Genomic DNA, 72,089 nt, shown 5'->3' with positions numbered 1-72,089 from the left:
CTCAGCCATGGAAACCTGCTGTTTCCATAGGCTTCTTGGTGGTCTTCCTTATGAGTTGTTGCACCAGAATGCAAGTGTGGGCCTGCTCTAGACAGATCAACAGATGAGGCGTATTGTTGCACTGGCTTTTTTTGCACACTTCCCCTGATACTTTAGAGTAACTAATCAGTAACAGTTGGCAGTTTGCTTGCAATGTTCCTTTGTCTTCATTATCCAGTGTTGGCATTCCACTATTAATCAATGCTGTAAAACAATAAAACTAAAAAAGGGAGGGGGGGGTGAATACTTGGTACAGGCACTTTAAGTCCTCTAACGACAGTCACAGTCTGTGGTATCACAAAGTTTTCCTTAATATAATGTATCAGTCTGTATGTATTGTCAATTCACTGAGAAAGAAACATTATTATAGATTAATATCAATTATTTTAGCCATTGTAATAGAAACAGGGTTTAATAATTTGTCAAATCACTATCACGTGTCTTATAAACTCCTGTAAAATGTCAGTGTTTCATGTTTTTGTACCACGATGCCTTTATGAAGAAAAACATTTTTGCCTTCATTTTTTTTGTATGGGAAAACTGAAGTGTAAATTGAATGATCTCATTCTGCAAATGGGTTTTCAATTGGATCTTATTTCCATCCCTGCATATTTTAAACAACCTTATTGATTAAGCGTCCCCTTTGATCCAGTCCTCTGTTTTCATAGTAATCTAATTACAGCCTTATGAAGCATGAATGCAAAAACCCGTTTGGTTATCGCTCTCCTGCAAATGTTAAGAGATGCAAAATCAATGCCTTAATTCAACATTTGCATTTCTAATGTTGGCATTTTCCAAACTTTGTCCCTCTTGAGTCTTGTGCCGTTCCCCATTGCCCAAGACAAAATATGAATGAAGAAAGGGTACTCAGCTCATGAGTTGAAACATGTACCATTTATCTGTGGAGTCATAGCTACTATATAGTTAACCAGATACATACCTTGATAAGTGTTCAAGTCAGATCATTGGTACTCTCTTTTAAAAAGGTCCTTCTGTACCATAACTAAAACTGCGGCCATTGTCTTCCCATCAGAGTCGTAAGTGTGAGCTCTACACACAAACCTCTGTGTCTGTGTGATGTGAAGACCAATTCTGTTATGTTATAATATACTTCTCAATCCTCCAGAAATAAGTGTCTCCGTTTTAACATTTTAACATTTCTACATTTTACTGAGACATATTTTAAGATTTCAAATGATTAGTCCCTTTTTTAAAAGTTTGATGGAGAGTAGCAGAGGTTTTAGGTGGGCTGGGTTTTACTCACTGGGAGACATACATGGCTTTAAAACTGCTTGGAAAAAGGTTTCTGCACAGCTTTGCAATGAGACATTGATGAGAATGTGTCTAGAGAAATGGATGTCATTGGTAGTAAATACTGTTTACCTCTACTAAAGGGGTTTGAGCAGGAGAGATGGATTTTTGTTGCAGCAAAAGTCGTCAGCAGCTGGTTTCCACTCGAAGTTCTGGAATAATGACATGGGGGACGGTCTCAGCGGTGCTCTTGCTCAGCACAGTATGTATCCTCTGATCTTTCTCGCTGTGCTGTTGCATGACCGCCAATCCTGTTACTGCGGAACTGCGGGTGCTATCTGTTGTCAGCATTAAACATGTTGATCAGAATGAATCTGGCGTGTTTAAACACCGGGCTCGAACAAAAAAGCCACTCCAGGGCTTGGCACTGCTAAGTTGCTTTCATTACGCCCACCATGATATTTGCTGAAGGTTTCAAGTTAATTTGAATGGATTCATTACATGAACTCTACAGCCATGATTTATGCAGGCCACGCAGGGTGAGAATTCTCATCCAACAGTTTCTTCTGATCACTGCCAGTCATCTAGCTTAGAGCTGACATTAATACTTAAAATTATGGAATTGCCTGAGAAGAAAAGGAACTACGCTACAGGTTCACTTGCAGAGTATATATCTCAGTGCTCCAGAATGTCAAATTTATTTTCATTTTTAGCACAGTTTAGCACAAGAAGTGCACACGGTTGGCATAAGCTGGGTTTGTATAGCTCCAGTGCCCTACATTATTAAGTTTGCTCTGGCCTGCTACACTGTTGTATTTGCTCTTCTGACAGGCTTTTATCAAAATATCCTGAAGTATTTCACTGTAAAATGCCAATTTGGCTGCAGTCTCCTTTTGGGAACTCTGTGCTCTTCAACTCTTATTTTTATTCCCTGCTTAATGTAATTCTCCAACATAGATAATTTAAATGAGCTGTCACTTAACAATTTTGTCTTGTTCCTGTTTCTCTACCCTTTGTTTTAACTTCCTGACCCCCTCCTTTTCTGGTTATGTGGGCCTATCCAATTTGACTTCCACTGTTCACTTCTTTTCACTTTTTCCTTAAACTTTCCTCCCTTACCTCTCCCTTCTCCACCCCCTTTCCTCCTCCCTTTACTCATTGTGTGTTTGGCTTGCCCTCATTATTCACTTTCTCCCCTCTACTCTTCCTGCCATTATTTCACTCCTCACTTTCCCCCCACCTCACCCTCACCCCTTTTTCCACCACTGCTTCCCCCTCCCTCTTCCATTATCAGATATCCGCCTGCGTGTCCGGGCTGAATACCTTGAGCACGAGTCGGCACTCCGCGACGGTGTCTCCTCGGACAAGCGCCAGCCGCTGGAGCGGCAGTTTGAGTTGTTCAGCCAAGCCAACTCGCTGCTGCGTGCCAGAGACCTGGGTTCCATCGTCTGCGACATCAAGTTCACAGAACTGGACAACCTTGAAGCCTTCTGGGCTGACTACCTAAGTGGAGCTCTGCTGGAGGCCCTGAAGGGAGTCTTCATCACGGACTCCCTGAGGATGGCAGCAGGCACGGAGGGCGTCCGTCTGCTGATCAGTGTGGACCAGGATGACTATGAGGAGGGCCGAAGGCTGCTGAGAGCCAGGAGAGTGCTGTCATCCAGTAATGGTGGGCGCACAGGGACTCACTGGGCTGTGTAGGCCGATATGACTCTGTGGGGTGCATCATATTGACTTTGAAGAATGGAAGTTAAGGTTACAGGCAAATTCGGAAGCATTTTTAAGGCCTCCTTTTGTACTTGCAATCCATGCAATAACCACTAGATGGCAGCACTTACCATTGGTTTGTTTTCATGACAAGCTCTTCATTTTCAGAATAGCCAATTTTTTTTGTTGAAACATTACCAATATTTGTTAAAAGGAGAGTTAATAATCATGGATCAATCTGCTTTTCCCTTGGATTCATGCACAGGTGCTACTTTGTAGGACTCCAGGATGAAACGGGATATATCAAGAATTTTCTTCTTAGTCTCAGTGAGAACAGGAGCAAGCAAGTCTGTGCCACAAGACCAAGTGGTAAGCTCCTCCTAACATAATAAATATCATTTATAAATAAAGCTAAGACACCTGGGCTGCCACAAGTAATACAAAATACTACACTGACACAGTCACGTGTGCATGGTCAAGGTTAAGACAGCACACACACACACAAACATTCTTGAGTATTTATTGCACATTTTGTCCATATGTATTCTTAGACAGTGGGCATTCCAACATGGCTCTTGAAATTTTTAAAAATACAAACTGACCACTGTACCCAACAAATCATACTTAGACAACATTTTGGACTTGGCACTGACACTAATCTTATTAAACCTCAAGAATGAAGTAACCTGCCAGGGAAAGTTTCCGATCTTTGAAAAATGTGTGAGAGAACTGATCCTAAATGGAAAAGTGGGCTGCTCTCTGCACAAACTGACCTTTGGTCAAACTTTGGAGAGCCTAGTCCACAAATATACACCTAGATAACAACCACAAAGATTCTCAGCCCTGTGTACCACGATAACCCAACTTGTGATTGCCGTGGTCAGTGGATATGGCAGTTGCCAGCAGATGACAGCAGTGATTAGGGCTAGGCCTCAGCAGACCATGGAGGATTCATCATCACAAGCTTGTCAACAGCAGCTTGGATAATGCAGTGGTGGCTTGTGTCCGGGCTTCCAGCGAGGCCTCAGCAAGTGCTTCTCTCAGCAAGTAAAGCACAGGACAGTGCGTCGGTCAATAGAAGTGATGTTGGGGAGATCAAAATCAAAAGTGCACATCCCAGCTCCACTCAGCCCTGCTATGTAGGCCCAGTAGAGTGGCTCACGGACAGCTGTCTACTCACCCTGCTGGAACTAATGCCTGGACTTCACTCATAGAAGACGATCAATAAGGCCCCTCACTCTAAGTCCCTTCATACAGGCACAACTAAAGCAGACAGATTTGCTACTGTCTGAAGTGAGGGCCCTGCTGGGCCGGGCAGAGGGAGGGACGATGGACATATTTCCATGTTTACTTTTGTGTTTTTGGTAAATGAATTTATTAACATGTTTGTATTGTTCATAGGAAGAACAAAAATAATGTAATTCAGGAGAACATTTGTTAAGAAAATTTTCTTTTGGAATAGCAATTTTTTTTTGTGGAAATCTTTGTATGTTAGAAATTATTTCTGGTGAATAATAAAGGTTTGGTGGCCTACAGCTGTTTGTTCACCTTTATTGTATCTAGAATGGAAATTTCCACAAGGTTAGTCTTTACTGCTAATATCATGCGAGAGGAGGAACATTCTAGAAACACACAGGTGTTTGTCTTAAAATTCCCAATGATTAACTCCATCACCAGTTATCAAGTCATCCATATGCAATAGGAAAGATAGAATGCTGTATATCTAAAATACTTGCTAAAACACAGACTTACAGCTTTATACATGTCGATGATGTTTAAGTTTTAAAGAAAGATTTATTTAATCTAGCACAGTATACATGGATGTTTTTTCACCTGTTTTGCTTGAAAATTAACCTTTTGCAAGCCATTTGTCATATTCTGAAATCCCTGCCTCACTTTGAATGTCTTTGTCTCACATTTTGTTATAGTCTTTGTCACTGTTATTTTGAACAGTTTTCTGAATTGTCATTTTTCCTGGTCCTCCAGCCTCCATACCTGTATTAGTGGGAACGTGCCCTCTCCCTGCCCCCAAACGGTCTGAAGAGGTCCATCGAATGCGGGTCACCGTGGATCAGATCCTTAATTATTTCTCCTTGCTCTAAGCTGTCAGCATGATGAAACCTCAGAATGGTGTGTGCTTTGAACATCTTATCACACTATCTACCCTTGTGCTTTTTCCCCCCTCCCTTGTACTATTCATGTGCTTGAAAATCTTAATTACAGTGAACATAATGACATGACACTGCTGGTTTTCATGTCGACTTGTTTGATGTAAAACCACTGCCAAAAAATTTGCAGTTAACACAATTGCAAACATTTGGAGTTTTTTATCATCAATTTTTAATTGAAATTTAATAATTTTTAATCATAAATCTCACATGAACAAGCTGAACATTTAACAGATAGAAATGTTTCATTTTAGACATTTAACTGCCATTCTCATCCACAAAATAACAGTAAAAGAGCTTGAACACCATGCTTCTCGTCCTCAGGACTGATGCTGGAAAGTATCCTTTCCACACCAAAATTAGTGCCAATATAACTGTAAAACTGATTTTGAGATTCTTCTAATTATTTTAAAATGTTTTCATAGCCTTGTTTTAGATTACACCAGTGACCTCCTGTAGATGTGAGATTGTGCACTTTCAGCTTTAAAAAAAAAATTTATATCTTGTATTTATAAGGAATAGCAGAGATGAGTGTTGATTCATTACGTTAGTAAGTGAGATCTTTGACTTAACACTGTGCCTCCTTGGACATAATTAAGTCCTCTGATGTAGACCAGCACAGTCCTCAAGCACATGAATAAATAATGTAAATATGGGCTAAAGGGCACATTGAAAAGCCACCTCGTTTCACTCTGGATTCTCTGTAAGCACTCTCTTCTGGCACTATGATGGGTTTTAGGCACATGGTGGTTCAAGGTTAGGTCATGCAGCATGTAGTGATACGTCATTTGCAGACTGTTATAAGTACCTCAACAAAAATCCATCAAGAGATGGATAGCACATTATATAATGAACTTTTTAAAAAATTCATTCTTCCATCTGTGTTGATTATCTGTGATTTGCATTAGGCTGTTCACTTGCCTCTTTTGCCTACTTCGTCCAGGTGGTCAGAAACTGACTTGATAATGGCTTTTTAGACTTTTTTAGACTTTTTAAAATTTATTCTACTTATTTAATCCATTGTGCACACAAACTGCAGTCATGGATGCTGTGCAACAAAGCTGAGTGAATGGTAATTTTCATTGGCATTTCAGGGTCCAGCCTTGTTCGTTTAGTTCTGCTGCCAGATCTCTCTGATGTCTCATTTATTTCAATTTTTTCCTACTCTGTTGCTTTCCTTGTCACTTGCTGGCTAGGACACCATCATTATTAGCTACTGAAAGTTAAGAGTGCTTTCACCACAACCGCCCTTTTGGCAAATGTATAAATGAAGTTTTATCATTGACTTGCCAACACGGAGAACAGTGAGCAGGATCAACCCTTGGGGAAAAACGTGATAGGGCCGTTTCTGCCCTATTCGGAGTATGCCTTGTTTGATGGCCAGCTAAACTGCCCCAGGCCTGCCTTAGGGAAAACTGAGATTTTTGAAAGCCCAGTTCTCACCACACCCAGCCTTAAAGCAAGACCATCGATGTGATGCCCACAGGGAAACCTGGACTCTCTTTCTGAGAAGTCTGCAAAACTATAGAGGTCCATCTCAAAAGATGCTGCCATGTTCCTCCTCTGAACAATGACTCCCTCTTGGATGACCCTGCCACTATGAGAGATTTGTTTGTCAAAGAAATTGGGGCGCGTATCTGGAGCGCTCAGGAACATTATGCTCACAAATATCCAAGGACAAGGCACAGGCAAAGCATCATCAACAAGTCCCGTCCTTCTTTCCGTCATACTGCCGTCTCCCAGAGGAATCAGATCTCTGAAGGTCTTCACTGAGGTGTCTCCGTCAGGAGACAAAAAGTGCTTGAACAACTGGACCGCTATGTCCTGGACCCACTTATACACTTAATGGCACTTCTCCCACCCTCTTAGTACTTACTGTAAAACTTAACAAAAATAAGGAAGAGACCACTGCACCAGTTGGTATTGCTATCAGATATGCAAAACAGATCTGTGCAGAAGCCAGCAACTTTTCCACTCAATCTTTGCTTAAGTCTGGATGCTCAAAGGAATAATTTGACATAGTTTGACATTTTGGGAACTATGCTAATTCACTTTCTTGCTGAAAGTTGAGAAGATTGGTACCACTGCCATAGCTGTTCAGTGACCAGTAAGTTTTGACTACTAGCATTTCTAAAACCCACAAAATAACATGATCTGTTTTGTTTGTTTAATTAATGTAAACAGGTGAAATTTTTGGTTTTACAAATGGTTATGTGCAGGACTATTTCTTGGCCAGGTCAGTGACTTTCTTAATTATTAAGCTTCAGAGGTGCTGGTAGGTGGGTTTTATTTACCCCTGATCAAGCTAAAAGAAGCCACAGCTGAAGGGCTGTTCTGAGTCTGAGGACAGGATTCCAGTCTGTCAGCCATCCTGGACCCCAGGCTCCTGCCATCTTCCCAGGCTCCCACTGAGCGCTGGGAGCCCACACCCCGTCACCACCGTCACGGTCACCCCTCCTCTGCGGCTTCAGCACAGCAGCAGCTTTCAGCCAATAGGCTGCCTTGATGCCTCACTGATCTACATCCAGGTCAAGGATTCCACAGACGGGGTCAAAGATCCCGTTGCTATGGTGACGGAGCTGGGGCAGGACAGTGGCAGTCCTGTGATGCAGTAGGCTGAGGACCAAAAGACCAAGGGAAGCCATGGCAAGGAGCAGAGAATGATGGAGCCAATATTGAAAAAAAACAAAACCATATTGTTTTTTTTTAATGTACCAATCAGTTTCAACATGTGTTTTCACTTTCTATTACCTGCAGCAGGGAATAACTTGGAGTAAAATATATAAAGCGACCCTTGATTTTTTTTTTTTTTTTTCGGCATAGCTCACTGTGACCGTTTGGTGCAGTGAATGTTCAGTTTATTGCCTAAAACGCTTCATAGAGACATCAGAGGGGGTTTTATGTTCCATGGTGCAAATTGTATTGTGGTGAAAAAGCTAATGTAATGCTGGGTTGTGTGGCAGGACACTGGTCATCATCCTCCTGTAGACTTTATTCCACTGTCCGCAGGTGTTCTTCACACCTCCTTGATTGGATGGAGACTCAAGTCATCTTGTGGTAGCTCAGGCCTAAATCAGTCTCATATCAAAACGTGTCATCTAAAGCTGATAGACACTATAGCCTTCTGCTAGCCCACTGGGGCTGGTGTTATTGTATGTATACCCTGCAGCATATGGTACATCCCTCTGATGGGAGAAATTTTACGGCTTTTATTGAGGAGAGAAAATTAGATTAGGTGATCTTCTCGAAAGCCATCTTGGCTTCTTGGCCTTCCTTGGTTTACCTCTGCACTGTTTGTGGTTGTAAAGCTTGTAGGCAGTCAGAACGGATTTAAAGACAAGATTTTTAAAAGACAGCATATGAGCACATTTTTCCAGGTACATGAATTTCATAAGGAATTTGTCAGGCCGGTTGCTTAATTTGCCATTAGCAAGCTAGAAAATAGATTTTTTGTTCAGATGTTTCCTTATTCAGTTTTTCAAGAAGTTGTAAAGCAGATGATTTTCCTTTGCATAAAATCTGGTGTAATTTTCTTAATTGAGTTAGGTCCGACTCATTGTATTTGTAACTCAAATACAACATGCAAACCAAGTTTATGAGTCACGGTGTCAGCTAGTGTGTGAGCAGAGTGGACTGAAGGTTCCTCTGCTCATGCTGAGCAGGGAGGATTGTGTTCTCTCTGGCCTGCAGGTGGCAGCACATAGATGAATCGCCAATTTGAGGAGGCCTCATATTCAAAGCAGCAGATCTCCTGCTGAATATCCACAATGTCATGCCACAGGCATCTGTCATGTCACAAAGTTACGGAACATAGAGAAAAACAACCTCCCATAGCACAGGCTGATTTAAAATGTAAACTTGACGAACTTTTATGTTTTGTTCATACATATTTAATGGCATTATTATGCGGCCCACTCAGCTTCTGTGTCACACTGGGCCTTTTAAAGATCTTGCACCTACAAAGTAAATCAGCACCATAAATATCACGCTGGCAAACTGACATCTTTAGGAGAGCATAACACGAGGTTTGTGCAGTGATGTTTAATCCCCGAAATGCTTTTGATTGCTAATTACCTCAGATGTGTCACCATCCCCTCCTCGCACTCTTTCAAACGAGCTTCTTGCCTTCCTCCCTCCTTGCCTCTCTCATGCACGCGCCTCTTTCTCCTCAGCAGCAGCACCACAGCCACCGGGTCGCCATGGAAACCACTGAGAGACACACGTCGAGGGTGAGAGATGGAGAGAGAACGAGGGACAACGAGGGACACACAGAGAGAGAGAGAGAGAGAGAGAGAGAGAGAGAGAGAGAGAGAGAGAAAAGGGGGACATGAAAGGTTAGGGTGTAACCATATGCCCCCCAAACATCCCTAACCCCAAACCCCCCACCCCCACCCCTCAGTTTAATGCTGAGCCCCCAACCCAGATCAGCTGCCCCCCCACCCCACCCCACCCCACACACACACACTGGCCCCCCTTCAATGCACCTCTGCCTCCCCCGTACCCTCTCCCCCATCTTTTTGCTCTCCATCCCTCTCTTGTCCAGACAGGCTGCTCGCATGGCGGGGATGGAGACGTTCACCGATGGAAGCACTGGTAAATTTTCACATCCACAAAAAACAAAACAAAACAACAAGAAAATGATTCTAAGGGGCGGGCTGTGTGTGTGTTTGGGGGGGGGGAAGCTCAGATATGCATCCTGCAGACTTAACTCCTTTTCCTCCATGTGTCTTTTCACCTTTCCTCTGCTCAGCTGTGCTATGCACTCCCCCTTTTCGCTTCTCAAATCACAACCTTTCTGTTCTGTGTCATTTCAAAAAAAGAGACAGATTTTAGTCCACTTGCTGGGGAGCCGGACTTTCCTCATGGCAGCGTCCTGGGGAAAGGCAGCGCAGTGAGGGGAGAGGGGTAGAGAAATATTGGTCCTAATGATTTTTTTGTGCGGGGCTGGCCTTTTTTTTTTATTGATTAGAAAGAAATTAATTCACGGGGGCAACCCTCTTGTTCTGACTCTCACTCTCTCTCTCCTACTCTCTCTCTACCCCTCTCTCTCCTATCCTCCCTTGCTCCTTTGCTCCGTGGACGAATAGCGTTGTGTCTTCTTGCCTGCTCTGCATGTTGTATTATCGCGGGAATATTTGATTCGGAATATGCTCTGTGTTATGCATATGCGGAAGTCTCGCTGCAGCTCTGCACCTGTAATGCTTTCTCTCGTCACCTGCGAATGTCACGCACATTATTTGCTTCATATAAACAACGTGAGTGAACGTGTGGTTGTTGTCATTGTGGCTGAATGCGGTGTTCTGATTTTTTTTTTTTTTTAATTTTGTTTTGCGCGTAATGCCTCTCACATTTGAATTCATGCACATCTGGCAGCATGGAGCTTTGGCTTGACAGGAGGACTGATGTCGAAACAGAGACAGCAACAGCGATTTACACCATTTAGTCTCTATTGTTCCGTAGACTCCTCCTCAGTCGTTATCCTCTTTGTTGTTTGATTCCTAATTGTGAAAGGCCATGGCTGATTTGAGAGCTCTTTATGCACAGGTGGGTGGGCAGGCCGGTGCGTTAATAGGAAACCCGTGTCTTAATTTGTGCATAATGTAGCCAGTAAGACGGTGGTTTACGGCCAAATTCACCCGCGCTGTGAGGCTTTTAATCAGTGTGGTCGATATTTGCTCGTCGGTATCCAGATACCCACAGATAGCACAATAACACCTCAGCTCGGTGAGGGCTGATCTGCCGCCGAAGGGAAATCGATGGACAGACTGAGTTAATTATGAGAAAATCAATTAAAAGGAGGGGATCTATGGGCTTTATAAGGCCGAGCAGGGAGCTCGCACCGGCAGAGGAGAGAAGAGGAGGAGAGCGGCCGGTGGACATCTCCCAGCCGAGGCTTGCTTCTCTGCCTGGCCGCTGCGCTGCCTGCACGGTGCCCGATGACCATGTCCCAAACCGTTCCGTTACAACACTGACTAAACGCGTGGCGAAGTCCGTGCACCCTGTCATTTACCACCAACATCACGCTTAAACACCTTAAACATCGCCTAATATTTGTTCACTGTTTGCTCATTATCTTGTGCTGAGACACACACACACACACACCTCAGTGGGTGCAGTGGTCCTGAATGATCGTTGCTGTGGTTTGGTTCAAATGTGGCTTCCGAACACATTTCCGTCCATTTCTGCTTGACCTTTGCTCTTTATTAAAAACACACAGTACAAAGTCATATTTAGGATCATTAGTGCCTCATCTTACCTTAACATGTAGACCCTTACACACGTTCAAAACAAAACGTCTTGATGAGGGACATGCTGTTTTTTTGTTTTCTTAGAACATTATCCCAAGGCCTGAGTGTCCCAGGGTTGCATCTATGATTTTGGGAGGTAAATACAAAATGCAAAAGGACATTATACTGATGATTTTAAGGCAGGAAAGTTGCACAGGACCAAGTGATCTTGTCTGAGTTTGTAGGATAATTTGAAACTATATGTGCTATTGTCAGTGTTCGTTTTGTCTCGTGGTTATGTAGATTAACGTAGGTGTACCCCGGTGTATGAAAAACACACGCAGCCATAAGTGTGGACGGTTTAAAATCCTCATGCTAAATAACAGCGAAAACATGTGAAATGTGAACCACAGTGAACACATGACTTAAACCCCATGAGACCCAGACCCACGTCTTGGTCAGCAGACAGTTCTCGTTAAGACTGCAGCTCTAAAAAGGACGTTTTTCCTATTTCTATTTACCAGTCACGCATTTGTATAATTTAAAATTTCCCCAGTTTGCATTTATCGCCTGACTCTTATTTGGCTTTTTTGCATATTCATAGTTGTTGCACTGAGAATCACATTAAGCTTTTTTCTCTGCTGTATTCAGGAGTGAGCCCTAAATTTACCTACTTAATAAGAATAAAAATAATAATAGACCCGCATGTTTTTTTTTTTATTTATTTTTTTTCCGTGTCCAAACGTTGTCTTAATGTGGACACGATGAAAATGTTTCATTCGATGTTCTCTCTGTGCAGTAATAGGACGAATTTTGATCAGGCTCGTCAGAATTTGGTGTTTTGAGTTCTTGCCTCTTTATCTAACATTATGTTCCATCTCCCATCATTTTATAACCATCAGTATAATTTTAACATCAATGTGCCAAAATGTGTGTGTCTGCATGTGTTCATTTTAAGAAGCTTTCAAAATCATCTGCGTAATTTGACAGTTAAAAAAATCTTCAATTTCTTCAATTTGCAATCGGCTCAAAATGTTGTCTGAAATTAAATTAAATGAAATGAAATTAAAAGCGAACTTAATGTGAATTGTGCTGCTGCAGGTGTGATCTGTCCACACTGTTGCTTTGCATATAAAATCAAAATCTTCAAACCCCTGTTTGATGGAATCATCCATCGCTGGAAGTTATTAATCACACCGAACATGTTTTACATCATTTCGGAGTGTAAATCGATAGTCTACAGGTGCTAGTGTTTAGGTTTTGTCAGAGAATATGTAAATTGTAATGCAGAGTTTATTTGCATATCAGAATTTTAAGACCACGATTCCGAGTTTATTTCACGATCGTTTTCAATACTGCTGCTTATCCTACAGATCTTGTCGGTCTGAAACGCCTAGTTATGGATTGTGGTATGCATATTATTTGAATAGAAAAGCATGGCTTATTATTTATTTCTGCAGTATTTCAATTGATATTTGGGTAAACTGGGAGTATAATTTATAGCCTACGGTTTGGGGATGTTTAAAATTTCCATTTTAATTTCGAAGTTATTTTAAAAATCTTTGCAAGAAAGTTTAAGAATATTTCGAAACAACAGGCCCGTTATTTCACGTGCATCTGAACGTGTGTAGATTCGTTTTTGATGATCTAATAATGTCTTTGTATTTACAGGAATAATTGCTTAAAATTTCGCAATCATGCAAATATAAAACATAACTGGAGGAGCAGACAGTTCTGGAAATGGTGGAGTTTATCGCCTTAAAAGACAACACTCTTTCGGACATGTGCATATTATAAATATACGAGACACTTTAGAGAGTCCTTATGTAACCCAGGATATTTGAAAAATACTCAGGTGTGCGCGAAGAGTTTCTTTTTCGGAGAAAAATGTGAAAAGTGAAGAGGTAAAACAAAAATATAAAGTGCCAATTTAGTCGCTTATAAATGTGACCGAAGTAAGCACGAGAATTGCTTTTGTAATACATGCAGTTTTATAAAGTTTTTACAATAATCAGGTTGTCAAAGTAAATGCACAAAAAATAGTGAAAAGGTTATTAATCAAGTGATGACGCCTGCACATTTAGGGAAAAAAACCTGCATAAAACTACAAGCTGATATTCAGAGGTCATCATAAAAAATCACCGTTTCATGATTCCTCGTGGGCTTTTTTTAAAAAGCAGCGTGTTCCGGGGAAATTATCGATATTTTATAGATTACCCAAATAGGATTGAGGCGACGGTTAGAATGAAAAGTCTGCAGATGAGCTGGGACTGATTTTTTTTTTTTTTTTTTTTTGCAGAACTGGCACCCTGACACCCTGTCCTACACCTTATCAACTTGAAACAGACCCCACAACCGATACAGTCAATTTTATGGTTTATGTTAAAGTCTATGCAGCCTGTCTGAAAGCTCATTCCATAAACGGTTTATTGGCTCAGTTTTGGTGTTATAAAGTCCTGTAGGCTTTGATGTAGGTTTTTTTTCCCTTTTCTATACATTTTCGTTACTGACCACGGTATCAAGCACCACAGGCCATACAAAATTAATCCATTTTCTGCACACGACTCCCCTCCCAAATGGTGTGGCAGCTCTCCGCGGCCCGGTGCACAATGCGGTAATGACCAGCAGGTCAAAGGTCGCTTGGCCAGTTCCTCAATTAAGCCGGAAAGATTGCAGTTGCACGATGCATCGTTTTTCTGATAAGAAGAGGCCAGCAGTGACCTGTTTATACAGAATGTATTAAAACAGACTTTGGCTGACAAACTTTTAACCGAAGTGTGGGCTGCATGTTGTTTCAATAATTTCTGCAAGAATTTTCTGTTTACTGAACATTATTTTTGACAAAAGCTTGTGAAATTACATTTTAAACTTATAATATTTGTTTATGGCTGGGGTGCCTGTTGTGAACTAAATCAAGTTTTATTTTAATTGAATCTTTTGGATTTATTTAACATTTGCATTTTAAAGGCACATTGCTACAGAAAAAAAGAAGAAATGTGAAGAATAGCTAAAAAGTCAGCTAAATTGTTACTATGGTCCTTGTTGACTAAAGACAGTAAAGGCCAGCTGGTTATAGAGGAAAATTAGGGGTTAAAAATCCTTAATTTAGGTAGTGTTGTTTATTGGTTTTGTCTGTGCTCAGGCTTCTTGTATTGCCTGTCTAACTCAGAGAGGAGTGTGTTTTCCCCCAAATAGTCATGTATCAATTGTGGTTAGTGGATATAATCAATGGGCAATTCACGATCATCGCTGCATTGATTAGCTGATAAATGGTGGTTGGATTAATCATCCGCAAAGATCCGGTCTTCGAAAGGTGCTGTCTTTCTCAACCTGACTATTCAGCCAGTGCAGCAGCCGGTCAGACCGAGGCTTCACCAGCACAGACAGGACTTCAATAAGTGACAAAAGACAAGTGATGAATTGATCAAAAATGACCACAATGAAACGGGCCTCTTGTGAGGCCACACATGTCCATTATGTGAGTGTGTCTGCGGGTTTGTGGTTGGAATACATCAAGGACTCAGTGTCAAAGTTCAGCTTCATCCCAGACTGATGACCCTGCAGACGGACTGACCTTTGGGGGGGGGGGTCTAACAGCTGGGGGAGGAGGCAGCGTACTGGACTGGCCAGGGAGAGGAGAGAGGATGGGGAAAGGGGGAAAAATGGAATCAGATGAGGTGAAATTTTGGACAGAAGGGAAGAAGGTAAAAGTGAAGGGGAATCTAAAGAGGAGGTCGGCGGGATGAGAGACACAGTGGACCTTGAATACATGCTTGTGGATTTTGTCTATCTGCTCTGCTCCGGTCTCCCCTGGTTTTCGTTCTTGGCTCTGGTTTGAAGCAGTGAATTAACACCTGACCCCGGCTTATGACCCCACCCCCCTCCTCCTGCTACCCCCTCCAGATTAGCAAATATGTGCTATCTAGCCTGGACACACACACACAAACACACACATCCACTGCAACACAGAATCACAATCACACATGTACACACACACAGCTACTTCATGTATAGAGAGTATAAAAAGAACAATGCAACCTCGTGTACAATGTCCACACAACCTTTGCACATCCCATCGTCTGTCCACCATCCAATTCCCCAGAGTGAAGCCTCAGTGTGTCACTGCTTGTCACCATAACGGTCAGTCTGTAATGACTACCTCCCCCCACACAATGACCAGGGAGGCAGACTCTCCCCCCACACTCTGACCCTCATCCATTTTACCTGCAGGACATAGCCCAGCGTCGGCCCCACTGCCACAGCTTTAGACCCGGGATGCGCTCCCACCCTGGCACACTGCCACACCCATGACTTAGCTTTTGTGCGTGTACCTCAATCTTTTTTTTTGGATTTCTTACCCCTTAAAATGAAATCATAATGCAAGCATGGAGAGTGCTGGACACCAGATTAAAGGATGTTTTCTCTTTACTTAAGTCAGTTTGATTTGGTGTATCAGAGGAGGCCTGGTGTTTGGAGGGTATTTGGAGTTTCATAAGAAGCAAAAAAGAACATAAATAAAATCATTGTAACCCAATCCATCTAGTGGAACCAGTGGCTTATAGTGGTATGGCTGCAAGCAGTGGTGGTGGGAGCTTACCTTTCATATGAATGCAAGCTGTAGTTGTGATCTGTAACAGCAAAAAATTACCAGTATTTACCAGCAGTCTGAAAGAAATTCACTATTACATGACAAAGCATTCAGCAGATGTATAAACATCAGGTTATCTGAAATTCAGTTTACAAATGTACCACTTCACGTTAAGTCACCTATTAGATTTAAGCAGCATCATTTCCATAGCTCCCACAGTGCACTTATTCTGCAATTTCATTTCTCTCCTTTTTCACTTCGCAAATTTGCCATGAATGTTCACTTTCTTTATGGAGTAATGATTTTAATACAATTGAGTCGAATTCTTAAAATGGTAAAAATCATGACAAATACCCACCACAAGTTACCACACTCAAATGTGATTTAACAATTGGTTTATTTTGATAAACCCCCCCAAAAAAATCTAAGCATTATTTTGTTACTATAATATGAAACAGAGCTGAGATCTTTTTAATTTTTTTTACATTTGTAGAGGTGTAACCAGGAAGTGATTTGTATTTTTTTATTATTACATTTATTTTTCAGAACTAGAACCATTTTTAAAAAATCAACTAATCATTTCATTAAGCAAATCTTTCAGCACTCTTGTAGTGATAAAGGTTATCAGAGCGAATGAAAAATAGTTGATGACCATTCATCGTATGGTTATTCATCATATGATCACTGTTTTTTAACAATATTAGCAGATTTTAAAGGATTCTCTATACTGATGGTCATGGGCACAAGGCACCCACAGCACCCTATTTATTTCCTCTCATGCTCAGCATGAATGGAACTCCTAATTCTTGACGGTGTTAGAGGTGTGTGTTACCCATTGAGCATCGCAGCAGAGTATCCATTTCCCTCTCATCCCATCTCCCCCAGCCTCCTCCAGGCTATTGTGCTGAATTGATGGCCGCTCCGGCCGATAGGTGAGGGGGATCTCGGCTGGGCTGGTCAGCAGAATTTGTAGTGGCCACCCTCCGCCTGTGAGTGTCAGCAGAGAGCAGCCGGTGTGTCTGGCTCGATTAGGTTTCCTACCTATCTTCCCACTGTGTCAGACAGAGTAGGAAGGCAGCAGAGAGGGGGAGAGCAGCGGGAAGTTGCCCAGAGGAGAGGGAGGACAACAGAGGAAGCAGGAAAAATACATCTTTTTATCCCTGCTCTCTCCGTCAAAAGCCCTGTGCAGTTTCTCTTCGCTGTGTCTCTTCCTCTCGTTTTCTCCTCCTCTATCCTGCCCACCTCTCACTTTGTCCTTCTCTCACCCAAACCCCTAATCCTCCTCCTTTTACCCCACACTCATTCCTTAATCCTAAATCTCTTCTTCTCTCTCTACCAGCCTTTTTTCAATTGTTCTCCCTGTACCTCTCTGTTACCCACCTCCTCCCTCTGCTCCTTTCTGTCTATCGCATCTGAACATGCCACCTCTCAGCATAACCCTTTTACACACTCCAGATGACTGCAGCACACCTTATTTTCTCTCCTTCATCTCTTCAACCTTTTTTTCAGTTTTTTTTTTACTTTGTTGTTTTCTTTGTTATCATCCAACACATCCTGTTTTTGCCACCACACCTCTGCCCAGCATCTCCGTTCATTATTCTGCTTGCTGTCCGCTCTGGTGCCTGATTTAAACGTCACTATTGTCCCCACCACAATTAATGTCAAAATAAATTAATTGGAGATTTTTGCAAAATAATTTTTCTTTGTAGGAACAATCACCATGCAGCTGTCACAGTGTACTCACCACTGATTTTTTCTTTTTCTTTTTTTTTTTGTCAAGTCCCGAACAAGCTCAAGCTCACACCAATTTTAGTCACTGCAGCCATTTTGTTGGATGTGATCAATTTTCTGTGATTTGGCCTCAGTGATTTGCAGCCTGTCAGGTTCTCTGTTGTGTGAGGGTTCAGCGGTGTTGCCATGTATAGCTCAACGTTTTCAGCCTTTCCTCCTTTTGGTTGTGGATATTGGAGTATAATCATGGACTGATTTTCAATTATATAACAAAATGAAAATTTTTTCCCCCCCTTGCTAGATGATCATTGAAAAAAAAAAAAGCTAAATTGATGTTACAACCAGTGTGAAGAACTACTTCCAGTTCCACAGTTCGACTTTTTTGTTGTGAGAGCAGGCTGTAATTTCACTCCTGAGTTTAACCACACAATGTTTCACAAATTGTGTTTCCGTGCCACCTCAGCACTGCTCATATTATTCAGATAACAAGAGGGCCTCTGTCATGTCCTACAAAATAGGATATGTTTTCTTAATCTGTCAATGGCTCCGGCCCTGAAAGACTTCATTTTGGCTGAGCAATGAAAGGCTCAAAAACATCAATATGGCTGAGCAGGATAAGAAGAAAGAGCCATATTCCTAGTCTGTATCGCATTCCCTCCATATCCTCCTATTTGTATGGTGCAGATATTGGGTCTCAAGCGAGAAATCAGGATTGCGTTCTCTCAGAATGGCAGCATCCGCCTGTTGAGGTGGAATAGGAATGTTATACGGAACCAATGCATCCAGACTTGCCTGGACATCTCAACAATACCCCTCCACACTTTCTCTTTCTCCCTCTCTATTCCTCTAAGTCTCTCTCTCTCCCTCTCTCAATAAGTTTCTCGCTCCAACTCCATCATAACCACAACAGTGTGGAGGAAGAGGTGTGGATTAGGCCTAAATGTAGAATCATGTCGGCCAAGCCATGACTGCCAGCCTCTCATGCTGGGTCCACCATGGAAATAAAGTCCATGAAGAGAAAGGAAAGAAAAGCAAGAAAAAAAACAACAACAAAAAAACAAAATCCACTCCACTTCATACGCCTCTCACTTCCATTCTCTTTGTGAGTCTAACGTGTGAAAAAGGATTGCTGAAAGGATGTCAAGAAGCACGAAGAAAGAGATAGGAAAAGACAGACAGTTATCCTTGCTTTGCCTCGCCTGTCACACTACAATGTGCATGGCTGATAACTAATTCAAAAAACATGCATGGGCTGGGTTTAGCTTTTCAAATAACTTGTATGTCTGAATGCGATTTAAAGAATGTTTTTTTGTGCAGCTGCCTATGGCTGATCAGTGCTGTTCCTCTCGTCATGCTGTGAGAATATCACATTGGTATACAGAAATTCAGCACTGGGCATAGGGAGCATTTTGAATTGTCTATGAATAAGGTTTGGTTTGCAGAGTATGATGTATATGGATGGGGTCTGGGGCTGTATTGTAGTCAGTAACTGTCAGTGCAGAGAAGAGAACAGTCTCAGCACTGCAGACAGTGATTTCACCGATGTACAGTCGCTGCTTTTGCCTCCTGCCTTTTTTCCCTCCTCACTCATCCTATTTTCATCCTTTCATTTTTTACACAAGGGGAAAATGAGGAAGAACAAAACCAACATATGAAAACTAAAACATGACAGAGAGGAGAGGGGAGGGGAGGGGAGGGAGGAGGAACAGAGGAAGGAGAGGCAATCTCAGAAAACAAGAGGGCTTTCAAAAGTAAGGGATGAAAGCTAGTCAGGCTGTTATTTTTGAAAAATGATTCTTGTGTAGTGCTCCTCTTAAGAGCCAGGTACATATTATTTTATCTTCCTGAGGAGCGAGGTGTTTTGGCACAAAAAAAAAAACTCACCAGTGATTTCTTTTAAGCAATTTATTGTCTTTAATGTGATTTTTTTGACAGGCGTATTTTAAATCACTTATCAGCTTCTCTGTGAAAGGTTTCTCTAGTCGGCTGTGTGCATTATATTAAAAGGTAACTCAAGAAATCCTGAAATTTCAGCATGCATCTGCTGCTTATTATCACAATATTTTGACAACCATTTATTCAAAAGTGCTCTTTTCATATGTCCAATTTATGTATCAGTCTGAACCGGCGGAGTGCCACCATGTTTCAAGCAAGCACACACTCTCTCCGTCCCTAAAACATACTCCCTCTTTTCTTAATGGAGGCTGGTGCTGGCTGGCCAGTGGCTGAAACCTGAATTAGAGTGAAGCTGGCGTCCACACAGAGTCATTTTGAGTCCCCCCCTTGACCCTTAAAGCCAGGGATCCCACAGAAAAGATGAGGCACGTGATGTGATGTCGAACTGGAGGAAAGAGAGGCTGAAAAAAATCTAAAAGGCTCCTGGTTGCAACTGAATCAGAGGACTCTGACGAAGTCATTGGTCGGTCTAATTGTTAAACACCTTAAAGCTGCTGCTGGGAGCGAGGCTTCTTAATTACACCACCCAGGCAAGACGTGAATAGATGAAACACAAAGAAGACTCTATAGATTTGTGAATATTTACAATTTTACATAAGAAATTTTGTAAGATTTAAAATGAATGTTTCTGCTGTTTAAACACAGCTTACCCTTCAAAGAGTGTGTGTGTGTGTGTGTGTGTGTGTGTGTGTGTGTCTGTGTCTGTGTGTGTGTGTGCCCCCTATCTTAAGGAATTTTCCTGATCATTACAGGGCAGATGCATGTATTGGAATGTGCCGCTGTGTGTGTGTGTCTGTCTGTGTATGTGTGTTCAACACGTGTCTCTCGTATCAATAGGTTAATAGCTGAGATGTCAGTTTCAGTGACTGGCTGATTAGTTGTGTGTTCACTAATCCACACTGGGGCGGGGAACTATTGGCTTTCCCATTGATTTTAGCGTGGTGAGCAGGCAGAAGATAGAGAGAGGGGAGATCTATTGATTGACCCCAAATTAGCCCCCCACCACCACCACCCACCCTGTTCTGCCGTTCCCGCACTCATCCGCAGTTTCCTCATTGGGTGTCTGGGCTGACAAACATTCTGTATGATTGGACGCTTCGACAGGGAGCAAAGAGTCTCCTTTTTGATGTCGTTGATTTGGAGGTGTTGGTTGTTTGCGACTCGGCTGTCAGTTGATTGGCTGTCTGCCGAAGATGAGTGCTGCACTGTACTGTGTTTGAGCATAGGGAGCAGCTGGTTCGGATGCCTTTGATGAACCAAATAGCACCGCTTCCAGAGGGAGGGTATTACTTTCGTGTTTCTGATCACAAACCGTAACCTTATTTGTAACCCTCAGCTCTGTTACATGCCACTTTTTCTTCCTGGAACAAAGGCCAGAATATTCACATGGAAATGGATGAGAAATCTGGCTGTGTCCTGCTTTAGAAATCCTTCAACTTTTCTTTTTCTCCTCTGTTGTCCTTCATGGCTGTCACCCCACTGCATCATATTCTTCCTTTTTACTGTTCTTTATCTCCATTCCTGTCCCTGACTCCCTGCCTTTCTCCACCCCTCCCTCCTATCCCTCTTTCCTTGGGTCTAAGCTTTGAGCTTTTTCTCCTGAGCCTTTCCTTCCCATATATCACTCCATCTCATCCCTCTCTGTCTGCCTCTGATATTCCTCTTTAGGCCTCCTTCCCTCCGTCACTCTCTCCCCTCTCTCCCCTGTGTCTATGTAAGCAAGAGAGAGGAGGTTGTTAAACATTTTTCTTCCCTCTTAATTGTTTTGACTGGGCCGATTGGCATCCCGATTAGGCCCATTGATTTCCTGGCGCTAAGTGCATTGATTTTTAAATTTCTTATTGATCCCCGCTCTAAATCTCCTGCACACTCACTCACACAGTCTCACCGTTCGCAGGGGCAGAGATGGAGAAAAGGATTGAGAGGAGAGGAAGAGGGAAAAGGAGAAAGATTGGTGTTAGGTAAATACACTGGCCGGTGACAGTGTAGTGAATTAACAGAGTGAGAGAAGAAGGAGGAGAGCAGGAGGTGAGGGGGGAAAACAGAGTTATGAGCTGTAAGGAGAGGTTGGCTGAAAAAGGTTCCCGACACAGCGCGGGTAGATACATGCAGAGAAGAAACAAAACAGCAAACCACAACACTGTTTCACATACAAACTCTTTTTAAAGCAGTACACTAAATCTAAAATAGACTGTCGTAATTTAGGCCTTTTAATCTTTAACACATCTGGCTGTATCTGAGACCAAAAAGCCATAAAACGTAAAGAGAATCAATAATTTTGTAATTATAACGAGCATTAGGAGGGACTGTCAGCGAGTTGCCGACCTACTAGCCACCCAGATGGAACATGTTCATCTGTGAAGAATGAGTCACTTTATGGGTGTACAGAGGTTTATGAGGGATAGACAGATATTGGAAATGTCAGAGATGGAATGGAGTGTTTTGTCTTTGCCTTGCTATTTCACATGGTCTGCAGAGCCTACTGGAGACGTGTGTGTGTTATTTCTGGCTTATGACTGTGTTAGGCTTTAGAGGCCCTCTGGACTCCGAATCTTACATGCCCACTGGTGTTTCTCTGAAGGTGGTGAACCTAATTGGCTGTATCCGAGTCTGTGTGTGCGTGCGTGCACGTCTCTGTGCACGCTTGAATGTGTGTGTGCATGTGAGGTAAACTATATGTGAACTAAACTATGTCTTATGTGCACAGGAACATGTGTGTTTTTACATCTGCCTGTGTTTGACCTTTTCTTGGCTTAAGTGTTGCTCAAATTCAGACATTCAGTTGATAACATTTTCTTTTTATAGCCTCCGTACTTGACCAAATTGTGCTAACCTTTTCTAAAGTCATTTGCTGCTTTTCTGTCTCAGTGTGCAGTTGAGTGCCTTGCACAACACACAATATATGGACCATATGTAGCATTACTGTGTTGCAATTACAATTTACTCTCTGTAGATCCACTTAAGATAAGTGCTTTCAAATGGCAAGCAAGGAAAAGCAACTATTGTCAGCAACATAGAGAGAAAAACTTCAATATCACTACCGTCATCAAAGATGATGTAATGCTGCTCTGCAGCGACATTAAATGTATGATGTTTTAAAGAGTGCCCTTTAATAGCTGCATTATTATGGTGATGGTAGAGCTGGCGATGACAGTGATGATGATGATGACACTGACAGAGGAGACTGTTTTGCTTAAGCTTTCAATGTTTACATTTCCAGCCGACAGTTTGCATCTACACAAAATGTAAAATAACATATTATTTCATGGCAGGGTGTGTGTTGGCTAGACAATGAGAGATAAAGCGTTTAAAATGCATACGCTGGGCCGAGCCGCTGTTTGCTTTGAAGTGATGGGACCTGTGTTTGCTCTGGTGATAGGGATGGTCTTACAGCACACACTCGCACACCCACACCCACACCCACACATACACACACACCTGCTAGTTTGAAAATGGACGGATAAATGAAGACTATGTGTCTTTACTCATGTGAGATTACACATGTACAAACACACACACACGCAGGCATCCGCAGACAATGAGGCTCAAACTGCCTGATGGTCACTCTTACTGGCCACTTTTTTTTTGATGAGGAGTAGGAAGCTGCGGACTCAGCACACACACACCCACATCAGACATACGGCCATGTCTCTCAGCTCATGCACATATACACATATGATCAAGACACACACACACACAACAGCATAACAATGATGCACTCACCCACACACTGTCCTTGTGCTCACAGACCCCTCTCACACACTTGAAGAGACAAACACAGGCTTCGTCCAATACACACTCAAAACATAACCTTGACCTGTCGTACTCCACCAGCCTGCAGTCTCATACATACTTCATCCGTTCACTCAGGGATGTCACACACACTGAGATACACTTTTGAGCACATTGATCACATAAATCAATCACAAAACTCAAATTCATATTCAGGGTTTTGTCCAAAAGTGAGAAATTTGAAATAAATAAATAAAATACCAACATTTTTAAAATTATAAATTTAAGGAAAAAATTGGTGCTGTCAGTTCCAGGGAAGGATCGTTTGTACTTTTGAGAAGACTGCATCCTTTGTATTTAAGAATACTCCAGAGTGAATAATGAATAGGGCTGCAAGAAATTATTATTTTTATTGTAGATTAATATGTCAATTATCAATCAATCAATCGGAATTTCTGAAAGTCCTAGGTGACATCTTAAACCATCTTGTTTTGCCCGACCAAGAGTCCAAAATTCAAAGATATTCAGTTAACAATGATATAAAACATTACATGATGATACAGTGACATGAAACACCAGAGATTTCTGACATATTTTCTTAGAAGATGATTCAAAACAGTTAATCGCTTATCAAAATTATTGCAGTTTAATTTTTTTGTGCAGTGATTAATCTATTAATTGACCAATCACTGCAGCTCTAATAATGAATTCCACGGAACCGTGCCTCTTTGTGTTCATCCCAACATGTCTATGAAATTAGAGCAATACGGACCTACTCAGTGATGAATTTCACTGTCAAAGACAAATTCGAAATAAATCTCTCGCCATGGACTTCCAGCGTGTGTCGCACTCTGATAATTTCCACAATATCCTCTGCAACCCCCAGGGGCAGATTTTTTTTTCCTGTTATTTCTCTCTCCATCCTCTCCTGTTTGTTTCTATCCCTGTAAAATGCTGGTTGCTTTGCTGAAATACTGCAGTACTTTATCTGCCCTCTTTTTCCTCCCTTCAGTCCCCCTCTCGCTTTTTCCTCCCCTCTCTGTCTTTCTCCCCCCTAGATGGGTTGGGTGTACAACCTCCCCCCCTCCTCCTCTTTTAGTTGTTGTTGTTGTTGAAGATGGTGTGTGTGTGTGTGTGTGTGTGTGTGTGTGGGGTGGGGGGGGGGGGGGGGGGGGGGGTGTAAGGGCGGGTGGATGGGTGAGGTGGTGAGGGGAGGGGTTGGTAGCAGAAGCAGCCGGGACCCAATGACGTGGGTGCGACATGTAACCGTGGCGCAGGAGAGGAAATCAATACATGAAAGGATGAGGAGCACTGGGGTGGATTACCGTCTGGGGCCCTGGCTACTGGAGGGATGGAGGGGGTGTAGATGAGGCCTGGGGGGGTTGGAGAGTGAGTGTATGTGTGTATGTGGAGGAAAGGGGGGAGGAGGGGTGCGGAGGGCGAGAGGCCAGATTGTCCAGTCCCCTCTCTCCTGCATCCCCTCCCCTGACCAAGCGCTGTTTGAATCTTGACCCCTCCCATCAACCCTCCCTTGGCTTCTAAACACTGCTCAGCGCCGGTAGGCTGCCATAGGTGAACCTTCAGCTCCACACACACTCACACACAGGTGCAGTGGACTCTATAATGTTGAGTGAATACATAGACGGTTACAGCCACTGTGTGCTAACTCTGCTGATAACCCTACACTATCTGTATGGGGAATAATCGCCTGATATTACCAGTGTAAATTAAAGAGCCCCAGAGAGACTGTGTGTATGTGTGTGTATGTGTGTGTGTGTTCTTGCGCGTGTGTATGTGCATTTATGTGTCTGTGCGGCGAGTTTGTCGGCATGTGGGTCTTCAGCAGGGTGCATCCGCACTGCCACAAACCCAGATAATAAATATCTATAATAAATATCATTATTATTGGGCCAATCTCCCCCAATAACAGAGCCTCAGTGAAAGATGGCACGAGGGACTGAGCTGGATATTGGCAATATATCAGCATTGATTATTGAGAGGGCTGACAGAGTGAGGGAGGCAAAGTTAATAAAAACTAATAAAAAAGACAAGGAATACAGAAAGAACAAGGGCTTTAGCTGGATCAGCTGCTTGTTCGCTAAAGGAAAAAGAAAAGTGAAGGTGAAGGGATGCAGGGAGTGAAAGGATGAGATAGTGGTGTACAGTCACTGTGTGTGTGTGTGTGTGTGTGTGTATCTGTGTGTGTCTGCCTGCCTTGTTGTATTTTCTGTCTCAATGTGTGTATCTGTGTGAGTGAGAGAGTTTTATCACTCTTGGTGGGCATGTGGGACTTTTTTGTACAACTGTGAATTGGCACTGACATCTACATATACCCACACACACACATACACACACACACAGTGCCATCCCACACATTGGCTCTAACCAAGACACGCTAACAACACTTACCCACTCACCCACACACACACTCTCTCTCTTACATACACACACACACACACACACACTGACAAAGACACCAACAAACAAACCTCATAAAAGCCCATGCATCATATCCATATTATCTTGACAAATCTATACATCATGTCAGAGCATGGCTTTATGTGAATATTGCATTTTGCTGTGTGTTATTGGTGTGTGTGTGTGCAGAGAGGATATGAGAAGAGTGCGTTGGCGCTTCGTGCTGCTGGGTTGAGATGGGACAGGGCGACAGTGAGAGAGAGCGTTGTCCATTCTAATAGGGCCTTGTTAGGCCGCTGACAGAGCCAGTAACGCCACTGTTGGCTGCTATTGATTCCCGACCGACGCCGTTATTTATGAGTGAGAATTTAATTCAACCAGCTCGTTTGTCAACATGACATCACCATTTAACTACAACCATGACATGGATGCGAACACCCACGGATGAGCTGGGTCACACACAAACACACATACACATGAAAAAACACACACGCACACACAGCAACACAAACAATGTCCACACACACACACAGACGCTGTCTGATAAGTAGTTACAACTTGTGGCTGGCTTTGCTTTTCCTGCATCTGTTACAATAACAATAATTTTTTTGTCCAGTATTCAAACACTGTGTTTTCAACCGGACAAATCAATCATTCAGAATGAATAACAGGCAATTACCAAGAGTGCAATAAACTATATGACTAATGCATGGCCCATGTTATGACTAATGTATAGCCTAAGGATACTTCTGGCTCTTTCTGATTGGATAAATATTTCATGCCACATCCTGACCCACAGCACATGACATGGAAAACATGTTGCGGTGAGGAATTGCAGAAATTGCCCCCTATGAATATATTTGTTTCTAACTAGTATAGGAGGAGAAAGCCATGTAACCAAACCACTATCTGTAAGGAAAAAACAAAAAAAAAAACCCAAAAACCAAAAAATTCAGAGCAGGAAAACATAGCTTGTTTTTTTTTCATTAGCCCTCAGTTTACACCGTTACATTAATATTGTGTCTTGTCTTTGGAAATGTCATCTAATTGTATCTGGCCATTCTTGAATAACAGTTGTTATTGTAAAAGAAATTGTTAATCATTGTTCCCAAGCGCCAACTAGACAAACAAATGCAAAGAAAGTCTGGATCATTTTATTCACTTTTTTAACTTTGGATTTACATTTCATATTATAATCTGGTGAAAGAAGAGGAGTATTATAAATGACCTGCTTATATACAGGATTTCTATGTATTAACAAATGAAAAATTGTTTTTTTACATTTCTCCTAATGGAGAATTGATAAATAGTATATTTTATATCCTAATAAAAGTTTCAAAATTTTTTAGAACAGAAATATTATTAATTGTGACCTGTTTAGAATTTGTTGTAAAAGTAGCAATAAATAGAGTTTAAAAATATAACGTTTTATATCCTCAGTTAAAGCCTTATTTGTTTTATTAATTTCAATAAACCAAATATTGAGATAATTCTTGTACAGAAAGAAAATAAGAAAATACTGATTTACAAAGGACACCTCCATAGAAATAGATTTTAGAAATGTATGTGATGATTAAAAGTAGAATTATCATCCTTAATCCCTGAACTTTGCTTTTACTATCCAGTATCCAATATTACATCCATTACAGTATTTCTCTGCGTGAAAAAAGAGCCAAAGAGAGAAAGAGAGACAATTTTGGAAGAACATTTTTCAATACAGCAGGGAGAAGATACAGCCTAGAAAACAATGGAACTGGCTATATATCTCTGTATGGATTGGGAGGCTTGATAGGGAGGGAGGTGGACAATCAGGACCGTATGGGCCCCCGATGAGAGTGGTCCAGCAGGGGTTATTGGCTTGAGCGGCCCCCCAGGGGAGATCTCTCTCTCTCTCTCTCTCTCTCTCTCTCTCTCTCTCTCTCTCTCTCTCTCTCTCTCTCTCTCTCTCTCTCTCTCTCTCTCTCTCCCTTTTTCCCTGTGTTTCTCCCTCCACCACTCTCTTTTTCCCTCTCTCTCTCTCTCTTCGGACCCGTGGGTCTCTCTAAGTCCTTGGGGAGCGAAACTCTAGAGACCGACTCGCTGCAGGGGCCCTATAGGCACCAAGCACGAAACGCACTGACGGGGGCAGTCGGCTGAATTTAGGTGGGCAGTCCCAGACAGACAAAATCACAGACAGACAGAGGGACAGAAACAAAGATAAAGGGGATAGATGTTGTCGCCAGGTATCTTAGCCTTTGTATTCTGTGTGTTTGAATGTGTGTATTTTGCTTGTCAAACTCTGCAAACCTTTGAGGAACATGATGAGGGAAAATATATTTAATTGGGTGAAAATCAGAATTCAGCACATGACCACATTTGTGCAAGAGAGTCAAAGACAGAGTAAGAACAAGAAAGTTTCTTTCTGTCTTAAAAGTTTTTAGCTCTAACACCTGCTGTAGGTTAATGAGATCCCAGCATCATCATTGTGTTTGTGAATACATCTGAAATTTGTGTGCAAGTGTGTTGACAGTGGTGTGTTTTCACACGTGTGAATACCTAGTTGATGTTGTTGTGTTATGTTGTCTTTGCGGTTGTGTCAGAGGAAAAAGAAGAGTTTGGCCAGAAGAGTGTGTGGAGGATGAAGGGGTGGATGCTTTAGGTGTTAGCATCCCTCCTCCTCCTCCTCACCTCCCCATCCTCCTCTACCCCTCCAACACCATCTTATTTTCCCCTCCTTCAATCTCACACACCCTCCCTCCATCCCTCTCTTCCACAGACGCGCACAACCACACTACATTCTACAAGAAATAATTGCTTTTGTCTGGAAGGAGTGTAGGGAGGAGGGAAAGGGGCGCGCATGGCTCCCTCTGTGGAGAGAAGGGGGTCTTTGAAGGACAACTAGTCACTTCTCCCTTCCCTCCTTCTTCCTCCTCTCTCCTCTTCTTGCCTCACCTCCCTTCCCCTCCTTCTCTCCCACTGTTTCCCCACCTTACTCCCTTCTGCCAGTTTTTTTTCCTCTCCTTCCTCCCCTCCTTACTCTTCATCTCTCTCCTCTGTCTCCCTTCCTTCTCTCTTCCTATTTTCCCTCTCCTCCTCTTGCTCCCTTCCCCTCTTCTCCCTCACTGGACCTGCAGATGTCATCTGTCATACGTGAAGCGGAGGGAGAAGGACAATAAAACCTGGTTGTCTACTACAGGGGATGACACATTTTTCATAATTAAGAGTCTGCCAGTTTAGCGTGCAGCACACATATCTTGACAGCATGGTTGTGTGTTGATGACTGAGAAAATGACAAGTCTGGTGATGATAGGAAAAATCATTTATTTTATGTGCAATTTCCATTAAAACAGGCCTAATCAGCCGCAGCATTAACTGAGCAGATATAAACAGTCCTGCGGGATGGGGCTTTCAGGCCCTACAGGAGCAAGAGCTCGCTCATTCCTATTGATTTGCCCGTATTGACTGCGATGTTTAAGGTATAGATTTTTCTATTTAAAAATCTATATCGACAATAATCTGGTGTGTAAGAGCCCGGCGTTGACTGATGCTGGCCTGTAATTGACAGCGTGTAACATGTCGTTCCGGGCAGGGAGAGGGCAGAAGGCGAGGAGAGGCATGCTGGGGAGACCGGCATGCGTGGCCGGGACGGAGAGAACAAGATCCGGGAGCAGGAGGGAAGAGAGGGGGAGAGGAGGGTGGTGATCATCTCTGTCATGGAGGAGCTCATCCCCTGACATCTGGGCTCTCTAATGTAGTTCTGTTTGTAAAGTGTGTGGATTTTTATACACTTACTTAAAGGGTGTCACAGTTGGTCGTACATGTGGTGCTTTTACATCACTTAGTTTACACAAGCTAAAGAAAACACCAAGATGCGTTTTCAGCTTGTGGACCAGCTTTTTATTTCTCATGTTTGGAACAGCAGTGGTCGCTCTTGTCTTTCTATATCTGAATAACCTAACGATACACCCCCGTCCGCTCAGGAGGGCTTATTAAAAGTAGCAGTGATGAGATACCTTAATTGTGTGCATGCTGGGTATCTTGGTAGGTATTAGCGTTAAGCACCTATAGGTATCCATGGATTCTCTTATCGGGTCTACATCCCTTCCCGAGCAGGCCGGCAGTAATGCACTGATCACCATTGGCATCATTATAGCCGGTATTATTAAGGGGGGGGGGGGGGCGTCCAGAAATCAATACAGGATACCTTTTGCAGCGGTAGTGAAAACGAGGGAGATGGGGGTGGGTGGGTGATGGGGGTGGGTGGGAGGAAGGATGGGATGGAGGGAGGGAGGTGCGGGGGTGGGGTGGTGATGTGTGAGTAGTAGCGGGTCCTCTCTCGCCTCAATGTTGCGGCCAGCCTAGTGGCAGATCGCTACAATCCTGGAGGGAGCCGGGTCGAATGAGCTATTGGGGTTCCCAAATAATAACGGGGACAAACAGACAGACAAAAAAAAGACACACAGACGGATGGACGGAGATAGGCAAGTGTTCCGATAAAACGCGACACCATAACCTGGATTCTCTACGTCTTCTTATTTCCGTTGTTTTGTGTTTCAGTATTTTTTTTTTAAATTATTTATTTAATCGCTGTATTTATTTATTTATTTATTTATCTATCTATCGATTGATTGCGTTTTAATTACTGCCTTGTGACAGAGAGCGAGGGAGGAGGAGCGTCAGGGCCAAGCGCGCGCGTTGTGTTTGTGTGTATGTGTGTGCGAGTGTGTGTGTGTGTGTGTGTGTGTGTGTGTCCGTGTAGCCTTGTCCCCACTTGTTAATTTATTTGTTGATGATAGCCTTTAACGAAGCTGTTTTAAATGTGCTCGCGACGCGATCCGCTGCTTTGCGCGAGCGGATGAATGTAGCCTTCATGCAAAGGAGAGAGGAGAGGGAGCGCGTGCAGCTAGAGACCAAATACAATAGATCAAACCAAATACTACAGAAATCCAAATAAGACTTTATAACTCTGCTGGCCTTTTACACTGTCTTGTCTGTTTCTATGTATCATCATTTATTATGGTGTTTTAAATTGCAAAGCGAATACCAAAGCTAAGCCCGGCCGGTGATGCTACAGGAGTAGGCTAGCGACTGTTCTCATGCCTTTTCACACCTTTAGGAAACATTACTGGTGAGGAGAGAGAGGATAAAATAAGCTCCCGGGCCTCTATGTTTACTCAAGGAGAACGCTTTAGCAGTGCAAAGGTAACAGAGAGACGCAGGTGCATCAACGACAGGCAGGTGGCACACAGCCTTTTATTATAAAGCTACCACAATAGGCCTGTAATTGTAACACAACTTTTCCTGTAGCCTGTAGAAGTGGGGTCTGATCTCCTCTCTATCCGTCTGTGTGTTAGTCTGGACTGTAGGCTAACTGCTGCACTCAAGGGACCATCCTACATATATGTTCTATGCACATTTACACCAAAACTAATGCCGGCCACCAGTCGACATCCACCAATGTAAATAAAAGTGCGCAGCTGGGGCTACATGTGTACACACCTAACGGCGAATGTTGTGAGCTCTCCATACCAAATATTTCCCCAAAGCTGTCTACCAGAGAAACGGACGAAGTCACAGAAGCTTCAGAAGAGGACAGAGCTTATTACAGTATTTCTGTCAGATTATTTGCATCAAAACAAGAAGCCGGAGGAAGATCATGTTTGTTCCCTTGCCGGTGCCGTTCGTGTTTCAGAGAACTGCCCCTGACCTCAACGCCTGGCGTCTCAAGTCCCCTCTGGCTCTCCGCTCCAACTCCGGTAAGACATTTTTCTCTCCTCTCCCTGCTACACCTCCTCCATGTCGGTCAGCCATGCAGACCCGCCCCGCCTTGCTCGGTGCCGATGCACTTGCAGCGGGGAGAGCTTTCGGCGCACACACCCACTTACACACGCACACACACTCTTCCGGCTCCTTTGGGAGGCTTAAACAGAGTCCTTTACGCTTGCGGGGCGGTTGTTAAAATAAAAGAAGCTTTTTCCGAGAGCGCCGGAGTGTCCAGACTGATTGAAAATTAACTGCATAAAATGTCCATTTTTGCTGTCCATTCTGTGGAACGATGCGCCACTGTTCCACCCATGTGTTTGTTAATTTCCACGCCGCCTGTGTGTTCCTTTCTCCGAGTATTTTTCTCTGCCGTCTCCGTCCCCATCCTTCCCCTCTCCTCCACTGCCTGCGCCTGAGCCTCAGCCTCCGTCTCTCCCCAACTAGACTCTCGGCAGGCAGGGAATATTCATGCCAACTTATCGATCCTGCGGAGATCGATTCCTGGGCCGGTGGAAGCAGGGAGAGAGGGAGATAGAAGGAGAGAGTAGGTGCACGGAGAAGTACAAACGCGCAAGAGGAGAGGCAGAAAACATTGTTATTCACTCGTTTATTTCATACAGTTCTGTCATTGTGCTTTATTTTTGTAGATAATTTGTTTGTGACTCGGCTTTGAGCTTGCCGAACATCTCTGATGTTCTGAGTTGCGTGTTGGTCCGGGGACAAGACTCGCATCTTTGTAAACACCACTGGAAACAGATTTCCAGCGACTACATCTCTCTGTCCCGTTGCTGTTTGGTTGCCGCACGGTTGAAAGCGGAGGGATTGTAGAGTCAGGGAGGGGGAGGGTGCTGGCTGGGACCGGGGCGCCGTCTGCGTTTCATCTGCGCTGAAGCGGAATAAAAGGACGCATGGTGGGAGCAGCCAGGCCGGCATCAGTGTGTCACTGATTGTCGTTGTGAGAGAGCTCCAGCTCAGTCCAACCTCGACTGTTTCTCAGACATGCAACAGCTGCTCAGCCTTTTACCCCCGCGAAATGTTTGGAGACGGAAGGATGCGTTGGCTGTAGTGTGTTTTCTGTCCTGCCTGTGTACACTAAAGGACTGCAGAGTGTGGGGAAGTGGTGAAAACTACCATATGAGGTCAATGGGCTTTTATTTCCGACGCATTCAATAGACTATTAAAGTTATTCACTAATGCATATGCATACCGTAACTTACGTATCAGTGCGTAATAGTGAGTAAATGTGGCTGGTATGGACCTTAGCCGGTAGAAGGGCTCTTAAAGGGCCAGGCATCCCCCACCCACCCCCGGTGCTCAGCTCCCCTCTCATTTCCAGATCAGTTCAAGCCCATTTGATTTCAGAGATGCCAGGCTTCACCCTTACTCCAAATACTCAGTCAACAGTGCACAGCTTGTGACAGTGAAGGGATAGGTGATAGAAGGGGCGGAAAAAAAAGAGCAGAGGGATGAGAGGGGCCTGTTACCCAACATATCTCTTGAGATATACACACAGGAGAGAAGTGAGAGGGGTTGGGGGGGGGGCGATGCCAAGGAGCGGGGAATGGTAAGGAGGAGTTTTCGCGCTCCGCACGTTGAAAAATGGCGAATGTCAGAATGAGATAAAAAAAAATGTGGAAAGAAAGAGCGGGAGAGAGAGAGAAGCGGGTGGAAGTAAGAGTAGATGACAGAGTGAAAAACGAGGAGGGAGAGGAAAACCTAGTTTGAGCTTGAGAGGTGAGAGTAAACCACGGATGAGCCATTATGTTGCAGTGTCCCAGGCCAGGGCCAGCATCTGAATAAGCAGGCAAACTGATGGGATGTGTACACAGGCGGCTGAATTCCTTAGATGGTGGGATAACAGTGATTCACAATGGTATGCTGATTTTATTCCATTTTGATAACGCAGCACAAGGTGCTGTCCTTTTCAAACTTAGAGGGTTTGTCATTAAAAGGGTGCAGGGTCACTTCGGCATCTGAGGACTGAAACAAGTTTCTACAAGGACTGTGCACTGGGAAACAACAAGGGACGGCATTTTCATCACAGATTACTCAGAGAAGTACTGAGACAGAGTCGACACACCACAGAGATGCCTTCAGTAACTTGTTGTCTTGTCCAGCCGATGTGCCCTTGAGCTCTAATCTGACATTCCCAGATTCCCAGCCTCCACTGGTATTTCACACAGGACATTTTAATACCCCCGCACACACACACACAAAGGATGGGGGGGGGTGTAGGGCCCTTGACTTGAGCTCTCAGTTAACTTGTCTCTTTGACTGGTGGCAGCTCCTTGACTCCTCTGAGTTCGAGCTCTGTGCGGGGTCAGAGGTCACAGCAGGAGTGTTTGACTCAGCCCCACCTGACCCTTCTCCGCCCCCTGTGTTTTCACTCTCTTTCATGTTACAACAGGCCTCAAGCACTCCAGCACAACCCCTGTGGGGGCACACACACACACACACACACACACACACACACACACACACTCACACACACACACACACACACACACACACACACACACACGCACACACATTGTCATGAAACAGACGAACCATCATATAGCATAAAAGAAGCATGTTAGACTGTTTTCCACCTGGATAGCAGGCTGCTCTAACTGATCCAGGTTTTGTTCTATTTTTAATGGCATTGTGTCTGTGAAGGTACAGGTCAGGGCCACTGCGATGTGAACTATTTGTGTGTATGTGTGTGTGCGTGTGTGCTTGTGTAGTAAAGTGGTTTGTGAAGCCATCAGCATTAACTGGTGTATGAAAGTTTAATGGGACATAGAGGAGAAACCGCAGGTTTCCCACACAGTGCAGGGTTTGATATGCTGTGATATGATATGATGGGACATCAAGGAGACTGGAGACTGCCTCTCTCTCTCTCTCTCTCTCTCTCTCTCTCTCTCTCTCTCTCTCTCTCTCTCTCACACACACACACACACACACACACACACACACACACACACACACACACACACACACACACACACACACACAAACAAACTCTTACACACACACACACACCTAGATTCAGTTCATCTCAGCTATGCACCTTCTGTCACACACCATTAACCACCATCTCCTACCGTATACTGTCCAACTCTCTCTTTCACATACACACTCCCTTATACCCACACACACACCACAGATTTTAGTCTCTCAGAAGGTGTTTTATTCCTGTCTCTGCATTTCAGACGGAGTAACATTTAACAATACAGTTATTGATATTTGTGTTCCTCATCACATTTCCTGACGGTGAAGGCCCAGTCTGATGTCTTTATTTCACACAGTTCCAATAAAATGCTCAGTCTTAGTCCATTAATCACCACGTCTAGAGTTCTGTGTCTGTGCTTCCTGGCTACTTTCAAGACATTTCTACATGTGTACGGGGCGCTGGCACATGTCTTCGATTGCTACATGATGTGAGACCATGCATGTGCTTACCCATTTGCTCTGTGTGTGAGAAAGAGAGAGAAAGAGTGTGTGTGTGTGTGTGTGTGTGTGCACAAGCATGAGCACACGTGCAAACTAGTGTGTGTAGGTATAGATCGGTTTGTGGAGGGGAGCGTGCAAGTCGCAGTGTTAACATGATTGCAAATGACAAAATGTCAACCTGGGTTTGTTAGCAACATAATGGGGAATCAATAGACACGAGAAAGATGTCAATACTACATGCTTTATTGCATTAAGCTACCTCTCTCCTTCTCTGTAGCCCTCTCTCTCTCCTCTTCTTTTCCCTTTCCCTCCCACTCCCTCCTGTTCTCTGTCACAATACAATTCTCTCTCCCTCCTCTACTCTCCCTGTGGTAGTAGAATTAGATTGCAGTATATGAGCCAGCCACGGGGTTTTGAATGCAGCAGGCTGATGGCAGAATGCTTCAGGAGCTAATGGGCTATCGGTTCGTCTATTTACGTATATTAGGCTCTCGTGGATGGCCCCAGCACGCTTTGACAATGTGACGAGGCCCAAAGGAGCCGCAGCAGTGACGTCGTATACTTAACGGATGCATTTGTGTAATGAGACTAACAAAATATCAAAACTTGTTCAGAGAAAATGATTCATCATGGGCCATTGCTACAATCATCTCAGAAAACAGAAAAGACTTGTTTATGAGAATATATCATAATTTGTGAGCAAGTAATGACACCTGCTTTTGTAATTACATGCTTTGTAATTCTAGTATTAGTCTTGTCTTAAAAATTGATATCTACCACTTGGGAATTAAGCCTGTTTCATGGTTTTGGATTAAACCACACAAATCCAGTCTCTAAGTGTGTAATGATAACGTGTGTTATTTGTGTTGCAGCAGGATTTGAAAATTCCTTTTAATCCTATTAACTGTTTACCTTTTTATGGATTTGCACAGGTGTGCGTATGCTCCAGTAGGATGTATTTATATATAGCATGTGGATGGGTGTGTGTGTGTGTGTGCACTGATGTGTGTGTGCGCACTGATGTGTGTGTTGGCTGAGACTAATGTAGTATTAATGCTGATGAGGTCCCACAGCTCATTAGCAGCAGTGAGTGGTATTGAGTTTCTCCCAGGGAACAGGACAGACTAGGACACACACGCACACACGCACACACACACACATACATACGCAGTACATCCTCATCAACCTTTAGCCCATTAATAAGCATAACCACACACCTATATACACACTCACATACACCCTTTCTCACCAAACAATGACCTTTACACAAATGCTTTTAAATATGCATACTCTAACAAAGACACTTTATAGCATCCACAGTAGGAAACATATTCATCCATAGGCCATCCATTATTCTTCAGTGTGTCCTCTGCTCACTGTGTCATAGGACTGGCACACGCACATTCACAGACTCGCACTCGGAGGAATAATTTTGTGCAGTCGGTCGCTGTGTCCAGTGAAATACAGCCCAGCATTAGTCCTAATCAGAGGCCGGGTGAGCAGGCCACTTAATCAGAGCAATCACCTGGAGAACACACACAGAGAGGTATAGATGGAGTGTGTGTATCTGTGTGTTTCTGTGTGTATGTGTGTGTGAGGGCAGTTAATCAACATATCAGCAGGAATAAACACATACAAACGACCTAACTCCGTTCTGGCTATTGATTTATACCACTTTCTGTGATTCTTGTTGCTTCTCCCTCTCTCTCCTTCAATAACATGATGATGATGTACATACAGAGAACTCAAGCATTCTTGACCTCTACATGGGGGAGCTCCGAGTGTGTGTGTGTGCGGACGCTTGGTCAGCAGTGGCTCGGCTGTTATCAGGGTTGGCCTCGCCACATGCCGCCAATCACCCTCATCAGACTAGGCAGTCAAAACAAGCCTTTGAAGTCCCGCTGACCATATTGAACACTTGATTAGCTGATTTTTTTTTTTCAGCCAGGATCGCCTGATTTGTTCAAACATCAGTGCAAAGGCTCAGTGGCAGGCTCCCTGCATTCCCCTGGTCAGAGGGGCCAAAGCTTCATGCATTTCTTCGTTGCAACGCACGCAAGGTCTGAACAGTCTATTTGCTGAGATGACTGTGGTCTCATAAACAGACCAACAATGTGTTTTCGCCAGCCGCTGTCTTTTTTGTTGTTGATTGCCGCAGGCTGTCACCTCTGCCACCCCGCTCATGTGCCAGTACATTTAGATAATAAAAAAGACCAATAAAATCCAGGGGTTTGATTGGGTGTCTCCCCTTAGCCCAGCAGAGCAGATGACTAAATCAGGGGTCCTTCTCTCCATTTCATTTAGCTGATAAGATTTATGGTAATGAAGGGGTCCTGTTAACCTTTAGGGTTTCACCGCTGTCCTTCAGAGTGAGGGTGGATGAGAGTGCTTACTGATCGGGTTTTGAGGCGGATGCAAGCGAACACGTCTGCTATAAACAATGTCACATCATCGCAAATGCACCCTCTGGAGTGTGCGCACACATGCACACACACACACACACAAAACGAAGACTCTCCAAAAGCAGCTCAGCTCTTTGAGAGAGTTGAATGCATGTTTAATCTCCCTCCTCTCTTTCTCTTCTCAGCCTTTTCCCTTTTCTTTATCCCCTCTATCCTTCCTGCTCTCCATCCTTCTCTCGGCAGGAGCACTCTGTTCTGAAATTAATCTGTTGTACTCCACCACCTCTTCTTACTCTCATTCCCTGGTGCAATCTCTCTTACTCTGCCTTTCTTTTATAAGTGCATAGTCCCACTCTTTTTCTCATTGCTTGTGAGAGCAAGTGCCAGGATATTGAAAATAGCAGAGAGTTAAGAAGGAATTTTATACAACTGCTTTTAAATGCTAAAAATCACATGTAAATAAATCATTTGTTTTCATGTCTAAATTAGCATTTTTGAACAAAAGCCATTAGTGACTGATATCAAGTGATGGCTAATTGCTCCAGCTGGGCTTCTTTTATACCTCCAATATGTCCATACCAACCATCTTCAGTGATTGTCTGTAAATATTAGGGGGGATGAAAAGGAGGAGGGGGTGACAGAGGGAGGCATAAACCCCTCCTTTTTCTGTACAAGGGCTGCACCCCTCTGTCCCTTTGTCTGCTTGTAAAGGGGACGAGGGAGGAGGCACAGAGCGGGGGGTGCCGAAGGAGTGACTAAGTGACCTCTCTCTCCCCTTTCTTTTGACGCTCCCATGTTCTGTCCATTTTGTTGTGCACGTCCCTCTCCCTCCCTCCTCTTTCATCCTCTTTCGTTCCCCCTTTTTTCAGCCTGGTTAAGTCGCCATGGCTATTGGCCTCACATGTCCTGTTCTCTCTCTCTCTCTCTTTCTCTCCTCTCCTCTCATTCCCTCTCTCTCTACTCGCATCTTCGGCAGGAGCCGCCTGGTTGCCAAAGTGTCTGTAGGACACATTAAGGCCCATAAAAGCCTAGTCTGCGGTCGCACTCTTAACCACCAGTCAGAGGTAGTGTACAAAAGTGACTTTAAATGAGTCTGTGATTACCCTGGAACATGGAGAGATACTGAAGTGGCCAAGAGAGTGTGAGACAAGGCCAGAGCATCGGAAAGAGGGAACGAAAGAGAGGCTCTTGGATGTTTCTTGAGTCTCTTAAGGAAAATTGAACAGAAACAAATATTTGTTTCTCCCACAGCTAAGAGCTAAAAAGGCTACCTGAGTGGAACAAGCAATGAAAAGTTGCAACCCAAATTTCCTGCCGACCACCCCCTTCATCACAACCTGCTCGCCCCTCCCCTCCCCTCCCTGTCACTCCTCTGCCTAATTGGCCACATGCTGCCTTGAGTGACAAGTGTAATCATCAGTCAAATTATGATCGGGGGAGAAGGTGGAGGCCAAGGGAGGTGGAGGAGGAAGAGAGGGACAGCAGAAGGTGGTGGTTGGGGGGTGAGGTGGGGGTTTGAAAGGAAGTGCTTTGATCAGAGATAGAGAGGGGGTGAGCGGGCAAACAGACAGAGCTACATGGAAACCTGCTGTCCACACACCTGCTGCTTCATAGATGGGCAACATTAGCACCATCAGACCTCAGTGAGCTGTTAAACATCACAGACAAGCTTTCCAACAGTCCTCTGTGACCACATGTTAATGGACAAAAGGTGTATTGATTGTCGTTACAATGTAAATAGTTTCGAACTTGAACTGGTTTCTTTTCCTCTGCTTTTCATTGTAACCTGAACAGCAACAAACCTCCTCTGCTGTAATTACAATTGCAACGCAGAGTAGAACAATGAAATCACTGGGTGTGGTAGCAGCACAGTCTTTGATTCTCATTCGGACACAACAGGCCAGGTCCGTGTTATATTTGGGTATACTTTGTTAGCGAGAGCAGATGTTAGCTATCCAGCCAGCTAACAAGGTTTACAGTAATTAGGAGTGCTGATGAAGCGCTTTGATTCTCCGGCTGTGGCGGTCCTCTCATTAGCGGCTAGCTAGCTAGCGCTGCAGCAGGCGCTCCAGTCACATCCTATTAGGCGGCTCAATGTACACTCTGAATTAGGAGCAGGAGATTAAGTGGAGATGAAAACTGTCTGCTTACACACATGGATATGTGTACACACACACACACACACACACTCACACACACGCATGCACATGAACACACACAAAGACACATAAATTCAGACTGTTTTGAAAAGACCAGGAAAGTCCTCATACGCTCATTGTTATAATGAGGTTAGTAAAAGAAAATTCCTCCAAAAATGTTTAAAGACACTACTGGAGCCAGTGTTGTACATTAGAGAAGAGTGCTTATTAGAGAAAAGGACAAATGCAACAAAGAGAAGGGAAATAGAATCACAAGTTTTAAGACATGAGACAAGTTTGCTCATGTCTGTATACATGAATCTCCCAGTGTCTAATCCAGGTGATGAAATATCTCCTTGCGTTTCCTACAAATTAAAGAAAACAATAAGACAACCTTGAAAATACTCCAGCCCCCCCGTTCTGCTCCTCACTATTTGTCAATACTCTCTACACGCTCCTCTCTGCTCTCTGCTCTCTCCTCTCTCTCTCTCGTCGTCTTTTGTGTGATGGAGTGATTATTGAGGACGTGGCTCCTGTGTTTAACGCTGGTTGATGAAGTCTGCCTTTGTCTGTCTGCACTAACCTGTCGCAACCGGGACACCGCTTATAGCAAAATCAATACACAGAGTAGAAGAGAGAGAGAGAGGCAGGGCAACAGAGGGAGAGAAAAGAAAGGAGAGAGGGTGGGGGGGTTGTTGGAAGGTAGATAAATGCAACAAGAACGAGGATAGAGCAGGAAGTCGTTGGAAAGAAAAAGGAAGTTAGTGAGATGGAAGAAAATTTAAATATTTGACTCTGTGGCTGCTGAAATGTGGTGATGGTGAATGACTTTTTTCACTCACAGTGCCTGTGTGTCTGTGAATCAGGTCTTTTGCCTGTGTCTGTGCGTGGCCTTGACCAAGTATAGCCAAGTTGTATCACTTGTGGTGTGTGTGCATGTGATTGTTTAAGTGTGTGTACATGAGCAGAATAGGACAGTCCCTATCTGTGTGTGACAATCGGTTCTCTGTGTGTGTGTGGAGCATCGTTTGCTTCCACTCCCCAGAGTCAAAGCCTGTGTGAAGATGAGAGGGGAGCAACAGAGGAGTAGGAGTCTGACGAAGGAGGAGAGAAGGATAGAATGGGGAGAAGGAAAGGTGCAGCGGGTGAGTTTGGGAGGGGTGGGGGGCAGTTGTGTGAGAGAGGCACAGCTGGGAAATGAGAAATGCAACCCCCCTCCCCGTACCACCAACTTACACTCACACATAAGGCATACACACACACACACATACACATGATCCCCATCTCTTTATCCTCCCCTCAGGAAAGAAGGGGTGGAGGTGGAGGTGGTGATGGTGGAGGGGGGTGAAGGGAAGAGAGAGGCAGGGGGGGATAGGAAGAGATGGAGAAGGGGACAGATAGGGGCATTAAAATTCATGGCCTTTTTTTTATTTTCCCTGCTGAAAATCAATAGTGTTTACTATGAATGAGTGGAACAGTGGACAACAGTGGTGCCGGGGGGACAGAGAGAGACAGAGAGGAGGAGGAAGAGGAGGAGGAGGAGGAAAAGAGAGAGAGAGAGGGAGGGAGAGGTAAAGAAAGAGGAGGAGGGGTGACTTTATTGCGATAGGCAGAAGCACCAGAGGCCAAGGTTAAAGACCAGCAGGGGCAGAGAGACAGAGAGAGACCGAAGCACTAAGTAAATTCAGCTGTCTTCTAAAACAGACATACTACCCTGTAAATGCATATTTACTATGGGTTATCATAATAATGTAATGTAATGTAAATCATAAGCTGGCCAGCTGTAATGTTCCCTGCAGTAAAAACTACAATTCAACTGTCTTTACTTTTCTGACTTTCCATTCTTCATTCCTCGCTTCAGCTGACTCTACCTTTCAAGAAATCTGTGTGTGTGTGTGTGTGTGTGTGTGTGTGTGTGTGTGTGTGTGTGTGTGTGTGTGTGTGTGTGTGTGTGTGTGTGTGTGTGTGTGTGTGTGTGTGTGTGTGTGTGTGTGTGTGTGTGTGTGTGTGTGTGGTGTTAATTGGGAGCCCACAAACACCACCAACATGGTCTCTCACAAACAAACAGCCAACCCGCACACACTCACAGACACACACAAACTCCATACCAGTTCACACTGAGCTGTTCAGCAACCCTGACCCTGTTTCCTGCTGCTGAAAGCCTAGAAGTTCAGGATGGCTTACCAGAGTTTTGATTAAGCACTGCCTGTATGTCTCACACCACTTGATCAAAGAAGAAAAACAGTGTTTTGTCATCTGTTTTTTTTTTTTACTGTATGTGGCCCCTATGTGTTTTATAGTAATCAAAGCTTTTAAAACAGTTATGTTGTTTTTCTGCCAGCAAAAAAAATGCCAGTAAATAGAAAATAGACCATTTAAGGTTCCCAAACTCTGCTTCTACATTATAGCAAAGTTTTGTTTTTCTTGTTTTTTTTCTCTCTGGGACAAAGTGGGCTTTTTCTTCCTGCTGTATTCCTTTCTTTTGTACATGTATGATATCAGATTCTCACCATGGAGTCTGTGTCTTCATGTTGTTTTACGTTCAGCTGTGGTGGACGGCATGAGCGTGTATGTGCATATGTGCCACCATGTAGGCGTGCATGGCTATCTTCCCCATGTCACTGTGCACACACTGGTGTGTTTGTGCATTGTCGTGCATGTGGAAGTGTGTGTGTGTGTGTGTGTGTGTGTGGGTGAGTGAGCTGTGCAGGGGGTGATATATATTCAGGCAGCTCATGCATTATGGAGAGTGCAGGTGAGAGCGTCTAAATGTGAACTGCTGGTATGTGGAGGGTTCAGGGCCAATCTCACCAAAGCCTTTTGTATTAGCATAGCATCTCCATTTCAAATCGGCCTGTCAAAGCCAGCGGCATGTTTTATTCAGCAACAGATATTGATCACATATTATGCATACATACGAAATCTATATTGCATACCAAATCTGAGCCTTTGATATGTATATGATACTGCTTTGCAAATATGCCGCATGCAAAATGCAGGTGTTTGTTATGTGCATAAACTCTGCAACACTTTGGTGATGCAAAATATATTTTTGTCTTTGCATTTACTTGTTGTGGTGACTGCATGCAGTCATTTTGATCAGGCGCTGAAGTTGGGAATGAGTTGTTTACTGGTCAAAGGAGAAGAGAGAGGCAGTCAAAGATCATCCATTCAGCTGCCGTGTGTGTGTGTGTGTGTGTGTGTGTGTGTGTGTGTGTGTGTGTGTGTGTGTGTGTGTGTGTGTGTGTGTGTGTGTGTGTGTGTGTGTGTATGTGTGTGTGTACATTGCACCTTGTGCAGGGATGAGTGGAGTTTGCCGAGGTCAGAATGGCACAGTGGTTCTTTCCTGTGGGCGTGGGCATGTGTGTTTGTTACTCCAGCACCTCAAAAGACCAAAGTGGGTGTTGTGGGCTAACTTCAATTTCTCAATCCACTTACCAAGCTTCTAGCTTCTTGGTTGAAATGACCTCCAAGCACCCATATACATTAACAGCCAACATTTCACTATACCAGGCCTCACATTCTCCATCAACATGTTTTTCCATCAATATTTCTCCATGTGTTAAACCGGAGACCCGAGGCCATCTCTGCCTCTCTATCGTGTGCCGGTTTTTACCATCACGCTGCTTCGGCGCTGCACTAAATCTCCCTTCTCTAAATGACTGGAGTGGATGAGAGGTCACAGTATATGGGGGAGGAGGACAATGCAGGCTTTAGCTGTGATGGAGCTTGCTTTTTCACCCTTTATTATCAGAGGTGGCCCATTTGCCGAATGGGATATGAGGAAAGTAAGCACCGGTTTGTTAGGGAATGACCACATTTTTCCCAACCACGACGACCCCCCCCCCCCCCCCCCCCCCACCACCACCACCACCTCCAATTTTCTTTTTGAGGTTGAATTCAGTGTTTCATTAGCTGCCCGTCTTCTACCTCTTGAATTTTTTTCAACCATCTTGTCCACCCCTCTCTCTCTCTCTCTCTCTCTCTCTCTCTCTCTCTCCCTCTCTTTCTCTCTCTCTGTACTCTGTTCCCTTAGCGACCGTTTCCAAGGTGCCCATTCCCAAGGGCTGGAGGAGGGATCCAGTGATGTCATGCATGCATAACTTTACACCTGTAATTCATGTCCTGCTCTCCTTTCCTTTCCTCTCTGTCTTTTTTGTGCTTTTCTGTCTTTTCTTTCCTTCCATTTATTTTCTGTACTGCTCTTTTCTTCCATCTATGTCACCCCATCTGAAATGCTTTTGCACGCACACCCCCTCTCTTTTTGTTCCTTTCTCTGTGGCTTTATTACACACCTGAAACTGCTTTTCCACCCCTTCTCGCCAGAATAAAATTCACTTTTGATTTAGTAATCACTTTGGTTTGTTCCAGATTTTGATTTAAACTTGTGGTAATGTCAGTGTTTTATTTCATCAGTGTGGAACAGTGACGCTTATCTTTTCACTAGCTGTTAAGAGACAGACAGTTGAGCAGCCCTCTGTCCACAGTGTACATGACTCTCTACATCTGCTCCATGTTTAAAAGGTCATTTGTCAAACCTGACATTTTCTGCCCTTACCAAAGGTTTCCTCAATATCCAGCCCAGCTCCCCCATTCAGAGTTTATGTTTTTTCATCTATTTGTTTGCTTTTGTATAAACCTTTTCTGACAATATGTTCCTCTTCTGTGTCAAAATACATCAAGAGGGTAGGAGGCTGAATTCTATCATCTTGTAATGTCCAATAAACTAAGGAATGACAGATGCGGTCCCCCTGTGTTGTTGCGTGTGTATGTGTGTGTGTGTGTGTGTGTGTGTGTGTGTGTGTGTGTGTGTGGTGTGGGTCTCTGGGTTGCCTGGGTAATCGGGCCAGGGATTCCAAGAAATGTAAGTTGCAACCATAAGTGTGGAGACTGGGTACTTGCACACACATTCAGTGGGGTCTGATTAGGGATCAGTGCGTGTGTGTGTGTGTGTGTGGGGGGGTGTATGCCAGCAGGATGTTTTTACTCGGGACAGGTTGTCACTCTCCTGTTTCCCCCCTTGTGCCTTTTGTTCCACCCCTATTCCACCATTTTGTTTTTTGTCCTGGACAAAAAGAGGCCCCACAGCAAGGCCCCCTACCTGAACACCGCCTCCTTCCTGATATTTTTCAAAGCTCCCCCTCAAACACACTCTCTCCCCCTCTCTCATCTCAAATCCTTTCTCTTATCACCTCTCTCTCTCAAATGTAATTCAAATTTGCTTAATTGGCATGGCCAGAATTGTATGTTGTCAAAGCATTTTGTTCAAGGTTTACAATATAAATATGGTAAATGGCAAATGTTAGTAAGATGATAATAAATTGATAGCTCACTATATACTTTAAACAAGTACATTATTATACTACATACTATAAAATGAAATAAAATGAAATCATTCAAAATAAATAAAAGAATACATATGAGATAGATAAAAGAGAGATTACATGTTGTTAAAGTGGTTTCTCAGACTATGGCATTCTCTATCATATTTTTCTGCTTCTAAAGCATGGTCATTTTTTTCCCCAAATTTTGTATTGAGGTTTTGTTTTGGTAATGAACTTGGCTCTTCTCAGGAAGGACGCGGGACTATGAGGTGATTTTGGTGTAGAGGCCGCAGTTGCTTTTGTAGGCCCAAAAAAAAAACTTTAAAAAAAAAAATCACAATTGAATACAAATACAAACAAAATGTTTTCATGTCATTCATGCGTGCAGGGAACCAGCAGGTCAGCCAACGCAGCCAGAGGAAGTCTCTAATGTGCATTCTCTTATTTGCCTCAGCTGGAAAAGGGACCAAGAGCACATGATCTGTGGGCCCCAAAAAAAGTCTGAGGAAACTCTAAAAACTTTTGTCATATGCACCTGGTGAGCATCTTACATTGGAATAAATGGGCTCCCCAGCTGGGAACACGGTATTTAGTTCTCTCAATAAATCCACGATCTTTGGCTTTTGTTGTTGACAGAACTGACGGTCAGTTTTCTCTGGGTTGCCAGGTTTGTCAGTGGTCAGGTTGTGGTGACTCGCTGTGTATTTAGTTAACGTCATTTTTTTAGTCTCTCTCCCTCTGTGTCTGCTGAGCTGTGTGCTGTGGTGATGGGAGGGCTCTGGTGGGCTTGTTGAATGAACTCTGTGGTTGTGCTGACAAATCAATGATAAAGAGTAATGACATCAACAATGTAATGTATCTCCTTGTGCTTTCATTGACTCTTCCTGTCTCCCCTCTTACCATTTATGCCACCTTGGGTCTTTGCCATTTCTTTGCACCATAAACGATGTTTCTATCTCTTTATGTTTGTCATTATATGTATCTTTTATCTCTGTCTTTTGTTTCTCTCTATTGGTCTGTCTATCCCCTAACTCACTCTCTCTCTCTCTCTCCCTTTCTCTCTCCCTCACCCCCTCTCTCTCTATTGATCCAGTCATAGTTTTCTCAGTCTTCACAGTACTGGGCCGCTCTAATCAATACAGATAATTGTCTGCTCTCTCTCGATGCCAAACATAGTCTCCCCCTCTCCCCTCTTCCTCCCTCTCTCCCTTTTTATCAATGAACCCCGGTCTTCCCTCACCCCTCCTCACCCGCCCCGCCCTCTCCCCCTCTAGACGGGGATTCCCCCTCCCCTAATGACGGGAGATAACCTGCTTTCTTTACCGATTTTCTCCCACCCGCCCTCCCCCACACACATCCCTTCCTCGCCCGCTACCTCCCTTTCCTCCCTCGTTCATCGATTACCGTGAGAGTTGGGGCCCGGCCCGACCGCCCTACAGATGTAAACACACACAGCAGTCGTGTTGTGGTTTAGTTGCTGTTCGACCTCGCCTCATGTGAGGGTCCTTTGGTTAATCAGTGGGATCCCGTGGTTTTCGCCTGGTTACGGCTGCTTTCTGAGATGACCGTGGGCGTATTATCATCAGGAGGATGACATTATGCACACACCATCTCACCTGAGGCCTCTCATTCCCAAAATATGGTCTTTCATCACTCAGACTTCTGACGTCAAGGCAGACATCCTTGAACAGTAGAAGGTCCCAATCCATATTCTACAAGTACAACTTTATAGATCAGTGGCGTGCCGTCAGGACAAGCAGCCGAATGAAGCCGACTTCACTACCTTCAAAAGTCACAAAGCATCAAAGAAAAAGCGTGTCTGTGCTACTTGCAGCTCATTTCTGTATTTGGTTGTGTTGTGTGTATTTGCAGAGCATGTGTTGCTAACTTGATGGAGATATTTTCTTAATTTGCTTGTATTTAGTATATTTGCATGTGTTTTCTTAAGCCGCAGTGCATCCAGCTCGCTTGGCCATCGTACTTTTTTCCCAAGCCTTGAGACGTAGCAGTATCTAATAAACAGGCAAATTACACTGTGATTTATCATCTCAAATCAGTATAAATTGTCTTTCTACCGCCAGAAAAAAAAATTTATCAGGAAAGAAAGAGAGAAACCTCAGGAAGAGCAACAGAGGAGGAATCCCTGGGATGCTGGACATGCAATAAGTATTGTATATTCAGAGTAAATAAAAGTAGCAGTATTGCAAATACAATATGGAGAAACAGAATGACAGTATTGAGTAAATAATGTGTCAAGTGTACTAAGTAAATATAAAGTGTAATAACTTAAAGAGTTTCAAGGAAAATGCAAAAGAGCTAAGACCAGAGCGAACAAGTGAACATCCACATCCGCAGCATTCATATTCTGTCTCTACATGTGAAATCCTGTGTGTTTAATAATGAATCTACCCATCCAGCCAACAAGGCAGGTTGTGTGTGTGTGCGTGCGTGCGTGCGTGCGTGCGTGCGTGCGTGCGTGCGTGCGTGCGTGTGTGTGCACATGGATGCCTGTGTGTGAATTCCTCTGCGAATCAGATGTGTAGCATACAGCACTCGTCTCTGATGTATACTCTATCACTGAACTCAATCTGGAGCTGCACGTAAACCACACAAGCAATATCAGTGATATATATATATTTATATATATAGTATATGTATTCAGTGTTTACACAAATATCTCATATCCACTCACATCTGCTGCAACTGATAGCTGAGGCAGTGCCGTGTTTCTGTTTGGTCTTTTCCACAAGAGGAGTAAGTGAGATAGAGTTGGAAAAGGTAGAAACAGTTTCAATCATGATGCAGGTCAAAATAAAATGATTTGCTGTAATGTGGGAAAACAGAAGATAGCAATAGCATATCATTTGTATTTGAATTGTACTAGTGTATTGGAGTTTTATGAATATGTTTGTGCATCAGTGAGTTATCTGTATGATTGCATGCGGATGTGTGTCTGCGTCTGTGCATGTGTGTGTTTGTTTACGAGCAGCCCAGCATGTGCGCATACATGTGTACATCTGGGACATACAGAGAGAGTCTGGAGGCAAGGCTCAGGTTTACACGTGTGTGATCAGACTAAGCAGGGCTTAAAAGGGCCAGCAGTTGGATGGAGCAGAGAGGAGAAGGGTGGAGGGAGGGGTATATTGTCCTGGAGGAGATTTAGGGGGGGAGGGTTGTGGTTGGATGGGAGACAGCAGGGATGCTCCACGCCCCCTGGGAGTTGAACCTACAACCCCCTAACCTTCCTCTAGCCCTCTGGTCATGGACTTGAACCCTGTAACCCCCTGATGGACAATCTGTTCTTCTCCCCAGCCTCACTGCAGTGCTGTGCATGCCATTAACGGATAAATAGGCTGTGTGTGTGTGTGTGTGTGCACAGACTTTTCCATGTATGAGTCAAGTGTTTGGTCAGTTGGCTGTGGCTTTGACATTGGGTCTTGCCCCCTTTTTTATTTAAAGCTTGTCAAACAGAAGAGGTGAAAAAAGAAGCACTGGGTGATTTGTTATTTTAACTCCCTGATTTTGCGATTTGTGCTAGTGCCCTGTGCGAGAGGTAATTCTTTTCTTTTTTTTTTTTTTTTGCTGTAGTTGAAATAGTTAGAGTTAGCTACAGCGTGATCCACATGGGATCCGTTCTGTCTGTCGTGGATCCCAGCTCTTCTTGTGTCCCTCTAACAAGGACAGAAGCAGAGAGGTTTATGCATGCTGGGACCCGGCTCATACTTCACCTGTCAACAAAATCATTCTCACCACGGAAAAAAATGGAGATACAGTAGGGAGGAGGACAGGAGGAGGGACAGTTAGTGAGAGAGAAAAGGAGATGGAAAGATGAGGAAGAAACTAAGAGGATGGGGGCTGTTATATTCCTCTTGGCCATTTTTTTTTTTGCTCCTTTATTTCTCTATTTCTTCCGTTGTTTGTGTTTGTGGGCTCTGCTTATCAGATCCCAGCTCCATTCAGGGCTTCAGTCAGGGGAAGAAGCCAGACGCCTCCGACTCTCTTTCATTCAATCTCTCTGTCTCTCTCGCTTTCTCGTGCTCTCCCTCTCCTAACCTTTGAGAATAAGAGCCTTGAATTTGAATTTCAGAGCGAGCTAGCGAGCAAGAGGAGGGTTTGGAGGGAGAGGGATGGTGGGGGTGGGGGGTGTTGGAGCCACAGTCGTTGAGAAAGGGCCTGCTCAGCGCGTCCTCCGGCCTCCCCCCTCAGAGGGGCCCCGATCGATACAAACTCGGAGCAATAAAGCTTTCCCCCTGTCATCTCTGCAGAATACAAAGCAGAATAGAGAGAGGGAGAGAAAAAGAGAGGGAGAGAGAGAGAAAAAGAGAGAGAGAGAGGTGAAAAGCTGTTCCGCTAGCCAGACCAATTTCCTAACACCCCACCCCCCACCCCCCCCCCCCTCCTCTTCACTCGCTTCACCACCACCTCCCCAGCACACCATCACCATCACCGCCACCTCTATCACCCCTTTTCCTTACCTCCTTCTTTTTATCTATCGCTCTTTCAACTCTTTCCCCAAATGCACAATATATCCCCCTGGCTGTATCACTGAGAAGCTATCTCTCCATAATAAATACAGCATGAATAAAGTATACAATAGATTCCCTCTTTCTCCAACTATCTGAGAGAGAAAGGTAGAAAGGGGGAGTTGAGGGAGGAAAAGTGGCAAAAATGGTGGTGTGAGGGGAAAGAAGTAGAGCAGCCGGGGAGAAGGATGGATGGAAAACAGGAAGGAAAGATTGTTATAGCTGGGGATAAAGTGTGGTGAGTGTGTGTGTGGAGGGGGGAGAATAGGGATAAGAGAACCCTGCACCCAGAGAAAGATGGATGTAGCGATACAGGTAGAGAGGAGGCGGAGGAATATTGATGAGGAGGGATGGGGGTGGGGGTGGGGGGGGGGGGGGGGGGGGGGGGTTTGGGGGGGGTGTAGGTAGAGAAAGAGGCAAAGTGTGTGGGGATGGGTGAGGGAGCGAACGAGAGAGAGAGAAAAGAGAGGTGAGCGGGTCAAACAGAAATCCCTTGAATTGAGAGCCAATTACTGTAATTGTAATCTGGATTCAAAGCATAGAGACACAGCAGTGACAGGCTCACACAGGCAACCACAGGCACACACACACACGCATGCACAAAACAGACAAAAGACAGTGTGTGTGTGTGTGTCTGTGTGTCTCTACATCTCTACATGCTGTGTTGATTGTTCTGTGAAACTACAGATGTACATGCATTTTGTGTGTGTGAGTGTGTGTGTGTGTGTGTGTGTGTGTGTCTCTGTCTGTCTGTCTGTCTCCATTCTTCTCCACTGAATGGCAGTGCAGGAGTCAGCCTGCCAATCAACTATTGTACTCTTGTCAATTTAATAATATTTCTGAGCGCTGACCTCCACAGCGCTGCTCTGTGTGTGTGTTTGCGTGCATGTCTGTTTTTGTCTGTGAGCTCGAGTGTGTTCCTATATATTTCTCTGTCTCTCCCTCTTTCACCTCAGTCTAACCCCCCCACCCGTCCCTCCCTCCCTCCCTCTCCATCTCCCTCCCCCTCCCCCTCCATCTCCCTCCCCCGGTCCCTGTCTCTCATTCTCTCCTTTATTAGAAGAAGATAGTGCGAATCCTTCATCTCTCCTCCTCTAATTCTCTGCGTTATTGTCCCTCCGTTTCGGCCCTCTGTCTTTCTGCACTCCTTCACTTGTGTCCTCTTTTCTTTTCTTGCCATGATCTATATTGCACGCTTTTTCTTTTTTTTTAAACCTAGGCCCCGGCCTCCTTCCTGTCCTTTCCTGTTATGCTTCAGTTTTCTCTCATTCCTTCTTTCACTCAATCACCTCACATCCCTATCTTTCCTGCTCTCTTTTCTCCCTATGACCTAATCCCTCCATTACTTTATCCCAGCTTCCTCTCTTTCACCCTCTCTCTATCTGTCTTTTTCCTTTCTATCGTGCTGATGTCCCTTTTCCAGGCCAACTCTTCCTGTCTCATTTTCAACATTGTCCCTTTTTGCTTTTTCATCATCATAGGCTCATTTTGTCAACTCCATGTCCCCCCTCTCATTCCTCACTCTCCCTCCCTCCGTCCTTCCTTCCCTCCTCATCCCTCTCTCCCTCCCTCCACCCTGTCTGTTCCCTGGGGAGGTCAGTAATAATGGTAGTGATGGAGTGAGAGAGGGAGGTGCGATTATTGTCTTGTCGGGAGTCAGAGGAATCGATCGGCCCAGAAATATGAGGCGCGAGAAAGAGCCGCTGTGTCAGATACAATAACCACCCTCTCCCGGGGGCTTACACACATACATACACGCACACACACACACACACACATGCATGCACATACACACACACACACACACAACATACAGACACATTCCCGTATTCGACATGAAGATCCACATTTATTTGGTTCGACGCAAGTGCAGACACTGACATACACACACACACGTACCATCTTTCTTTTTCATTAACGCAATGCACACACATCCCTCTTCTTCTGTGGTGGAGGAGAGTGGTGAGGCAGCCCAATCATCTACATGCTTTGATCTGAGATAAAGCACAGAAGTAGATCTGTTCTGATCATTCTTCATGCACAGATAAAGGGCAAGGCGAGGAAAATCGCTCACACACCTTTCACTCACGTAGCTATAAACAGACATAAACACACATACGTGCGCACGCCGTACACACTCTCACACTGAGACCTTTCACTGCTGTTGCCTGGCAACGTGGCCGAGTGTCCAATCCGAGCGGAGAACAGTGGCCAGTGATGTCACAGCTGCTGCTGACCAGCAGGTCTGAGAGAGAAAGAGAGACAGAGGAGGAGAAGAGAAAGTTTGCACTGGAGAAAGAAAAGGGGGAAGGTCGCAAAAAAAAAAGACTGGGATGATGATGAGAGGGTTTGAAGGAAAAGAGGCACAGCAGGTGAAGAACAGGCGAAGGTGAAACAGGTGCATGGGCAGAAAGAGTGCAAAAAGACAGCGGTTGCCGTAACTAATGTACTCCCATTTTGTGTTTTGATTTGGAGAATATGAGGGCTAATTCAACACAACACCCTGCTTTGTCAGCGTAAGTGAACAGTTTGGTCTAAAGCGTCCTCAGTGCTCCTTGAGCCAGCGATGAAGGCCACCAGTCCCTCCCAGTAGACCTTTCACTCTTGTGACAAGAGCAGAAGACGAAGAAGAAGAAGAGGAGGTGAGAGGAACGAAGAAAAAGATTTGAGCTTCAACCTTGGTAGCGCCGTGGGAGAGAGTGGTGTCTGTCTAGACAAGCCCGGCTCCCTATGGGCTGCCGAGATGATACAGAAAGGAGGGGAATGGTGTGAGAGAAGGATGGAGGGGCGGAGGGACCAGAGGAAAAGGAGCAATTGAGAGGTATTAGGACAGGAGAGGAATAGGTGTTGTAAAGGTGTAGGTGGGATGTATGTGTGTGTGTGAGATGGCGCAGGTCCCATGGTAGCCAACACTCTGAATGTGTTTTAGCCCCTTTTGCTTCTCATACAAAACCTCAACCTCTGTAGTTTCCACACTGCCAGACCTACTGTTTATAATCCTGCAACTCCTCATGGGGCTCCACCTGCAAACACACACACACACACACACCTATACACTAGACTGGATTTTAAATCTCTCACCTTGTAGAATAGAGTCTTGCTGTTGGACTGTGTATAGGTCTTGGTGGGTCCATCACTGAGCCGTGCTCTGTCCCCTCTATAAGAAGAGGAATATGATGGATTATATGAATTAGAGCCAGTGTGTGCTTCGGGCCTGAGGCTGCACTAGATATAGGAGGGCCGAGCTGTAGAGGGATACTGAGCAGGTTTGGAGACCTCAGAATTGTTCCTGCAATGACCCATTATACACACATTCTCTATCCCACCGTCTTCCTCCCACCGTCCTCACCCCAAGCAAACATCCTTTCTCCGGTCATTTTATTCCTGCCTCTCTATCACTCACCTTCATTACCATCACTCTCTTCCTTCTCTTCTTCCCTCCTTATTTTCCTTGCTGTTTCTCTTTCTCTCTCTTAGTAACCCCCAATCCTCCCTCCCTACCTCACCCTCTCTCTGACAGTGGAGTGATTGATGGTGCTCTAGAGGCATCAGCATCCCCCCATCCTCCTCCCTGGGGTCCCACTATCAGATTGAGTATGTGTGTGTGTGTATATATATATATGTATGTGTGTATGTGTGTGTGTGTTCATTATCTTACGAACTAGCGGTGGCCAAAACACACACACACACATTAACATAACTCATATTCCCTAATAAATATTATTAATATTTATTTATGCTTTTTTCCAAGCTAATAATAGCACAGTTTGTTATGTAGAGTGTATTAATGAGTCAGCTTCAACTGAAGCCATTTGCTGTCGGCCCAGTATCCTGTAAGTGGCAAGGCTAGAGTGTTGCAAGGTCCGGTCTCCATGGTAACCGAAGCTCAGACCTCCCTGGGGCAGGAAGGCCCCCCATGGCCATGAACTGTACAATACACACACATCCAGAGCACTAAGATTCACCAGCCAACTATTGGAGCTCCTCAAACAAATGCACACACAGTTACACACACACACACACACACATACATACACGCCCACAAAGACACACAGTTTGGTAGTTATGTGGTAGATTGGGGTTTGAACAAAGGTCACGGCCAAAGCCAGGCTACCCAGACGACCTCTGACCCAGAGAGACACCTCCTCTCCAGTGTGCAGTCTGTCACTGTCCTTGGACTGGTCTGGCCAGTCCGTTCAGTCTTACACACATCCACAAACAAACTCTTGCTCTCCACTGATTAATAGTGATAAATAATGTGGCCAAATAAACTGGAAAAACTGAAGACAGGTCTGAGGTCTGTTTGGTGTGCAGCCTCCACCTTACTGTGGTATTAGTAATTTGTCACCACAAAGAAGAAAGAACTGGGGAAGCAAATTCAGCTACAACTGTAAGGAATATTTTCATTATCGATTTATCTGTCACTTATTTTCTCAATTAATCAATTAATTGGTTGTCTTTCAAAGGTCCAGAAAGAGTCACAGGTGCCCATCAGAATTTCTAAAGACCAAGGTGGCATCTTCAGATTCCTGTTCTATCTGATGATCAGGTCTAAACCTAAAGACATTTAGTTTACTATATGACGAGGACAAACAGCAAATCCTCACATTTGAGAAGTTTGGAATTTTTTCTTGAAAAATGACTGAAATTATTAATTGACTATCAAAATATTTGCTGATAAATTTCATTGATATGATTGACTAACCAATTCATCAAGTAATCATTTCAGCTCCAGCTAATTGCTAAAAAAATCTTGTTCATATGTGAGTTTGTTTGAAAGCTCTGTCTCAATTTCAGCAGTGTCTCTGCTGATATTGTCCTCATGGTAAATATATATTTACATGTGTCAGTGCACCAGTATTTGTGTATGTCTGAAGACCGATTTAAGAATGGTGTCTCTGTATAATACAGAGCACCTCCAGTGCTGTGCCGTATGCACTTCTTAGTGAACGTCTTTCCAGCAGTACATTGGGCTGTTGTAAATCACCACATAAAGTATTTATAAGGTTAAACTTGGGAACTCTGCTGCCGTTAGCTTTTGAATTAGTGAACTCGGACCAAGGGAGAAGGAGAGGGGAGGGAGGGGTGCTCAGCCTCCTCTCCTCTTTTCTTCCAGGGATGGAACAAGTTTGTTCATCAGAATTAGAGAATCAAGAGTGCCACCTTGTGGTCAGCTTGGCCTACAGTTAGAGCGGCACATTGACTTTTCCACATTTGAAAATCAGCAGTAATTCTGCTGAAACATGCTATTGTGCTTCCTCGAGATCATTCCCCGACTTTAGATTTTCACTTGTTTAGCAGGTTCTTAGTCTGTTTATTCTAGTGGGTGGTGCTGAAAGTGGCTTATATCTAGTTTATCTGCAATGTTCCACTTTCATGGCACATCTACCCGTCACGTGTAGAGATTCATGCGATTCATGTGGGTTTCTGTGGTGTATCACTGTGTGCAGCCCACAGTGTGGGATGGTCAGTGGTACAGTGCAGTGCTGTGACATGGTTTTTCCTTCCGCTTAGGGCAGACCAGAGCTGTGGCTGGTAAACTTAGCTGAGGATGTCTCACATCTTCTCTTGTTAGTACTGACCTCCTTCAACAGACCACCTTGCGCCCACTGATGTACCAACTAGGAGCCACCCCATAAACACAGATATGACCGAGGAGGGATGGTCATGACTCATGGCAGACAAAACAGGATACATGTACCTGTTAAAATAGCTATGTGTTGAGGAAAAACTCTGATCGGTGGAGGTTTTGAAGATACTGGGTCATATATCATACAAATGCATCATACGATCTTAAGTCTGAATGTCAAGCCTGATGTTTTTCTCTTGCGTGTAACTGAGTGAGTGAGCGTGAGTGTGAGTGGCTGTTTCCAGCTGCGGCATCACTTTCCATCGGTACCTATCATCCCCCTCTTTTTTCGCCTCTTCTATCTCTTCGATCTCCTTGCACACTCACTCTCTCCCACTCTCCCACCCTAACCTCTTGTGTGTCCCCCTTCCTTTCTTTCTTTTTTTTCTTTTGTCTAGTATTTTCTTCTGTTCTGTGCCGAGTTCCTACGAGGCTTACTTCCTCTTGTATTTTGCCGGATGTGGGGGTGGGGCTTGGGGCTGGCTGAGAAAGAGAGGGAGGGAAAGAGTAACATATGATTTAATACACTTCTTCGATTTGGTTAGAGACGACAGTCAGAGAGGGAGAGTGAGAGTTTTTCTTTACGTAGCGCGCACACACTCTCTCTCATACAGACACAGATATGACCAAGACAGCAGCAATAGCATCAAAGGACTTCTCCAGTATGTGGTTGCCAGGTGAGTGACTGTCTGTGCAGCCCTCTCTCTCCGCTGGCCTTCATTTACCAAGACCAATTAAGCTTGCGTGAGGGAGAGGGAACTCTGTGTGTGTGTGAGTGTGTGTGTGTGAGATAGAGAGGAAGAGAGCTGTGTCTACGCTGTTGATTAATGCCACTGGGTCTAAGAAGCTCAGCTAATTAGGGAACATCAAAGAGCGAGAGGTGGTGTGAAGAGAAAGATGGGGATGGATAGAGGGATGATGGATGGATGGGTGGACGCCTGTCGCAGGCAGAGGGAAAGGTCAGACACCTCGCCAGCCCATAGCATGCCTCTGTGTGTGTGTGTGTGTGTGTGTTTGTGTGTATGTGTGTTTATACTGAATACTGAATGCTAAAAAAGCTTGTGGGGATACAGTGAAAAAAAGTTTTTTGAAATGTCTTTTGAAACAGTGGTAAAGAAAAATTAGTGTTGCAGCTGCTTTTCTATATTGTGACTATTTTTCTGTCATCAGAAAACACCTTTTCTTTTTATTGCCAAGCACTGCGGCACTGATACATTTGTGTTCAGCTATAGATATTTAGCTGACAGATTTTTTTACATGCAGCTTTGGAACTGGTGTAAAATTTCTGTTTGTCTGTGTGTGTGTGATGGAGGTTTGGGGATCGCGCTGATTATTGCTTTACCCATTTTTAAATTTAAATTTCTGTCAGTGAATTTAAAACACATTGTGAAGCAGCCAAATACAAAGATACATGTTTTTGGTTTTTTGGTTTTTTTTAAAAAAGAAAGATGATCAGAAGAGGAAATGCCTAAAATAATTGTCTTTCCTAGTTTTTAAAAATGATATGAAAACAAAGCAGAAGCCCTACAGTCTTGTTTTGGTGGTCAGCTCAAGCTGTGAGAAGTGTAAGACACAGTCTCAGTTGACCGACAACAAGTCTCAAAGAAAAACACAGCACAGTTAGCTGACTCACCAATTACCAGAACCCAATTTTTAAATGTCAATTAACTCATATTTCTCAGTCTTTGGTGTCTTAATGTGATTTCTAAAAAATTACTGTGACAGTTTGCGTTGTTTATCAAGGAGTGATTCATGGCTTAAAAATCAGCAAGTCACCTCTTAACTTGATGTGGTCATCGCTGTGACCTTCTTAAAGTTACTTTGACCAAGGTTACACATCCTGATCACAAAGTGCAGAGAGGAATACACCACATTGCATCACAATGCAAATAAATACAGTGTCATAGTTTAGAGGGTTAATTAAAAAAAAAAAAAAAACTACTCAGAAAAATTGTAATAACTAATTTTGCTTAGAAATTCTGTACAATTTTTACATACTGCTGTCTGAACCACGTTCAGGTTAAACGAACAGTTCAGCAGTTTTGCTAACTTATGTCAAAATTAAAAGTGATTAAATGAGGAATGTTAAGAGTTGGCTTTGTCTGCTGAGTGGCTTTTCCACAATTTTAATAAATGGTATGGTAAAAATAGTCTTCTTGACGGCGTGAACAGCCTTATTCGTCTGCTCAAACTGCACCAACGTAAAAAAAATTATTTTGCTATATGAAAAATTAACATATTTCTGCAGTTTAAACTGTTAGAATGGTTCTCATTGACACATGCCTTTATTTCAGAAATTAGTATGTGAGCACATCATTCAGTTATGATTTGTCTTTTTTTTAAGTTGCTCTGTACACAATCACATCTGTTTATAGTCCAGCCGCTTTCGCTTTTATTCATGAGATGTTTTATGAGTTCATATTTAGCATTTCAAGCCATGAGTCATTTTTTTTTTTTGTAAAACCGACTGTCAAAAACATAGATTTGGTAAAACAACCCATAGATTGTGTAGACACATTAATTTGCCTTAGACTGTGATGAAATGTCACAGCCTTGATGGTCAGACTGCTGCTGCTGTGATATCTCACTTTATTGTCAAATTTTCCCTTTCAGCTCCTCACTTTGTTCTAAAATCCTGTTTTCATTTACTTATTTATTTTTAATTTACTTGTTCATCTCCTTATTTTATTCTCAAATTTTGACATCAGCTTATCACTGTGTATTAGATGCGCAGAAGCTTTTGAGCTGGATATTCGACTCTTTGATGCTCAGTTTTAAACGGAAAATATTTCTTTACAATCAAAATCTGCACCCCTGAGCTCTGCTTGGTTTTTGAAATCCATAGTTAGTTGGTGTGATGACTCCAGTTCCCAGACACCCCCCTTGGCGCTGGGGTTGTGTCCTGAATCAGGAAGTGGGGTGAGGGGTGGTAGTGGGGGGTTCAGCTTGGTTGCATTGGAGTTTCATCTAAGCCAAAATACCCAGAGGAGAATAACAGAAACAGTCCAGACTGAGCACAGACTGTGTTGTTCCTTGTTCCTTTCTATTGCATCATTTATTCATGACACAGTATTATACAGCATTAAATGATGAAAGATTAAAAAAAATGACTAAATAGTAAAACCTTGAGCTTTGCTGTAAGATTAGCATGCGTTGTAACAGCTTAATGATAGATGAAAGAGAGAGTAAGAGTAATTAAACTTGTTAAAAAAGTTTCTGAACACCACTGTAAATACAGTTTGTATACCATTTGAAAAGACAAAACAGGAGATTCTGTTGAGAGGTAAAGCCTCTTATTCTCATGTTTATTTTGTCATGACTTTTCTAAAATTGTAAAAACATTTATATCATGTAACTCTGCTCCGTGCCAAGTAAAATTAGTTGTGTGTTTGCGTGTGCAGCAATGTGTTGTAAAAGAGGGGGAGGTTTGAGAAGATAGAGTGAAAGAGAGCTAGAGAGGGAGAGCAAGCTAATATTAATAGCCTCACTGACAGTAAGTGTTGGGTTTAGCACTCTGCGTTCAACCCGGTACAAGGGGAAGTCGGGAGGGGAAGTGAGAAAAAGACACAGCAACTTGATATACTGTCCCACCACTGTATTACTGACCACATTATCCACCATGCTACTGTCTGTAGGCCATTTTGAACCATGAATCAGATCACATCTTCCCTTAAAACAGGTTGTACAGTACAGGAGAACTTCACATTGCAGCTGCCTCATGAGCTGGACAGTCATTTTACATGGTGGATTTGGCTTTCATGTAGTATACTGCACATATAGAGCACGAGATAGTCCAGTGTAAAAGAAGCAACATGTACATTAGTTTTGCTGTGCATTATAAAGTGTGTCCTTTCAACAGAGTTTTAAATGAGTGCATCTTGAGGGGAAGGTTTTACATTTAGGTGTATTGAGAAACAGTGGACAGTTTTTTTTTTTGGTTTCACTAAGAGCCGTTCCATATAGAACCAAAACAGGAGCTGTAAGTAAATTTGCCACAAACTGACTCTAATAATAAATTAACCAGATGTTTGCATCCACATGATTGGTGACCCTTTTAGCTTTTTGCAGAAGTCCAATTATTTGAGGGAAATCCTGCGGTCAGCTTGTATATGCCTGTGTGTGTGTGTGTGTGTGTGTGTGTGTCCTGACCCCGGGTGTGTGGCAGCAGAGTGGAGCTTTTCGAGCTGATTGCCACTTCCCCCTTCCACCAAAGACAGTGCATGTACCAAACTCAGCTGTTCTCACATCTGTCTCACTGAAACAAATGTGTTTCTGTCACTGAATGTGCCTCTGATCAGGGAGTGGCTCGTTTAATCTGTTAACTCTTGTCTATATAAAGACTTCACTGGACTGATGGTTGGGTTATTTTAAATCAGCATCAGGTCAGTGGTGGTCAGTGGATCAGGTTTGTCCTCTTCTCCACGTGTCACTGCTGCCCCCCAATGGTGAAACTGTTTGACCACTTGGTTGTTGGCACTGTAGAAAGTAAAATAGCACTATTTTCTTTATTTGGTGTGCCACATTTATGAAAACACAGCAATAAGGTGATGGGAAAATGACCATTTTAAACAGTGTCAGCACTCGCTCATCTGCAACATGAGAAACAACAGGATGAAGAGAGGAGAGACAAAGGGGAGAGGAGAGGGTGAAAGGAGAGAGAGGAAAAGGAGGAGGGAGACTGAGAGTTTATTATGCAGGTGGCAGATATAATTAGTTGGTCGTTGGGCAGATTTGCATGTTTTCACAAAAGGGAAGTAGCTCTGCGTGTGTGTGTGTGTGTGTGTGTGTGTGTGTGTCTATGTGGGCTTGTCAGAGAGAGAGAAAGAACAAGAGAGAAAAAAGTTTCAAATGGACACAACAAAAAGTTCTCTTACAGTTTGTGGTTTCAGACAAATAAAAAGGCTTTTACAGTGAGATAATGCTAGTGTGTGATTAATAAAAACAAAACTACTACACACACACTCAAGTAAACAGACATGTACACAGCCCACACACATATATATTCTTTCAAAACTCTTCTCAAATCATTCTCATTCCCATCTTTCCAAAACTCACTTCTGCACCATATTCTTTGTGATTAAATAGGGTTTAAGACATTAATTTCTTGCTTCCCTCCATTCACTGCTGTTACCATAGGGACTGTCCCAAAACAGTATCAACCAGGAAGTGATGTGGTCTTGTAATGAATGACACACAGCGTGAGACATTTTTAGCACGTAGCTCCCACGTAAACATGTGAGTTAAATTTAGAACAAGCAATTTAGAACAAGCAAGCACCTTGGGTCAGCCTACTCTATGTTAAACCGCTAATTGGAAAGAGTGAATGAATGTGGGCTGCATTCAACCTGTGAATGATTCAGCCACATTGTTTGGTTTACAGTGTGTAGGCCCGGCTCTGTGACCTGAAAACACTGAACCCTCACCTATCTGAGATTAACGCCCTGGGCATCCTCTTTCCCCTCTCGTCATCCAGATTCTGATCATCTGCTTCGTAAATGTCTATTGTTCTGCTTCAGTCAGCTTTTGTGTGTGTGTCACAGATTTAAGAATCAGCCTGAGTGACTGTTGTTTATCTGTGCGCCTTCCTGTTACAGATATCAGGATGTCAAAGCCAGTAGAGGGCGAGAAAGTAGGGGCTGACTCACCATTGGAGGGCACAGGTAGGGTGCAAATAAACACTTTCATGTGGGGAATGCCTAAACCTTATATTGAACATCAAAAACTATCCATGCCTGATACTCTATGTCAAATTTGTGCTCTAACACGTGATCCGTTTCTCATTTTTTCCTTTCCCTCCCACGCAGATTCTGAGCGGAATGGACCTGAATCAAATCACCAGGTACATCTGAATCCTGTGATTATTACGTCTATCTCCTACCCATTTCACCTACGCCAAAAAAGATAACAAAGAGCTGACTTCAGATGTCAGTTATTATTAAATCATAATTTGCCAGAGAGCAAAGTGGCGTCTTCAAATAGCTTGGGTTTGTCTGTTCAACAAAAATCAAAAATCCACAGTTAGTTTGCAATTATATCAAACAGAGAAAAGCAGCAAATCCTCACATCTGAGCTGGAAACACTAAATCTTTAGCAAATTTGCTAAAACAAATCAGTAGAACAACTGATCAAAATGATCAAAATCAATTTTAAAAAATCATGTTTTCCTCTATTTGTATTAACAAATGAATTGTAGTGTCTTCAGTTATTTTTGGCAGTAATTTCTGATTTGCCTGCTTCTTCTCCTCTTGGCTCAGTCAATGAAAGTCAATCCCTTTCCCCTGTCACCAACCCTGAGCAGCAGCAAGGTGAGTGCGTGTGTGTCCATTATACTGACATACCTGTACATGTCTGTGTGTATGTCTCATGTCTGGGCCCATGTTCGTGCATCTTTTGTGTCTTAACGTCACACAATAGGTTGATTGACAGCATAGCTGCCTCGGCTTTGGATTCATTTCTATGCACTGAATTGCTCTTTTGTTGTGTTCGACGTTGAGGTTCATAATGTGTCGACTCTCCACTCAGTCTTGAAAGTAAACAAATTCACAAAGAGCAGAGACTATGATGGCACTCTACCCTCACGAAGTGCATTCAGAACTGAAATAAATCTATAATGCTACCACTCACCAAAAAGTGGAATCCTCCTACTTTGCATACCACAGGAGATAAGCAAATCAGTAAGCTGGAGCAGTTCCCCCTGCCAGTTTAAACATGCCTCATCCTGGGAAAAAAAAAAAGATCATCCCTTTGTGCAGGAAAAAGAACAACTAGTGGGCTCACGTTCAGAGACGCGTTTCTGATCAGCTTAGGCGCATTACTTGAAATTACACATAAAATTAAAATACTTAACGCTGCCTATCATGACCTTAAATAGCCAGGTAAGCTAATGTAGTTGTATGTTTCTGAGAAGTTCTGGGAAGAGTAGTTCCCTGTCTTATTTTTGATATTTGTTCTCCTTTTCTTCTTAGTGCAGATGTTCTTTTTACAATTACGTTCTACCATTTATGTTGGAAAGGAGCAGCATAATTACAATTTTCAGCAGTGCAATAATGGAAATGTTCCGAGGGAAGACAGCTGACTTAGGATTTATGTTTTGATATTTATATATGTGTGTTAGTGTAAATCAGTGTTCTTCTACATTTGCCACTGTGTTTCCTGTCTTCCTCACAGACTAAGATGGAGGAGTGTGGTGAGATGTCCCCGGCCCTTCCTCCCTCTCACGGCCCGACCCCCTCACAGACGGCCCTGCAACATACACAGCTCATGCTGACCGGCTCCCAGCTAGCAGGGGTAAGACAGATTTATGTTAAATGGGCACAGACACACACACTTTGCTTTGCTTTTACCTTGCTTGCTTCTCTTGTGCTTCTTTTTGAACTTTGTTTCCTTCTCTTTCTCCTCCTATCCATTTCCTTCTTTTCTATTTTATCTCTATTTTCTCCTCTCGTCTCGTCTCCTCTCTTCTGCTCTTTCTTGTCGCCAGTTGACAGCTCTATTGCCAGCACAGCAGCAGTTGTTGCTGCAGCAGGCTCAGGCGCAGCTCCTGGCTGCGGCTGTGCAGCAGTCCAATGCAGCCCACGCCGCCCACGCCGCCCACGCTGCCCACGCAGCCGCCCAAGCCAATCAGCAAGCTCAGGCAGCCGCAGCAGCAAATCAGCAAGCCCAGCAGCAGCAGCAACAGCAGCAGCAGGTGGGACAAACGGGTCAGCAGGCTCAGTCACAGTCCCAGGGACAGGGACAGAGCACACAGGAACAGACAGCCCAAAGTGTCCCTGTCCCGCCTCCTCCACCCCAGCTTACCCTGTCCCAGCCAATCCAGCTCACCGCCCAGGTACCGACTGTTGATTGAGGAAACAGAATCAAACCATGGAACATTTCTTCTTGCATGTGTGTCGTATATTTCATGATTCACAGTTTCCACCGTGCATTAATGCACACATTTTCCTTTTCTTTTCTCGATGTTATTCAATAACAAAGTTTTTCCTCTTACTTCTGTGTTTTCTGCACGTTCAAGTCTGCTCCCCTCCTCAGCTGAATTTAGACGACGTGCTAACACATTTTTGTGTGACTGCCACAATGTGTGACTGCCACTATGAAGCCATTCATACGTTCTTTCTTGATCACACAGGACATCCAGCAGTTGCTGCAGCTTCAGCAGTTGGTGTTGGTGCCCGGCCACCCGCTCCCATCTCCTGCCCAGTTCCTCCTTCCACAGGCACAGCAGGCCCAGCAAGGTGGGGACTCTGCTTCCATACTTTTTTATGTTTTGGGCAGAATTCAGTTATAAATGTTGGTAAAAAAAATTTGCCTTTTTGTCATAACTATAGTTGACAATATGCTTTTTTCCCCCCTCAGGACTCCTATCGACACCAAATCTTATTCCGCTACCTCAGCAAAACCAAGGGAGCCTGCTGTCTGCTCCAACTAGAATGGGACTCCAAGCACAGGTATGAGGAAACTTTTAAGCTTTAGTCAGTGGAAAGGGACACTTCTTCCTCTCTTGTTCTCACTCTCTTCCTCTGACGTTGTACCTGCTGCAGCGAGATAAGAGTGTGGAGGTGAGCGGAGGCGGAGGTGTGACCACGATGCCCTCTGTGACCTCTCACCCCGAGGAGCCCAGTGACTTGGAGGAACTGGAACAGTTCGCCCGCACTTTCAAACAGAGACGCATCAAGCTGGGCTTCACACAGGTATGGAGGGACAAATGCAGGTTACTTCAGAATTTAATGTTTCTTTTAATCTTTTGACTTCCCAAAAACGTTCTTCTTTTATCTCTCTACCAGGGAGACGTAGGCTTGGCCATGGGGAAGCTGTATGGCAATGATTTCAGCCAGACGACCATCTCCCGCTTTGAAGCCCTCAATCTGAGCTTTAAGAACATGTGCAAGCTGAAGCCACTGCTGGAGAAGTGGCTCAATGATGCAGGTGACCTCTCATCTACATAGCAGCACTCTACATTTAGACTAGCATATGTTTAAAGGACCTACTTAAAGAGTATGAAAATTATAATTAGTCTGACATTCAGTGTGTTTTTCTGTTCGTGTATGTTTGTTTTCGCCCGTCAGAGACCATGTCCATAGACAGTACCTTGCCCAGCCCCAGCTCCCTGTCCTCTCCCTCTCTGGGCTTCGAGGGGGTTCCTGGTCGCCGCAGAAAGAAGAGAACCAGCATTGAGACGAATGTACGCGTGGCCCTGGAGCGCTCATTCATGACGGTAAGTTGATTAAACTCACTTGATTAAACAAAATTTCAAAAAATGTATGTTGATTAAAGATCATTCTTCACTCTCAAATGAATTCACACACTTTTCTTTTCTTGGATTGATTGATTTTTGTCTGGCCCAAAAGCAAAAACACATTTGTGGCTGGAGGCAGATTAATTTAATAACTGACCCTGAAACTGCTTGATGAAGTTTTTATGGAATCAGTCTAGGATGTGTAAATTGAGACAAGTGTGTGTAACATATTTTTGTCACCACTGTGCATGACTGAGTTACCAACATGGTACTTGTTCACAGATCATTTAAATGTCACATTCTGCCCTTTCTGTTAATGAACATAGTTCATGTCTTGGTGTTTTTGATGTTTTGAATCATGTGGATGAAACGATCTAAGCTCCTGTCTCCCTCTCTGCCTGCAGAACCAGAAGCCTACCTCAGAAGAGATCCTGCTGATCGCCGAGCAGCTCAACATGGAGAAGGAGGTGATTCGGGTCTGGTTCTGCAACCGCCGGCAGAAAGAGAAGCGCATCAATCCCTCCAGTGCCACCCCTCCCCTGCCCAGCCAGCCCCCCGCTGCCCCACCAACGCACAAACCACCCTGCTATAGCCCTCACATGGTAAATATCCAACCTTAACATCCCTGATACACTTGTTGGTTTAATGGGCACAAATGCATCACAATCGTTACATCACTTCTCCTGTTTTAATGATTAATCAGTAATCAATATGATCCTGTTGTTCAGCTGTCTGCAGTTTTCAGAAACCCAAAACTGTCCCTCTGTCTCTCTGCCAGATGTCCAGCCAGCTGTCGCAGGCCGTGACTAGTCTCAGCAGCACAACAGTGACTACCATGTCCTCCGTCTGCCCCCTGACTTCCAGCCTCACCTCCACCCACCCCTCTCTCAGCTCCGCACCCTCCCCGGTGACTCCTCCTCCCCGCAGCACGGCCAGCCCTGCCACTCCCAGCCACAGCACACTCAATCTTAACACAGGGTAAGATGCTCACAACATGCTAAAAAACTTATTTTTCGCTTACCTTCAGGGATATCTAGTCCTTCTAATATGTGTTTATTTTGGGCCAGGTTTTAAGATATCTGTTTCTGAAGGGGCCAATAGACTTGACTTGAATGACTGTTGAATGGCCAAGCAGCTTCTGAATCCCCCTCCCTCTGCACCTGTCTGTCCGTAAAAGGAACTGGGTACTGCGTCCAAAAAATTCTGTAACTTTCTGAAACCAAATTGGGAAAACCGGCTGGATTTGAACTTTCCCATAAGTTCTAATCTTTCTCTCATTTTACGATTTCTGTCACTGTTGGTGTTAACAAACAAGTACAACACTATAAATCCAGGAGAGCTTGTCTGAAAACGTGTGCCATTATCTCTGAGGGCTGACTTTTCACTCTGCTTTTGAGAATGGCCGTTCAGAACATCTATAAACGCACTGGCCTTCCCGTGTAGAAATGTTACATTTTAAAATGCAACACCAGCATCTCTCATCTGCTGCTTTCTACTGATGAAATCGTCCCATTAAAACTTAACATTGTCTTCTATTAATTATCCAAAGTAACTAATACAGGTTATGGGAAAAAACATCTTCCATCTCTCAACATATAAAAAAGTAAACATATATTGAGAGATGGATGCTGCAAAATCTGAAGACCTTAAGGAAAACCTTAAGATAAGCAGCATTTGCTAGGTACCACTAAAGGAGAGAAAGTATTTTTTTCCTGTAATTTGGGGGAACTGACCCTTTAATCCTTTGGTTTACAGTATTTTTAATTGAAAAAATCCCTGTTTGTTTGTCCATGGCAGCCACCGCAACTGAATACATTTAGGCAAAGCATCACACACAGTAGCCCAGCACACAACCACACATTTCCATAAACACACTCACCATGAATGCTGCACTGCACCATGCTCGGTTCACCTGCAGTTAAATGGTTGATACTACACACACACACACACACACACACACACACACACACACTGATATCCCAGCAATGCCATTGGGTGCCACTATTCTAACCCTGTGTGTGTGTGTGTGTGTGGTTCTTGTGTTCACAGCTTATGGCGTATGGGTAAAAAGAACGGTGACGTGTCTAACTACATCACCGATTTTGCTGCAAACTTGAGGTGAATCCGGCGGAGACACACACATGCAGATACACAGTATTGAATTATTTCTGTCCTGTATTATAAATGCACAGATAATGAGAGTTTTGATGTGTTATAACACTTTTCAAAATGATCTGATTCTTTCCGCATGTCTAACCTCTTTTTTACATTGTTTACTTCTGTGCAGCAAACTGTCAGCAAACTACTGCTCTTCACGTGTGCAGGGGCTAAATTTACCCTCTGTTTGTCTTTGCTGCTTTTTTTCTCACCTTTTCTCCTCTGCCTGTCTGTGTTTGTCTATATGCTTGTGTATGTATGGTGCTGCCTGTATGTGCGTGTGTATGTGTGGGCGCATGTGTGACACAACAGGAACACTGTGATGGGAGTTAACACAGGGATGAACCAAGCCCTCCTCGGTAACAATCCCCTGGCCACTATCCAAGGTGTGTGTGAGAGAAACATTGAAAGGAGAATGGGTTTATGAGCACCACTGACAAACAGAATATAACGTAGAGGTCAAAGGCTGAGGTGGAAGTGTTTTTTTTATGATTTCTGGAAAAAAAAATCTTAGAGTCACAGGATAAAATGTAAAAATACCCAGAAAAGAGTTCTGTTCTGTGCAGGTAGTGTGTTTTCCGCATCTCGAGCACTTACACAAACATTTGCCTCTCATAAACTCCTACATGCACATAAATGTTTAAACTCAGACACGTACTGCACATGACAAATTCTCTCTCACACACCTCCCTACACTTGAGAACAATACAAGAATAGCACAAGAAAAACGTGTACAGTCCCGCAGGAGTTACCACCAAACAGTCCCATCCACCGTCAGCAGAGCTCATTTTTGGTCATTCTTTGTGTTGCGAGGATGAGAAGGGGGAGAGAGATGTTTTAAAAAGAGAAGTGTGGTGGTGAGTAATACAGTTATGCATGGTAGGTGAATCAAATCGCACTGGCAGAGTGCTGACTGGAGACACAGATGAATAGGCAGCTGAGCATGTTTGCTCATCCACACTGTGAAGCAGCTGAGACAGAGAGAGTTGTAGACTTGTTTGTCACATGTTGCCATCGACATCCATGAATCCATCCCATCGAGCGTCTGTGTGTGAGTGACAATGGTTACGTTACTGTGTGGGCTGTGCTTTTGTGTGCGCGTCTGTGCTGTCTCACTCATCTTTAGCCTGTCATCTCTTCATTTCATCATTAGTTAAATATGTTGATTATTAAAAAGGAAAAGTCACTATAACAGCAAATATGCAAATATGTACAGCTATATTGGATTTGATACCATAAAACCTTTAAACCATCGACAGTAAATGCCAGGTTTTGGTGTCAGGCCCTCAGGATTACAGACCAAAAGCTACATTTTGGACTCACCATTTCACACCACTTTGCTGCTCAGCAGTCATACACCAAGAAATCGATCACTGAGGAGGCAGAAATAACAGTTTGTTCACCGAAAGTAGTCTCAACAGACCATAATGCTGTGCACCCACAAGACGTTTTGCACTTTGAGTAGTACGGGCGCCTGATATTTTTTCTCCAATGAAAAAAAAAAAAAAAAGAAATCTGCTTTGCTGTTGCTATGCAATCACAAATATTATTAGGATGTATCCACACATACCATTTTGATAGTGAAAGAAGCCCTGCGTGAACCGTGTTTATGTGGGGGAAAAACAGCCAGTCATCAACCTTGTTTCCATAACAACAGACCACTCATGTCAGCTTAGCTTTTGTTGTGCTGTGTGTGATTCCACATAATTAGCTTGCTGCAGATATTAGACAGTGTTCAATTACTACAACAGCCTTTTATCTCTGTTGGCACGGTGTGTTGAAATGTGTTGGAAGTCACTTTGTGTGTTTTGGAAAAGTTAAATGTTTCTTAGCTGTCACTCAAGTGATTCCCCCTAGAAAAACAGATAGTTTTTTTATTTTTTTTTTTTAAACATAGCATAACAACTTTCCTAGTGCCTTGTGGCCACTCCCTTTGCTTTTCTTTGAAAATAAACAGTGAAAATAAACAGTGACAATTCTCCACCTGTCTAACAAGTTTGGGCACTTTCTCTGTCTGTAGGTAATGATCAAATGGAGTAGCGCTTGATAAGGAAGCTTAACAGAAGTTGGTAAACAGTTGGTAAAACATAAATGGAAACGCCTTTTAACATGCAAATGTGCTGAATATTACTTGTTAATGATAAAAAAGAACAAAAGAAAACTCTGGGAGAAAAAGACGAGAGCAAGACTGTCCTCAAGTCTTCCTTTTTTGAAGAGTTTGATGGAAGAGGAGTAAGGAGGACAGGTTTAAAACAAAAATCTACCTGATAAAGAGGCGGTGGAAGAAAACACAATGCCCAAAAAACTGAAGATGTTTCTGGAATACCATAAAAGTGTCTGATGGCAAAATGTTTTTTTTAAAGCTTTTTTCGTCTCTCTCTCTCTCCCTCAGCCCTAGCAGCCAGTGGTGGCCAGCTGCCTCTTTCCAGTCTTGAGGGGGGCAGTAAGGTGATGCTGGGGGCCTCTGGGGGCCAGGGAGGGGGCCTCCCGTCCTCCCTTTTCCTCAACCACCCTGCCCTACTCCACATGGGCCAGAACCCTGGCGCTGGACTGGTCAGTGCCGCCGTAGCCAAAGCCTCCCAGTCCTCCCCTTTCCCCTCGGCCAGCAGCATCAGCCCCACCCCCTGCTCCCCCTCTCCCTGCTCCAGCCCTGCCTCTTCCTGCTCCTCCAGCGAAATGGCACACAGCCCGCCCTCTCTGGGCGGGGCCAAGATTGAGTGACCACACCAAGGGCCAATCAGAGAGGAGGAGGAATGAGGAAACGAGAACCTCGCCTTTCACACCAAAGCTATCTCTTTCTCTCTCTTGCGCTCTTCTTCCGTTATTTTTTTCGCAATGGCTCTCTCTCTCTTTCTCTCCCAGTCTTTCGATGCCAAAAATACACAGAATGAAAGAGGAGAGAGGGAGAGAAAGAAGTGAAAGAGGGGAGAAGGGGGGAAAGGGGAAGATTGAAACCAAAAATCTTTATCTATCAAAACAGATGGAGAGGAGGCAACGTGGGACCTTTTTGTCAATAACGTGTGATATCGACATGGCACCTCTCCACTCTTTCTCTCTGAAGGAAAACAAACCAATGACTCTTTAACAAAGAGACGGAAGAGACGGCAGAGATGCATGTCGAAGTGCATAAACCAAAAATGACAAACGATACTATGTGACAAAGGAATGGCGACAAGGACAAAAATAGATTGAGAGGAGGACAGTGCTTACGTTTTCCTTTTTTTCTTATTATTTCTAAAAGCTGCGGGTCTGAAGGAAGAGGAGTAGGGAGGATAAGTTTAAACCAAAAATTTACCTGAGGAGGAGGCGGAGGAGGAATACACAATGACAAAAGAAAAAGAAAAAAAAAAACGTCAACCATACCAAAATCCCAAATACCAAAAATACGGAGAGAAAAGCTTTATTCAAAGGACGTGTAAATACTGAAGCTATCCAGGACCAGGACTCTACTGCTACTGCTACTTACACATACACACAAACAAACACACACACACACACACATCAAGAGCCAATCCATCCTGCCATCGACTCATCCTCTGTGTCAGCTCATGTGTCTCTTATAGGTTCATGCTAGATATTTTAGATAATTTTGTAAAAGCCTGTTACTGAGTCAAAAGCTTGTGTATGAATGATTGCCAGTTCTGCTGTGTCTTCATGCGTTTAGTCTCTTTACCTACCTCTGGTTCTAAGAGCATAGAAAAGCTTTCCTCTCTCCTTTTTAATTTCACATTTCCCCAACAGAGTCTTGCTATTCAGTATCTATTTTTTCAACTTTGAGAAGTACAGTTGGGATTTGTTTTTTTTTTTATTATTTATTAGTGTCATTTTACAAACCAGCTCCTATTTATTGTTGCAGCTTTTTTTTTAGTGTTACCTTTTAAGGGTTTGTATCATCATCACTGTCATCATCTTTGTCTTCATCATACATGTTGGTGTCATCAACATACATTTCATTTTTGATGTGACTTTTCTGCAGGAACAGAGATGACAAAGGTGAAGAGATGCTCGTCTCAGTCCTCACCAAGTGCCAATAGGTCAAAAATAGAGTTGGCACACTGCGAGCTGATTTCAAGGTGTGAATGAATTTATTAAAACCTAAACGTGTGACATTTTGTGCTCTTAATCAGACCACTCTTTCCTCACTCTTAAAGATAACCCATTATCAGTGACTCCATGGCTAAATGAACACGCCCTGGAAACTTCACACACTGTAAATGACGTTTGTTAAGAGTGGCGACCATTTTGAAAGTATGAAATAGGGCTGTGATTGGAGATTTGAAGTAATAACCGTTGAGACTGAAGGCTAAATAAGTCAATAAAGCCAAGTTTAGTCACAGCTGGCTCTCGTTCCTGCCTCGTCAATCAGCATAGATGCCCCAACACCTGTCTGTCTAGACATGTTTACTGATGTTTGTCTGTTTTCCATCATCACTCCATCAGTCACATTTCACTGTCATTTTCCACCTCAGACTGCCATTAATTCTCAAATGGAAACCAAAGCATTCTCAAGGCTGGGCTCGTCTTAAAGAGCCTCAGCCCAGATATATGAACACAATAAGGACACTGAAGGGGTGGGGTGGGGGGCTGAGAACAGGACGTTAACCACTGGAAGCCCCCTGGTGTAATCCCCTCCACCTGGCCCGTCAAAAAAAAAAAAACCCACAGGGGGAAGCTTTATTTAGGGAACTGATCCTTTACTCCGAACCCCCAGAGAGAAGGGTACGCTGGGACAGGCGAAGGAGGGACACACTGTAGTGAGGGGGGGGCAGGCATCACACTTTTTCTAAGAGGATACCAAAAATAAACCCGAACCAAAAAAAATGAACAACAAAAAAATACCAAACACACACAACCCAAGGAATGACAGAAGCAAACCAAAAAGAACCCTAACCAAATGTGGCTGGAGGGAGGAGGGGAGGAGGACAAAGTGCAGGTGTTGAGAGAAGTGAAGCCGCTGCATCTCTCTGTCTGTCTGTCTGTCTGTCTGTTAGCTTTAGGGCTGCAGCATTCGCCCCACTCTGAAACTGTGTAGCATGGATAGAGAGATAAATAAGACAGGCAGATAGACAGGTGAGCAGAAGAAGGACAGACAATTCCTCCCCTCCTCTGCCTCTCTCCAGCTCAGCTCTCTGGTCCTGGATGGAGCTAAACGCAAATGACCTCACTGAACTGAAATCTTCTAAAAATCTGTTTTTATTTTTCTGTTGGTTGGTTCTGATTGTTTTATCTCTGCTGTGTCTCTTGATGCCGTTTTATGTACTGTACTTTAGTGCTTATTACTCATTTGGAATAACGTACTCGCTTACTTACTACAAGAGCTCCTTATTTTTTTCGTAGTCGTGCTAGAGATTTTTATCAGGTGGTTGGAAAAAATACTGTGAAAATTTAGCTTCCAGATTTTTATTAGATAAAGAAACAGACTGTCTTGGCAGAAAAAAGACAACACAAAAAGCCAAAAACAAAGAGTTGAATAACAAACCTTAAAAATGCCAAACCAAATACTGAACTAAACCAAACACAGAAGAGAGGAACAGGAACTGCCTTCTTCACATGAGGGCAAAGACATGAGTTAGTGTCAATTTGTCTGAGGTGAAACTGTGTGTTTTTCTGTATATATGTGTCAATGGGATGGTGTAAAAGATAAAGGACTAGGTTCGGAAGTGATCACGTTTAAAGAATACACACAGAAA

General features: G+C 43.7%; 2 protein-coding genes across 6 annotated transcripts in view; both read left to right on the top strand.

Moving 5' to 3' along the window:
- dedd1 (death effector domain-containing 1) overlaps nt 1-5,165 on the top strand; it is a 12,535-nt gene extending 7,370 nt beyond the window's left edge. For 2 of the 5 annotated variants that reach the window (XM_041044266.1, XM_041044265.1), the window contains exon 6: nt 2,585-4,551. In XM_041044266.1, the coding sequence (XP_040900200.1) occupies nt 2,585-2,991 (407 nt within the window). In that variant the 3' untranslated portion in view covers nt 2,992-4,551. Of the gene's footprint in view, nt 1-2,584; nt 4,552-4,983 lie in introns of those variants that run through there. The other 3 variants (XR_005894389.1, XR_005894388.1, XM_041044267.1) reach the window with 3 other exon arrangements.
- A 26,287-nt stretch (nt 5,166-31,452) lies between these two features.
- pou2f2a (POU class 2 homeobox 2a) lies at nt 31,453-70,504 on the top strand. Its single transcript, XM_041044188.1, has 15 exons — nt 31,453-31,552; nt 60,605-60,670; nt 60,815-60,849; nt 61,265-61,315; nt 62,178-62,297; nt 62,491-62,838; nt 63,136-63,241; nt 63,363-63,454; nt 63,548-63,697; nt 63,791-63,932; nt 64,073-64,221; nt 64,647-64,844; nt 65,021-65,220; nt 66,712-66,785; nt 68,792-70,504. The coding sequence occupies exons 1-15, from the start codon at nt 31,453-31,455 to the stop codon at nt 69,118-69,120; spliced, it is 2,160 nt and encodes a 719-aa protein (XP_040900122.1). The 3' UTR covers nt 69,121-70,504.
- Nucleotides 70,505-72,089: the final 1,585 nt, after the last annotated feature.

This window comes from Toxotes jaculatrix, chromosome 8, assembly GCF_017976425.1.
Source record: "Toxotes jaculatrix isolate fToxJac2 chromosome 8, fToxJac2.pri, whole genome shotgun sequence".
Taxonomy (NCBI): domain Eukaryota; kingdom Metazoa; phylum Chordata; class Actinopteri; family Toxotidae; genus Toxotes; species Toxotes jaculatrix.
Note: the sequence above shows the minus strand (reverse complement) of the source record. Positions and strands in the feature narration are given on the sequence as shown.

Excerpts from the sequence above, each read along its gene's own strand:
- pou2f2a (XM_041044188.1), top strand. The coding sequence starts at position 31,453 with ATGTTTGTTCCCTTGCCGGTGCCGTTCGTGTTTCAGAGAACTGCCCCT. Across the intron at positions 60,671-60,814 it reads CTCACCATTGGAGGGCACAG|ATTCTGAGCGGAATGGACCT; the intron begins GTAGGGTGCAAA and ends CCTCCCACGCAG. Across the intron at positions 63,933-64,072 it reads GAAGTGGCTCAATGATGCAG|AGACCATGTCCATAGACAGT; the intron begins GTGACCTCTCAT and ends TTCGCCCGTCAG.